The sequence below is a fragment of the Gnatocerus cornutus genome, chromosome 2, assembly GCF_029298725.1.
Source record: "Gnatocerus cornutus isolate USDA-ARS CGAHR chromosome 2, icGnaCorn1.1, whole genome shotgun sequence".
Lineage (NCBI taxonomy): Eukaryota > Metazoa > Arthropoda > Insecta > Coleoptera > Tenebrionidae > Gnatocerus > Gnatocerus cornutus.
In genome coordinates this window covers 17,666,222-17,722,006 of record NC_142234.1, presented here as the reverse complement: position 1 = coordinate 17,722,006, position 55,785 = coordinate 17,666,222, and the positions used below count along the sequence as shown (strand labels likewise).

Below are 55,785 nucleotides of genomic sequence, written 5' to 3'. Positions count from 1 at the left end.
TCAGCTCCGCAATATTACTCCGGCGAATGCATATAAGATCAGATTTGTTTCCACTTATGAAAGTGACGATATTGATTACTTTCAGTGAGCTCCCACGAAGGGTTTCGTGGTGAATTGAAATTTACGATCGTAGCAGAATTAGAGCGACATAAAAGCTAGTAAGTGGCAACAAACTTCATAAACTATTGCAAATAAACGAAAGCTGAAAGTTCACTCTACGAGTGTCAGCGAGTATTAGCTTCGAAAAATAAAAGCTCGTTCGTTTTGAGAAGACAAAATGGATATGTTAAAAGAGTGAATATTTCAGTAAAACGGAGGGAGCGTTAACGAGGCGGATGGGACTTTTGCAACTTTACCTTTTTCAAACAACACTAGTCAACAAATACGCAAATTGTATCATGTGTAATGGTGGAATAGTTGCTGAGAGGCCAGACAGCACACTGGACAGTTGACCCTTTGAACTGCTCCGTTCGTCTGGAAGTTTGACCACTCAAACTCAAATAGTACTGTCAAAGCAATGGTCATATAAATACCTTCCAACTAACAGCTAGTTAGGCAATCACAAGTATCACTTTATTTGACCATTCATGCGTAACGATTTAATTAGGCAAATATAAAACAAACAAGATATGTGTCATTTTTCACTGAATGTTTTTTTCGTTTGTGTTTACTTTAAACCTTTGCCCAGTGACTTTTAAACCGCCAACCCATTTCGTTTGCTGTTGTTTGAACTAATAAGAGTACGAATTAAGTTCTAAAATGGTTTATCCCTGCAGTTTATGATGATAAACAGATAAACACAACGAACGAAATAAAATTCCTCACATTGTCTTTATACTTCAGTAAAATGTAAATGGGCACTTTGAATGCGATGATCGTTTTCGCTAAAAATAAAAACTCGAGATGAAATTGACAATTCGCATCTAAAAAGAACGTCTCGTTCGAAATTAAATTTTCCCCACATACTCCAGAGTGTCACTTGTAGTTTGCTTTCAGCTCTTTTCTGCAGTTAGGTCACTTAATTAATACTTATTTAAAAAACATCGTATCCGCGAAATGAGCAAATGTGGCTAGTAATATTCGAAGCATCTCAGTCGGAACTCTTATTCTTTGCGGGCATATTAAAACAGCGCACTAATTATGGTATCAAAGGCTTTTGATGACTTTAGCTTCCTGTAATAAACCAAAGTCGTAAAGCGGTGCAAACTTTTTTAAATATGTCTGGCCCGACGAATAAATGTTTTGTTTTATTTCTAAAAGCAACTTAGAATTAAGTCGAACAATCTTGGTCCGCAAAGCATTTCTGCACAAAGTTGTAATTGTAAAGCAGTTACATATGAGCAACATTAATCCGAATATCCCGATCCCGAGCAGCCTTTCCGGGTTCCGGTCCCGGAGCGACAGCGGACAGTCCCCGCGATGCAGTCATTTGTTTTAATTACTAAAACAGAAACAAGAATCTGTGGCCTCTCCCAACCGGACCCTAGGCTATTAATCATTTTACACACTGCTGCATCCTTCCAGATCTAACAAAAAAAATTCAATTGCTCGTTCTTCCTCTCGTGCTAATAATCATAGTAAAAACAATGCATTTTCTCGATCGAGGAGGGCCGACTTTGTAGATTAAAAACACCCTCGAACGAAATTATTGAATTTTTTATGAGTGCTATTGATTTTAGCAGCTCATCGAAAGCTTTTGCCTTCCCTTGATCTGCTCTTTTAAATTCGATTTGTACAATCCTTTAAAGTGGTCGGTGTGCCCGCATTTACTCAGACTTACAGACTTAAAGTTCCTCATTCGTATAATTGGCAAAGAGGGAGGATTAGACGATGGTGAACAGACTTAACACGTTCGGAATTCGCTGGATGGCATTTTACTTTATGATAAATTTAAATAAACATCGCTGTTGACTAAGGGGTGAGTTTAATAATAAAGTTGTTTAAATTGTGAATTGTGATAACGGCAGTTCTGGGACTGCAGGTGTAATCTGCTGCCTTAAGGGTTGTGCTAAAGTTTGCTTGCTTAAATCGTTAAATCCCGTTCAAGAACTTTACATGCTGATAGATCTGTTTCGCTTCAACTTTACGTTGAATATCTCATACGCTGCTCCTTTTCTCCATTATTTTTTCATTAAAACTTCCCAAGGCAATCTTACTCGTATTTGAATGCGCTACGTTAGTTGAAATTCAATTTGTTTTCAATTATAGCACAGGGTTGGTTTTGATTTAATTGGCACTGTCGGATAAACTTCACGGACTATTTTATTTTCTCACACTCGAGGCGGTTTTCAGATTTTTACAAAAAATCGATCAACTCATAAATTTTAGTAGCTCGGGCAAATTTGCATCCAATCCCCAAACATTTTTAAACGCTGCGGAGTTGTTTTCATATAATTATACATTCAAATTGTGTCTTCGATATTAAAATAAAAATATTTTTAACACAATACCATAAAGCCCCAGTTGAAACAATTCACTAATCACCATTTCCCGGCGCATCCACCATTTTATTACCAATAAAAATTTAATTACTTATTTCTTTGTTTAGATGTGAAATAATTTATATTATATTTTTAATCAAGCTGACTAAATTCTATTTTCGTATCAATATGAAACAAATTAAATTAAATCCGTTAATTTACAATGTTTACAGTCGTATTAGTAGCCTACTCCACGTCCATTCGAAAATAAACAACGAAATAATCATGTTAATATTAATGAAATAATTTTTAGACACAATTTGTAATGTAAAATTGAAGAAAAACATCATAAAATTGTTTTCATTCAAAAATTAACAATTCCGATGAGAGCAGCCAAAATTGTTTCTTTCGTTAAAGTAATAGAAAAAAAATCTGCTCTAATTAAATTCTCTTCTATAAATCGAATTCAATTATACTGACTTGAAAATCTACATGTAGAAACGCCAGTTTTAATGAGAAACACGTTTAAACAAACCAATTAATTAAATCTATCGAAGCGAAAGTCATTTTTACAGATTTTCAATGAATTATTTGAAGTTGTAAACACTGACGCGACGCGACGCACGAAATTAAATTTCATCATTTTACGTTAAAAATCGGCTTTGATGCGAGTATTTGTGTTGTGCTTAAAGTGACGACATTTTCATTTGAAATATAAATTACTTTCTCTTGTGTAGTCTTAATTAAGTTTTAATTTTTGAGCAATATTAATTACTTGCTAATGAATTAGAACCAGCGTGAAAAATGTGATTTTAAGACGTCTAGAAAAGGGTGGTTAGGAATTTAACGTTTCCAATCAAAAATGTATTACAGACCACTCTCAAATGGCAAAACATTAATATGGGCCCCGAACTGGTTCCTATTACCTGACGTCACAAATAATTAATGATGTGCTTTTATCTCAGCCATTCTCTAAATTGAGATGTCGTCATTTCTGTCATGCTCGTATTACAAAATGAAGCGGCCATTTCCATCACCATTATACTTTGCAGTTCATTATTCATATAAAATTAATCTTTATGACTACCCTTCATAATCATAATTCCTACCTTTAAAGTTTCTGCAGTTGAGGCAGTCTTGAATTACACTCAAGAAAGAAGATGCAATCAGAAAGTTTTTATTGTGTTTGTTCTACCCGACGTTTGCTCGGAAATACGTCCATTCATTTCCTCTCTGAATAATTATTAAAATTCGACACTCTGTCCGTTAAAATTTCTCTTAATGTCCATTACTTTCCTTTACTCGACCCAATCTTCCTTCACTAATGCTTTTGAATATATCACGCGTTCGGGAATCTCCGACCGTCGATTTGAAAGAGAATTGATGAAGCAATCTGGATGGAACGTGACGCACGTTTTCCACACACTGTTAACCATACCGAGTTTTAAGATGCGTCATTCTATATTAATTTATCTTTTAAATTATTAACCTCCGCCCAATCACCGTCTCTTCACTAAAAAATAAATGTGCACCCAGCCAGAGAGAAAACATTAAATTCCAGTAAATTTCGCTTTTTTAGAAATAATTATATAGAAAACCCAAAACCTTTTCAAGTAATAACTTTAAACACTTCGAGATAACGACGTCTAAAATAGATGTAATCTGATCACTTGGATAGATGACTCCATCAAACTAAAGGGCAAAAAATCTTGTCGTTAATTTGGTCTTTTATGTTCGTTAAAAATGGCGTAGGTGAAAGAATGAAACTAACAGCCCTGCTAATATTAGAGCTTTCCATCTAGTCGTCATTATTCACGACGAAACTTGAGTCATTCCACGTCCAGAGCAACAATTCCCTGTGGTTCCGGTAAGTTTTGGTGGGGCCTCTGATACACACACAATACAGGTGTAAATTCAGAATAGCAACTAAAGCTCTACGCTTTAGCACTTAAAGCCGTCATTCGTGACAATACAATAGGCAACAAAGTATCGGCTCTCCGCTGCCAGTGACAGGTGGAGTGGTCCCGGAACATATTGTAATCTAGTGATCCGGCGCCCGGAGTTGCTGACGTGGCATACATACGAGAATAACACCGGTTTCCCAGGGGCGTTACAACTTGCCACTTCGACCATTATACGCTCTACTCTTCTGGACCTTCAAAAGGTGAACGTGAAATCCGATGTGGCTTCCTTTCAAGAATACAACAGCAATCGCTGGAAAGAGGCAGCTGATACGGCCTGTAAACTTTTTATGGGTGCGTTTGGCATGCGAAATATAGCAAAGAAGACCGAAGAATATTCTAAATAGTACAAACTTCACAGGAAAATTGATAGCTTCCCAGAAGGTAATTAAAAGAAGACCTGGTATTACTCCCAGAACTCCAAAACCGAAACAATAAATACTCGCGTGGTTTCATCATTTTAGTATAGTTCTTACAATTCTGTTTTCTCCTTCATGGAAGTTGAAACTTAAATGCAAACTAACAAAATCAAACATATCTGGGCTTTGAAGTTCAAACAAAGCAAATTTACTTTGAAGCAAGTGTAGTTCAAATCCAGGAGATTTTCCATGAATGGTTACAGACATGTGACTAGGTACGTAAACTTCATTTCAAGCCGATTTCTTAACATGCCACTAAAGCCTAAAGGGAGGAAAATAAGAACCTGCTACCCACAATTTCAACTGAAATATCAGGAGATGCTTGAACTACAATGACACGCGCTTGAAAAATTTTATATTGCGAGATGCATAAAAATATGTATTATTAAAATATTTTCAGACAGTATATTGCAGTTTGCATCTAATTTTCGCAGTTTGAAATAATAAAGCCTCTGAAAATATGCAATTTAATAATGGCACTATCCCTTCGCAAAATGGAGTCCCTTTCAATCTAGCGTTTAAACTGAATTAAGAAAAGAATTTAATTTACTTCTTCTCGAAGAATTCAGGTTTAAAATTCTAAGAAACAGGTGCTTGGAGTTAATTTAAAATTGGCATTTGAAATTTATCGTTTCCCTATTTTTAACTATGCACTTAAAGAAACGCTTTTTATCAAACGCAGTGGTGCGTTATCGAATTTCTCCTGCTTTAATATTTTATTGTTTTTCGAACCAACAGGACCATCCAATTAGGTTAGACTTTAAAGAAGTAAATGAGCAAAAGAAACAGAAGGTGAATTATAAATAAAAAACTCTTTTCTCCTTTATGTGCAAAGCTTGATCCGCTCCCATTATACAAAACATCTTTATGCTCATGTTAAGGAAAAGTTGGTACTTTATAAAGAAAAGCTGAACTGCTTTGCATTCGTACAATGCATGGCAATTGTGAGAAACAAGCTGCCCGGAGAACAGAGAACTCGTTTACGGATTGTAAAGTTCATAAACGTATGCTAATAAGGCTGATCAAATTTATGTTCCATACAAAACTTTGCAAGGAAATATTCTTCAAAGAATTTAATAACCGCCAAGTTTTTCCACGTTTGGATTCAAATTCCTCTCGGATGGATTCCGAGATATGGTAGGGAAAGTTAGAAAAAGGTCAAACAAAAATAAAAAGAATATGAAATTAAAGACACTGCATATTGCATTTACCTAGTCGTCGGTGGTCTTCTGTATTTGTAATGATAAATGTAATTAAATCTTTGTGGAATAGACACCTGAGATGATCTCCTCCGGTAAATTGAAGTCAGTATTTATGTTTTAATTAAAAATCAATTAACGCCTTGACGTGAAACGTGACACCAGTTCGTTATCACTTGAAGCTAGGATAGAAGCTGTGGGGTTAAAAACTCATTAAGGTCCCAAGCTGCTGTGTCCCAACAAATTATATATTCAGCCGATTAATGACTTGTTAATTAATTTATTAATACTCAAGACTTGCACATTCTCCGTGCGTTCTCTCCGACGCAAATTAATTGACGAGGCGATAATTTCAAACAACACACAGCTTTAAAGATCAGACATTCGTGTTAAATCATCGTCAAATGTGTTCTGTGCAATTTGTTCCCTCCCCAGCAAGTCTTAATGCTTACGGCGAGAAATGTTTTTGGCAACCGCTGAAACCAATCGCAGACTCTATTGTCGGCTATAAATCTTGGTACACCACGGCTTTTTCACGACTTCGAACAGAATAATGTAAGGCCTTAGATGTAATTACAATGATTTAAGTCATGTTAAGTTGGTGATTTATGTCTTCTTCGATGTATGTGTATAATCGAATCGGGTAAGTCTTGTTCAATATTGGCTTGTTAATCCCGTAATAAATCTGTGGGGAATAACGGGTCATAACGGCACGATCGCGTTAACAAATTAATTGCTTATAACTAAATAATTACTCTTATTTATTGAGCGGAAAACACATGTTTGGGCAAACGAAAAAGCCACAGATTGTTCGGCCGTATCACTGCTTGTTTCTTCTCACTCTTCGTAAACACTCTCGCCCAAAGAAACATCTATAGTAAATTCAATTTACTCAAAGCTGTAATCCATAAAAGTGTCCAGGTTGACAGGTCAAAAGTAAGCTTCCTGTAGAGCTAAATGTTCCTTTAACATTTGCCTCGGTGTAATTCCGAAAATTGCAAACAGATAAAGAAAAAGTTTCACAAGTTTAACTGTTCATTAACCCTTTAACTGCCATTTGTCTCTGAACATACAAATGATAAGAATTTAAAATTTTGGAGACAAAAAGTAAGCGTATAAGACGAATCGAATAAATAGATTCACATCTGTGACACTTCCGATTATGCCGGAAGTGGCAGTCAAGTTGCTTATTTTAAATAGAACACCCTATATTTTATTGCATTTTTGAATTCTATATGCAAATTAAAAATCACTTTCTATATACCGTGCTCTACATAAATTCTGAAATATCTAGATTTTTCAAAAAAATAAATAAAATTTGCATCACAAAAAAAAATATTTCCACAGACATTTTTGATTTTTTTTATATCTATTAGACCGCCAAATTTGTTTGTAAAAGATCCACATAAAATTGAATTGCCACCATTCCAAAGCATCCTTAAAAAAATGGAAACAAAAGAGTAAAAACATTTTTACAGCAATTCCATACGTCACGGGTGTGACAAAATGACAACATTTTATTAATTTATTTTTGACCAAGAGCATTTTCAAGCAAAAGTATACTGTCATCAGATAGGTTACAGTGTTCCAAATTATCTAAATAAAATTTGTTAAGTTATGACTGTAGATCATAGAGAAATAAATTAATTTGTAGCGTCACGGGTGTGACGCGTACAAATTAAACTTGTTGTTTTTAATAACATTTTCTATATTTCTGCGAATCACAAAACTCTGATTCCTCCTCCTTTAGTACACATATATATGAATTATTGGGGGACATTTTAAGCCTCTTTGCAATTAGAATAATCAATTCAATTGTGCACTGTATATTTTACAAAACTGTCACGGGTGTGACATACATTTGTAACGGGCGTGACAGAGCAAAACTTGTTAAATAAGCGTTGCAAAAAAACGAAAATAATGTAGCAGAAAGACTAATTTTAATAATGCTTGTAACATTTTGAACAAAGTAAGTCATATTTTACACAGACGAAGGCGCCCACAGCCCCCAGTTTCGGTTTCACAAATCGGTCGAGTCTACTTATATCCGCTAGACATACTTACATCCACCCTAAACTAACTTCTTTATTTGGACAAAATATGAGATATTGTTGGATATTTGGTATTGATTGCTTGAATATTTTTACTTAGTTGATTCAGATATTTTGACTTTAAATTCACCAGTATACAAAATATTGATATTATTTATTGATTTTTTGCTTTCAAGAAGAAATCCTTTGCAGAATTGTTGATTGCCTTTCTGTGAACGATACGTTTATTTTTTTTTTTATAGGAGTTGTTAAAACCAACTGTGTGTACATGTTTAAGCCTTAAATCATCAAATTTGGAAAGTCCGATCTAACAATTGTCACACCCGTGACATTTATTTTCAGTATTTCTCTAATATATCTTTTAACTTTAATTAGTGCAAAAACTGCATTGTCAATTTGTTACTTTGTATACAAATTATCAATTTTTAACTCCACAGATTTCAACCAGTTTTGCCAACTTTTGTTAAAATATTGTCACGGGTGTGACAAATTTTCTTAACAAAGTTTTAATTCAAAAACAAATTATGAAATTACTTTTTTATGTATTCAGTATCTGATGTGTTAAGTAAATAGTTCAAACTGATTTGTCCACTAATTTTAAATTCTTGGAATTTATATTTTGAGTGAAAAAAAAATAAGTGAAGTTAAGCGAAAAGTTTAATTAAAATAGATGAACGAAAGTGTAGTTAAAAGAAGGTGGTTATTTAAAGTATCAAGAAGCAAACAATTCAACCATTCATGGTTTTGGTTAATTTAAGATTTATATATACGATTTTTAACAAAATTACGTTTCTGCAAGATGTTTTAGTTTTTAATGTGTCAGGTTCAGTTCGTGTGGAACTGCTGTTTAGTAGAAAATAGGTGTTCAATACATAGAGTTAACGCAAAATTTTATTGTACGTTTGTATAGTTTATTTTCCAATTAACGTGGCGATTTTGAAATAAATTATAGGGTACTTATTTCGGAAAGAAAATTCCACTTCTGTTGTGCAATTTATTTTACAAAAATCAAGATATTTCTGAAATGGTTCAATTTAAGTACAGCACATTGTACATACAGTAATTCTTAATTTGAATGTAGAATCTGAAAATGCAATAATACATACAGGGTGTTCAAAAAATGGCGGACTACGTGAATCTTCAGACAATAACTAGTAGCTAAATTAATTTTTTTCAATTATTGAGTGCTTCGTTGGAAATCTACAGCCACTTAAAGGGGCGCTAATTATGCCACAAATTTTTCCTTATAATGAACTCAAGGTGTACAAAATTCTACTAGAGTTCATGTTTTGGGTGACATTTACATACTTACAGTCTTTAAATGCCTTAAATGTTGATGCAAAACGTTATTTTGCACTTTTAAAATTAAACTCAAAATCGCAAAATTAATGTGGCAACATTTCACTTCAAGAATTCAGTAATTAATTGTTGCCTAGTGCCTGACAATGACCATTTTTTTAGAAAAGTCAAACATTTTTTAGGTGTCACAAACTAGAGGAGTTTATTTCTCTAAAGATGTATAATTTTGCTGAATATTCCGACACCTGAAGGAAACAGTCGAGAAGCAGCAAGGGGCAGTAAGGCTTGTGAATTTCCTAACTGGCAAATTCCCTCCAAGAATTCTTTTCAATGAGTTTATCAACAGGTACATGAGATGGGCCGATTGGAACCAAATTTATCAGGATCATGGAGGACCCAAGACTATTCGCACACCAAGAAGAGAACAAATGGTTCCTGATATACTTTGAGACTTTTACTGGTCAGGTGTTATCAAATTTAATTGCAAACCATAGTAACCAATTACATGATTTATTAACAATTGTAACTACCAAAGTGTTGCTCTGGTCTCAAAATTATACTCCTAATAATTACCGAAAGAATTGAACCCTGTTGCCGTTTTTCGCAATATTTAAAGTTATTTTGCTCCCGTACAGAGCTTCAAATAAAAATTTTAAACAGCATTTCCAATTCACAGCGTCTTAGAGTTTGACGTTCTTATCAGTTGCTCCGCTATTTTTTGAACACCCTGTATATCATTTTGTTCCTAAAATTTTAGATTCCCAGCTTTGGTTGTTTATAAGAAAAATGTCAAAACGTAAAACAAAGAAATCGGTGGCAGCGCATCCACCATTTGTACAATGCTTACAATTACAAATACTTAATAAATATTATAAATTTTAGACGATTTAAAGAGGATTATAATAACAAAACCAGAGGATGTTATGAAATATGAAAATATGGCTAATCAAAATGGTATTGTCGCGAAATCTTTCACGCACGAAATTTTTAAAAGTCCAGAGGAATTGTGTAAAGTGGAAGATTTACAACATCATACAAACAATAAACAATAATTTGAAAATTAAAAAAACCATAATTTGTTGCCACCACCAAACTCCCCCCGTGTTGGTACAATAGACTGGTCCGTTTTTGCTTCAATGTTTAAAAATCGTAAAAACTACCTTAAATTCGCTGCTTTGGACTAGTAGAAACCAATGCACGGAACACTTAAAACACTCTCACAAAAGTTTTGAACACTAAAAATCACATGGAAACACTAAAAACTGCGATTTTACGGCAAACCAAAACACCAGCCTTTGAATAACGTCACTTGCTGGTCAACCTGCATTACCGACAGTTCTCAAGCGCGGGATTTTTAAAATTTGAGTAGAGTGTGCTTCCTATTGAAACAAACAATTTTACTTTAAAAATGGTTTTGTATCTGTGCGGTTTCATTTTAATTTCAACTTTTAGTGGAAGTGTTGATTCTGATATCCCAGCAACACTCCCAGCGGGACTACTATTAGTTTCCAGACTATAAATATCGAATTAGTGCGAGGAAAATAAAGTCATTTTGAAAATTGTGCACGGCGACGCAATAAAGTTAGTAATGCCTTTGGCTTTTGATAATGGAAAGCTCTTGCCAAGAGCGAATGTTAAAAATTTCAGCTCGAGCATTTAAAGCTGCTCTTTCTGACAGGGAAATGAATCGCATTTTCGAATCAGTAGATAAGTTACTGAACAAGCTTTCATGAATGTTACCGCTTGCAGACAAACTCCTTTGAATTCGCCCCTAATCTTTACTTATTTGCTTTACGTTTTTACATTTTCTCGAAAATTGAATTTAAATGTGATTCGTTTATTAGCGCGGTTCCGTTTTTGTCCTATGCTAAATCAGTTGCAGAGTTGGTCCAGTAAAAGCCCCGACTCTCTCAACGAGTGAAAAAAGTAATATCTTTGGCGAGCTTTCAGAAAAAAATGTTCCAGGGGGTTATAAAAGTAGGGAACAAACAAAACTTAATGCTCTGTAAACTGAGTGTATTAATATTAATTTGAACAACAATAATGTAAGAAAGAATTTGAGGTCGTTACTCACGTTCTAAGCCATTTTCTCTTCATGCAAAAAATGCAAATTAAATGCTGTAAATGAGTGCCGGCGTTCCATAAAGATTTTTCGGCGCAATATAATAAATACAGGCTCGTTTCAAGCGAACAAAAAATATTGGACTCGTTATACGTTATGTAAGGATGTAAAAAATTATCGCTGTAATTTAAGATGTAATTTATTCATCCTGCTCCAAAAATATTATGTTTCGTTAAAGTTTTATCGTTTCAATCAAAATTTTTCGTGACCCCACAAAACAAACAGAAAGCAATCGCAATTTATAAGTATTTTTTCATGCCACATCTGCATGACATGTCGGAGCTTGAACAAATATAATCTCCTGTGAGCCAAAATAATCGATTACACTACTATATGGACCTATTTAGCACACAACACTTTTTATGTCTTTTACCCTATTATTAAAGAAAAATGTATATGCTTATACAAACTCATGTAAATAACGATTTTAAAAACAAATTGACAGATTTCTCAGACGGGGTTTAACACCCTCTCTATAAAATTGATGTAAAGTCTTAAAAATGTTACTTTAAATTGAAATATACCTCAAACTCAAGGCAAAATATTTGCTTTTTAAATGTGCCTGTAAAATAAGGATTAACAAATTCAAATTTAGTTGTTTTTCAAAAAGCTTAGCAGCGTTCAGGTACTATCATATCTCGCAAATAACTGCATTTTACATTTCCACATGCATGATATGCTTTATATTTACATTGAATGCACAAATATGTCAACTGGACCGACGGCTTTGTTTGTGACAACATAAAAATTCGACATGAAAATTAAAGTCCCAGGGCATTATTATTTCAGTTTTACCCACACTCGGACGTATTATCGGCCGCATTTTACGACCACGTCCATTTAACAGTCTCACAAAAAACGTGGATATTTTATTCTAAACAGCAGTAAAGAATTACCTCCCTATAATTCGTGTTTTACCGCTAAATTCTGCATTCACTGTTTATCTACCGCGGTTATCATAACACGTTAATTTATTTTTATTGTAAATTACAAAGCTATAAAAACATAACGACACAGGTAATCGCCAATGGACATAAATTTTACAACTGTTGACCAGTAAATGCTAGGAATATCCGCACATAAAACAAATATAAATGCCGGAATATTATCCAAATCCCATTAATGTAATAACTAAATTTAAAAATTTTAATTTACTTTAATTTACAACAATAATAATTCCAAAATAAACGATTGGCTCTGATGTTAGTCTAAAGGCTAGGAAATTTTAGCGTAATGCATCCGCTTCGTTGTTGCTTTATCGTTTGTTAGTCAGGTTTTGGTATTTTCATTTTATCGGAACTTGTTTCAAAACACAGCTTTAAGTGAACGGTTCAATCTCTGTATTTTTCAGAAATTTGCATAAATCGAAGGCGCATATATTTATCTTGAAGCTACATAATATGAAACCAAATCACAACCCAAACGTGGAAGATTGAAATTTTAGTAGAACCAATAATGAAAAATAACATACTCACTTGTAGGTTTTTAAAATCCATTCAAATTGAAATACCCACGACAGGTATACAACTCGTTATTCTCATGCCACAGTTCAATTTCCATCGCCATTAAAAGTGTTTATATTAAAAAGTGTAGCGAAAATATTCGTCGCTCGTAGCGGAAATTTTCATCAATCAATGTTTGGGTACAATGGGTGAATTTATTTTACCAGGTATTGATTTCTACTTATACTAAGTAAATTTTGATTTTCGGTTTTCTGGCGGCAATGTTTTCTCTATAAACAGGTGGCGAAAAAAATCGAAATTAAAATATTTCTCTGATTAAAACGGCAACAATGAATTCTCTCTGCGGCAAGCACCACTGTTTAGAAAAGAGGAAAATAACTTTTTGCTTTTCCTTCCCTTTGTCTGCGTCATGGTTCACCAAACGCACTCACGCACAAGAGAATAGAAAGTCCCAAATCTATATTCTTCACTCATATTTTTTCTTTGCACAAAACACAAGAAAAATTCAATAACTTTCTTACTTTTTCAGTGTCCTTTCTTGTATAGAGTTCATTATGCGACGGCAGTGAATTTAGACGTTTTATATTTATCTTTGTTTCGAGAAAAAACTTGGTCCACAGGGATGCGAAATTAGAGAGATAATTTAGAAATATATCATGCATCAATAAAACGCGTTAGTGACAGGAAATCAAATTGTCTGCATGTGGCTCGTAATCAATCTTGCAAACGTCTGAAATGTGAATAAAATCGTACTATTTTGATTTATAGTGTTTACAGGGACGTGCCTAGAACTTGTTATTTATCTTCATGAATTACAAGTAGAAAACCAATATTCACACGACTTGATTAAATATCCCAAAGTTGAAACTTGTTCTGAAATTATTAGAGTAAGTTTAGTGCAGCCGACATGAACTTTGTGAGAATGAAAGATGAGACTGATTTACTGAAAATATTTATTAAGTAATTTGAAAAGTTATATACAAAACACAGAACGTCCACAACGATTTTAGTACAAAAGCCAGCGTTTAGGAAACAATGTACATCGCCTCGACGGCAAGTGAACGAAAAATTAGTAAGGCGTTACTTAAAATTATAGTTTGAATAAAAAATCTGAAAAAAACACAGAAATAAAAAATAACGCAGTGCCATGAAAGATCACAAAGACTAGAAAATGTTGGCACTCACACAATGAGGAGTGCTTTCAATTCCGTTGATAACAAGGCACCTCTTCATGTTATATACATTTTACAATAACAGCATATATTACGATTTATCGATATAAATACAAAAGCCTAATCACAGACACTATAAATTTGACTTAAAATTGTCATTTAAAATATTAAAATTAGAGACTTAAGTACAGATAAAATGATAACAATTGGCAGTTTTTATTACACCTTCTGACTTAAACAATTTTGTATGAAAGCTACTGGTTATAAAAATATGATTTCCACTGTTCGAAAGGCAATTTGAGAGAGTAAAAACCGAACGGACAATTTTGATATGTAAAAAAGTAAACCGTGACAATAACCAAGTCCTCAAATAAAATCGATGGATGTCAGCATATGAAAACATCCACCAAATAAATAGTCTAATTTATCTAACAACAACGTAAGCATAGGTCAAAAAAGTCCCTTTTCCTTCTTCAAAGAGGTCTGCTTCCACAAAGGCAACTTCTGGAACTCTTCCTTAGTCATGTGCAGCAAATCCTGAAAATCCGTAGCCGAAAGATAAATTTCGAGGTGAGTGGGATCTACGCCTTCAGGTAGCGGTCTTTGTAGCAATTCAGACAGCGGATAAGTGGTTCTTAGCAGAAGAGCCAGCTGATTTTCGACAGACAACTTGGCTCCGGCTCTCCTTCCTTCTTTGAGGTTTAATTCAGCGACGTCTTCCCGGTCGAGCCAGAATGGGAAAAGATTTTTAAATTCCAATGGTTCGAGACCTGCCCAAACCAAAAACGCCGGCACCGACTCGTCCCCGCTATGGTTATTTTGCCAATAATTAACAGCAGTTTGCATGGCGGCTTTCCTTTCAGCTTGCCATCGCACTGCTCCTGATCCCGTCTGATCGCTTAATTCCCCTTCTTCTTCCTCTCTTTCCGGCCACCAACCTTGCCACAGCCATAGTTCGTGATGGTTATCGATTAAAAATAATGCTGCAAGAAAAAAACTGTAAACAAACCTTGGAACATGTCAATTCTGTATTTAATTGTTGGCGGGTGTAAAGTTCACACGGCAATCTTTTTTCGCGACATGAAACGACAAGTATGCATTAGACTGTCACCCCTTATCACAACGCTAACACTTGCTGCAGATGACTTCCTGACAAGATGAATAAAGGCAACGTCTATGTTTAAAAGTTATATCGTCAATCAAAAATTTTTCGAGCAGATGTAAATCCTGGTCATGGAGCCAGATGTATGTCTGATAAATTATTCTACCAATCACAACGGAGGATGACATTCAAATCCAAATCAATATGTCATTTAGACGGTGGTTTGTCTACAAGAGAGACGTGTGTGTAACTACATCAATTATGGATATCCTCATCTGTTATTATTAGACTTTGATTTGATGGACGTGTTATTAGAAATTGATGAGCCATTTGAGAGAAAGATGCGACTGCATAATTCTGAGCAATTAATTTCCAATATGATGAAAGTCATTTAAGCTAATATCCAGAGTAAACGTTGCATTTATGGTTTATTGAATCTGTTAATGCTACTCTGAATCCGCTCCAGCAAATAATTTCATATCAACTCCTCTCGATCTTTTTTCACATTTGACGCTCTCATGAACTGACTGTGTAGTGATATAAGTGTCTACATAGTTAGTAAGTTGGTTCGTTAATTAGTCTAATTGGTTACATAAACTAAACGGGGAATACTAGTTGACGTGTTATCAATTTAATACAACTTTGAATAGACTGAAAGTTCGACTTTATGATCGCAACAAATTTTGTGTCTTTACTAACACACTAATTAATCTGTACTGTTAAAATGCAATGACAAAGTGCCGTCACTAAATTTAGACAGAAATTTATTGAACAAAATTTACGGCTGCAGAGCCCTCTCCTCAATTATGCAGTCTTTTTAATTTTGTGACCGTTATCTGTCGATGAGGCGCTCCCCCACTCGCAGAGTATTATTTATGGATGTGAACCAATTGAAATTAAAAGGTTTAAATGGACAACTTCACAATTTTAAGCGTAAAAAACTTGGACAGTTTTTCACGGTAAAATGGCCACAGTAACAATTTCATAACATTTAAATTTAATCATTAAGTTTTTTCGTATTATCTATTAGCAACAACATAAAAGCAGAAAAAAATGTAAATTGATAAGATTAGTTGTAATGTTTGACAGCAATAAAAATGACTGAAAAAAGTGCAGAGCATTGAATAAGCCTGAGTTTATCTATCGTAAATCCGTTAAAATCAATGGCGAGCTTTTTAAAAGAACAACTTGAAAAGGGGTTAAGCAACGAATATTAAAAATCTTGAAACAAGGTATCGTAACTTCGTTAACGAATGAGGTACAATCAATTTTGTCGTTTCTTATCAAGATTCATACAAAAGTTTAATTAATTTGATGTTTTTGTGTGGGCTGATTAATGTGTACGTTCGATTTATGAACTATCGATAACTCACCAGGTTGACTAGCTGAGTAAAGTTCTGCTTGCAGAAACGGATATGGACTAGAATATTCACTCCTATGCGAACACAAAACTTCCGTAGCTTCAAACGTCTTCGAAATACTACTCAGATGAAACAGTCTCATCGTATAATCAAACTCTAAATCACTATCCAATAAAGACAAATAATCGCTACGCTCATCTCCAACAATATCTAAAAACTCTACACTTTCATCGCCTTCTTTAACCTCAACAACATGAATCTCGTCATCGCTCCAATAAAACTCGGCCGCTTTCTTCTCAATAATTCTGTTAACAGCCAATTTAGCCACTTTTCTAGTTTGTTTAGTAGATTTCGAACCATGCCACAACGTAATTCGCGCAGATTTGGAATCAACGAGTAAACAGGATGTTCGACTTCTTAGGTGTTTTATTTCGCAGGGGATTTCGACTAAGCTAACTTCATCTTCTAATTCTCCTCTGACTATAAACAGTCTCGGTTTACCCTCATCTTCCGAAACGTCTCTTTTGCCGTCGTGGACGACCATGTAGCCACGAAAAACTTTCAAGAATACCGCCGGTTCTGTGTTTTGAACTACGCGAACTTGAGGTGCTTTTTCGTGATCTAGTTCGACTGTTAAGAGAGCGGCGGATCCCTTCTCGTTGATGGAAGCGTTGGATCCTTGCCAGCAGAAATAGATACATCGATCTCTTCCTGCTTGGAGGTGTCTGGAAGGTTTGCCGCTCAATCCCCTACCTTTCACTGTTGTTCTGTAATTCCATTTAATAATATAACTATTGCTATTGTAGAAATGGCCAATGGAGTCATCAGTTAGTTGTTCTGGATGGTTTTCTAGTATTTTCCAAACAGATATCTTTAGAGTTTCAAATTCAAACAGTCTTTTCGTTTCTTCATCAAAATACTTATCGCCTCTCCCTAAATGGAGGTTTTCTACTACCAAATCTGGTTCAGTACTGTTGCTTGTAAGCATTTCAGCAACATCACAGGGTTGTATATTGTAGGAAGGATCCACAGTTTTGCCGTTTTGATCACCTTTTACTTTGATTACTCGCGAGAAATCTGGCCAGTCTAAAAACTTCTCTTTGAATAAAATAGTTTCTCTGTGTTGAGTTATCTTGGCGAAAAGAGCCCAACTAGGCCTACTCGTATCCTTCTTTGTGATGTTATTAGACAGTCGGTTTCCAAGGATGGAAGCCACATTCAAAGGACAGATGTTGCAATCCGTGTAATCGAACCCCAACTCCCACATCTCTTTCGCTAATCTGAAAGCTAATTTCTTTTTCTCAATGGGGGCGTTTTTGCCACTCCACACGTACATTTCGGAGCCGAAATCGAAAACGATTACTTTAGTTTGATCCAGCATCTCAATTTTCGGGATTTTCCCCCAATATTCTTCCAAGGGCGCCAGTTCAGTACCTTCCAATTTGTATATCATATTAGTAGAGAGAATGTTTGTTTCAAAGATGGCATCTTCGTCTGGGTTGCCTCCGCTGGTAAAGGTTTGACTCTCTTCGCATTCTAACGTCTTCCAGAATTTCCGAATTTGTTTAGTCATCACCGAGCTATTCTCCGCGTTTATTGTAACAACTTCGACTTCTTTGCAACCCAAATCTCCGGTTTGTTGAATGTGATTAATGATCTCTGATGCTCTCGATTGCTCAATCACGTTCGAATATTTCCCCACATAATTATACAGAGTGGAAGGAGTGACCAGGATATAATTATCCCCTTCATTGATGCTGTCTGCGACAGGCTCCACTAATCGAGTTTGAACGTGTTGCCGTCCTTTGACTTGTAACAACATCACGTCTTTATAAGGGTTCAGTGTACCAGTATAACTCGATTTTTTTAACGCTACGGATTTGAAATCTTCATTGCTGACCAAACCGGCCAAGGCTGCGTGCGCCATACTGGAACTCTTAGCCACTGCAAACAAAAAATCAGTTACATGACACGAGATTATTCAAACTCACGTTTTTCTATATTCAGTCTTTTCTTTTCTCTCTCGGCTACACCTGTAATCACTTCAGTATATTCTTCAGAGATATCATTGCGCGACGCCAACGCTTTAATGGGATTTTTGGAAGCTCCACGTCGTTTTTGAACTTGAACATTTTTCTTTTGCACCAAGAGAGACTGCCGGCTCACTAAATCGAAGTCATCCAAAGACACGTCGATTTGCTCAGAAGTTATTTTCACGTCGATTTTCTTGTAGAAGCTTTTGAAGGTGTCGTCGTCTGGTCTGGTTACAGCCACTTTCCTGCCCAGGGCTTTAAGAGAAGTGTCCGAACCTTGAAGTAAAATTGTTAAAAAGGTTTTTGTAAAGAAAAAAAATTACTACCGGAGGTGTCGCGATCTGGATCGGGAACGGAGTAACTCCGCGTCAATTCCACGTGTCTGTTCTTGTCAGGAGACGCTGGAGTGGAAGAAGAATCGCTGCCTGAAATCATCACATAAATAAATATTTAATATCGTAAGAGATAAGCATAAAAAAGTTCCGATAAAATTAAAACATCAAAAGATTGAAAAAAATGTCAGATAACGAAAACTAACTCACCTTCTTTTCCCTTGAACCTTTTGGCTGTGGGCGTCCGTTTGTTTTCAACCAAAGGAATATTAATCGGCAAATTGGCCTCTTCCCTGTTTTTCTCCATTCGTCCGGCCACGGAGAACTTTTCCGCGTCCGATTTTTCCACCCGGCTTTTCCATTGCTTCGACGCGGCATCAAGTTCGTCCTTTTTAATTTCAAGAATTGACTTTTCCGACAACTCATCCTGCGTAGAAAAAGCGGATTTTAAAACCCATGCGATAATGAGACAGACAACGGCAATTATGATCCCCAACATTTTGTCTCCCGCAAAGTTGTGCGCACTTAAACTTGGCACGGTTCGTGTTTTGACGCACGATATCACTGAGTTATTGATGAATATTTTGTAGGTTGAGCAGATAAACTAGCGATGAGAATTCTGTGGAAAAACCGCGTTTCTAAACTCTTTACTTTATTACTGACATGTCACTAGGCGCTAAATTGGTGACTGAGGTGTTGGCAATCTATTTATGATGACAGAAGAACAGTGTGGTATCGTGAAGAGGAAAGCGATTGCGAGATTTCCGGTTAGCTGATAATGTATGGAAGACACGGCTTTGATTCGACTGACATTCGCGTTTATCCGCTTAACTTATTAGGTGATTTAATTCTGCAAGGAATCTCGTTCTTTGTACTAATATGGACTTATGCGCACTGGAGGTTACGCACAATTGACTCAACTCAAAAAACTCTCTTGAAATTTATGTCATAACAGTGAAATCGGTCACGCTGCAGGCTTTATAAATATTGAAGATTATGAAAGTATAATCAACCCTCTTTGTTTTCGTAACAATACAAGAATACTCGTATCGAACTCTATGAGCATCGCTGTGGGAATATTACAATGAGCAATTCGTTATTTTAGACACAATTATTCGCTTCAGTGGCTGTGATAGGCCACAGAGTTAAATGATTGTTTCTGTGGGCAGTTTTACTATTTACCTACACAAAAATATATCAAGCTGAGATAAAAAGCGCATATCTCATTGTATGATGCGTTTCCGTCGTGTAAAAATAATGAATTAGTCGGCAGATGAAACTGATATCTCTCACTTGTTCAAGACGAAAATAGAACCGGAAACAATGCAAAGCAATGTTAGTACCTCCTTGTGTATAATAACGATAACAAAGAGAATGAGCTATAAAAACAAAATAGTAGTTTACGCTGTGACGCACAATCATCAACAAATATGCACCTTGACCATCAAAGCGAATTTTTTCAATGCAATGGACTAATACGGAATTTTCGCTCTACAAAAAAGTAAATGTTACTTACACACATATTGGCGAAACGGGTCATGGATATCTTACAAGATAGACTGATTAAGAGTCAATCACGCTTCATTTTGCAATAGATTTCACGAGCAAGGTGACAACAATTGCAGTGATATCTACCACACAGTAAACACCTTACCGCTCATGTTAGATGTTATCGCAGTAATTACAAATTTCGTTACAAACTAAACGAACTCCTCGGCTATCATGCGTCAAAGCAAACAATCATAAACACGAGATGACATTACCCAACCATGTTTATTTATCGAGTAGTAGAAACACGATCTAACTAAATACTTACATTGTACCGATTCATGTTAAGAAGCCTCAATTCATCGTTGGAATTGTTGTTTTGTTGTACTCTTTTCCTCCAACCCGACTCGCCGCTCTGCTGCAGCTTCGCCTGGAGTTCTTCAATGGCCCGTGGCATGGCTGATTGAGTTTGAGATCTTCGAATCGAACTTCCTTTTTGATTTGACGATTCACTTTCATCCCCGAAGGTGCTCTGGCTCTTGCTTTTGGACAAAACACTTTCCAGCTTTTGTCTGGAAACAAAATTTAATTTGAACAGGTGTCCAAAAAACAAACACGGAATGTTTGCTTTTCATGGCGAGTTAAAAACGTAGTTTTATTATTGTCTTTGAAGAGAACACGCATTGTAGAAAACACCTTTGGTACGGATAATTGCCCATTACGATTAGACTGTGTCGGATAAATCCATTGAGGATTCTAAAACATGTTGGCAATTAACGCGTAAATGTGACTGCTCATCAGATGTGATGACTTCAGAAAACGCAAGGTCATGGTCACAGATAATACCAAATCCAGAGATCATTAGAAAGTTATTTTTGGTCTCTTCACACCTTTCGGTTTTTATGGCCAGCAGCTTCAACAACAGTGCGAAAAAGAGTCGAATAGGATCCATCGATTAATTTGCATGCAAATTAAACTACCAATCACAAACGCCTAGCAAAAACTGGAATATTATGGATTACGTAGCGAAATTACGGTCTACGAGCACGAAATAGTAAATAAACATCAGCTTATCGGATAAAATCAATTTGCATGAATATTAAAGCAATACCTACAAAAAAGACGTTATTAGGCAATGGAATGTAAACAGGGATTTATTTTGATTTGTTTTTGGGGAAAAAAATAATAAACAAGCGGTAATTAAATTCGGTTGGAAACCAACTATTAAATTCTATAATTATAGTTAAGCATTTAATTGTATCTGTGGCATTTATTGCCTCAAACATTTATGTTCACAATAATTTATACGTATGCACATACATAAGTAATCGATTTTTAAGACCTTTATCTAAATGAATACAGATTTGAATTTCGAAATTTTTGTTTTTTATAATAGAATCAAATTTAAAACTAAAAACCCATAAAAATTTGAAAGAATAACAATAACTTGTTTATATTGGATTTTAGCATACTAAAAAAACAAATTTCGTAAAAATTAAAAAATTCATCTTTTACAAGTCGCAAGTTTCCGCAAACATATTTGATAGGAAATGAAAATTTTATTGGAAACTTTAAAATTTATTACTATTGGGTATGTTTACATGTCCCCTTTAAAAAACACTAAATCGCGTTTGATAAAAATGAGTCAGAACCGTAATAAATTATGGTATAGATAGTAATACTTCAAAGCTAAAGAAACGTGTCATTTTCGCAACAATTTTCCGTTGTTTTCCCGGCCTATCCTTTCGTATAATTAAAGGGTAGGCTCGTGTAATTAAAAACGTGTCGTTTCGCTTCACTAATGGAATTTTCTGGTTAAAGCTAAGTGTTTTATTATTGGATACTTTTAATAAAAACAAATTTTAATGAACATCGTTTAAATTAAATTCGGCTTTGTTTTCCTAAAGAACCCAATTACAATTTACGACAATCGTAACAGTTTTCAAATTCAATCAACTAAAGTTCAATTCGTTAAATTTAGACCCGGTAAACATCACATTGTAGCCGAAAATACCCTCCTAAACCGCTCCACAATTCTTTGCCGCGGCGGCAGTAATTTCAAATCCGGCCTAAAAATAGAACAATCAGTGTTTTCATGTCCCTGAGGAAACGATAAAGGACACCATCGCGACCTTAATAAAATAAATGAACGTGAACTGTCACGAACGACGCCACCCTAAAAATAAAAAAAACGACAGAGAAAAGGAAGTTCAAGAACGTTACCCTTTCAGTTCGTGGGAAGGGCGTAATTAATGAGACGTTAAAAGGAACTGAATGGTGTCAAGGAATCAGGAAAAACGTCACTTCTGACGTAATGATAGACAAGATCCCGTCCTTTTGTTACGTCGCCCATTGGATTTATTGATCGCCTAATAAAACGTTTGTCTGGCGCCCCTTGCACTGTCTGCCACTGATATGGCGCTAGTTCAAAGGGGTAAAATCGGGAAGTTTAGAGTAAGTAGACTTTCGTGTTACGGGATACGGCTTAGAAGGACTTAATGAGCGCTAATGAAACCAATTAACTGTACAACTTACAATTTCCACGTCTGTGTCATGTAAGAACTAAAAACGGAAATTTTAACGCCGTGTTACCGTTTGGGGACACTACATGTGGGCGTTCTGCATGGACCCCAAGAGGTGACTGTGTCAAGTCAAACTTTGTTGACGTGACAGACCTGAATTTTGATAATGTTGCTACAACGTCTTCATCGCTAGAAATTCAATAAACGCATTGATCAATCTAAAAATGGCCACGTTGTAAACCACAACACTGATAAGCGCAACAATTGCATTTCTATGAGCGCTGTTTATGTTTTTGAGTATTACGATATGCGTAATTAAGTATACAATAAGTAAACCAGCTGCTTACAAGCATGTAGGCAATGAATAATTCTTTGGTTGTTTCAAACTTTTTAGGTGTCCTCAATTGCGTTGCCTTTTACGGAAAACCATAATAATTCCTTGATAAGAAAATTATCGCTATAACAACAATGCAACGGTAAAAGAGCTTTGTTTATTCCTCCTGCGATATTAAGTATGACAAAAACCAATTAGAAAGCTTCTGTTTTTTATTTTTGGTCTCTACACGTGTGAAGCTAATAAGTGAAAGCCAAACGAAGATGAAACAAATTTATCAACTCGTCCATTAGACCGATGATTCGTTTTCACTGTCCAACAAAAATGAGCTTTCGATTAAACGAGAGTATATACCACCGGCTTAATTACCTTAAGATGATAAAGAACCAAGTGAAGTCCGACAAGTAACCCGACCCACTTACTACAAATTGGAAAAATTAGTTCGTCACAAATCAATAGAAAAAAATACATTTCGACGAATCAATAGAAAAAACTTAATTAAAAGGTACATACCCCAGTCATTTTCGCAGAAAATGAATAAATTCCCGAATGACCTACGACACGAACTTTTGATTGATGTGCTCGTCAATGGGTCACAAACAGTAATCAAAACATCATGTAGTGTACCAGGTAGTGACAGCTGCAGTGCTGTACGCGCACTGAATAAGTTACCGCTGAATATGGACTAAAATCGTTGCTCGCTGCGCTCCGCTTCGATGCTTGGAAACGTCTGATTATGGGGGGTTCTCCCGACACAATGCGTGCAAGAGGATGATACTGGGGACGCTTTTTAAACCAAGGAAATCATACAATTCGCGTAACGAGAGTTTGGAGTCATATGGTTTATGCAGAGTTTCTAATAACATCGATAAATTTTCAGTGTCCGCGGCCTTAGGCTGTAATGAGTAAGCTAATGGAAGATATGGATATCAAGTGTTTTTACTCGCTATAGGAAATGGGATGATAATTGGTGCATTGACTTGATCGAACAAAATCTATATTTAGATCATTGATTGTATTAAATATTTGTTGTCTATTATACTGAGGAATGTAACAACAATATTCAAAAGCACGCAAATGAAATTAACACTTTCAAGCGCCACAATTCGCACTGGAATGGAAGTCTCGTTCCAAGAAGGGATTATATTAGATGGTAATCTACCTGCTGAAGTTCCTTAACGAGGGTTGGCGGAATATTATCAGATTTAAAAATTTTAAGAAGGGTCAAGTAAGTTCGAAAGTGTCCCAAATATTGAAAGACAATGCTTGTGAAATTGACGTCTTTACACGCTTGCCAACACTCTAAACGGCACATTTACAAACAAAAATGATCATTGTAAGTTTGCCAACCAAAAGAAAGAAGTTGACTTCAGATTTATCAAATGCAATAGAACTATTTTTAAGAATGATATAATTTTTTGATAATGCTATTGTACTCTGAACATTATCACTACCGTAGGTGCATTGTGAAGTATTATTTCAGATGTACTCACATCCTCCATTAATGAAAGTAAATATTTAAAAAACACGTGACGAGAAAAAGTACGTTAACCGTAAAATTAAAAGAAAGTCCTATAAAGATTTATATCACGATTATCTCAGATAGCAGGCCGTAAACCTGCTGACGAAACTGTGTTTATTCAATATTGTTATAAATCAATCAATACTGAAACAAGCGTAGGTTCCTCTTAACGAGCTTCTTTGCTACTTCATTGGTTATTTCATTAAATAGCTCTAATGGAAGTTTCAATTTAAGAACAACTAACTGTACCTATTGATAGAAACAATGACATTAGCTCGTTAGCGTTTCCTCACTCTCTCAAGGTTTCGAATTTCCATCAACGAATCATAAAATTTTCTAGTTGGATATCTTGTGGCATTAAATGAGATTCAAAAGGAACCACATACACGCTCTTTCAATAAAATTTCGCATTTTATCGTCGCCAAAGTACACTCTCGACGTAATTAAAATTCAAGATAACGTTTGAGTCGTAACGGTGAAAAAGAAATAAAACAGTGGGTGAGCTCACAGTACGATAACAATTCAAAAATACCGTGAATTATCGAAAATTTCCGCACCAAAATTGACCTTTAATTAAACTTTGCTTGTAAAACAATGAGCTTCTCCGTCACGACAGGTTCCAAGCACGGACGATCCCTTAAAAGTTTTGTAAATTGCACCGTTCCCATTTGAGATTCACTCCGACATTATAATTATACATTAAAAATGACATTTCGTCACGAGCGTGCCATTTCGACATCGATTCGTGAATAATGGATAAAGATCGAGCGATTGATGCTCGCCTTGAACGAAAGAAAATATTGTGGCATAATCGCTGAAATTTCTCCGTAATCGCCGGAAATTTTACTTTAAAACAACGCGGTATTATAAAGTAAAAATAAGAGAAATGAGCGGGGTTAGGTAACGTGGTGTTAGATAATTGTTAGTTCACTTTCATCGCATATTCAGTGAAGATGTTTCTTTTGATTTTAAGTAGAAATTGCTTAAATACCTGTCTATATGCTTGTAAATCATACAGAGATAGTCATCACGTGAGAATATATTAGCTGAGAGAGCTTTCGCAAGAATTACGATTCAGGATCACGACACGAGGATCAAATGTAAAGTGATAAATAAATAAGGTGAGTATGCAACTTGAATTTTTTGTCTCTCGTTTTAAAGCGTGTTATTAATCGAAGATATTTATTCCTCGAGTTCCCGTTAGAATAAATACGTGATTACCTTCACTTCGCGCATTTTCTGAATGTGATGACATTCAAGAGATAGAAGCAGGTGTACATCATTTATCCGAGTTCAAAAACGCATGGAGACTTGTCGCAACAAAATTATGAAGACCGCGAGCCTTGAACGCACTAAACTCACCTACGTAAAACCACAGAATTCCTAAATTAGTATCGAGAGAGAGAGCGAGTCAATCAAAAATTTATCGTCTTCGGTTCGGACAACCGCACCATAACCGATGTAAAAGATGAACTGTTCATTCGAGCTGGATTTGCTACAAAAGTCGTAGTAACACATTAAAATACACCTACTCGTTGCAAATGCCGTAAAACAAAAACATGTGAACAACCTCTGCGCTGATTAATAATTCAAAAAAAAATTGAATCAAAGCTGGAGAGAAATCGATGGTTGTAATAAGCTCGCCGGCGCTTCTTCACCGCTTGACTTTGGTTTAAAGACCACTTATCCGAGATCAAGCTAACTTTATGAGCTTGATTAATGCATGTAATAAGCTTCCAGGGGTTTAGTCGTTTTAACCCATTATAAAAGTGTTTACTTGCACCTGCATCTATGCGAGAGTAATTACACAGGTATTAGCAGATCCCTCTCTCTTCGTTTCTTTCATTTTTGATTGAACCCCGCGATACGGAACTCACGAGCTGGTTATTTCGTAATTACTACCATAATGGCCTTGGAGACCTATCCATTAGATAAGAAACATGGCAACCTACGGCAGGTATCAATAAACAATTCTCTTTAACGGACCGGAACAATGGTGCCAAAATTAAAAGCTTACTCACAGTCACGTCATTGGAATCACAGACAAAAGCTTGAGAATCCTTTAATTCCGGAAATTATAAACAGAATAATGCGAAAAGTTAGTTCGGCTTTAAATTTTATGGCGGGTGACTACCTGTTTACTTTCATTTTAGGTCAGCGAAGTATTTACAAAACAAAGTGAAATTGTATAAAAACCGTTAGTTGTTTAACATGATAGTAAAATCTGTTGGGCATGAAATGAAATGCGGGACTACACACAAAATATAACTGCGGTTTCGTAATTTTTCGTGATCAATGAACTAATAAATATACAAGGCGCTTCGTATGTAAGGTAGATAATTAGGGTCGTTTGCTTTAATTTACTTAAACGCTGTAATAAGACTAATAAGGAATGTTTACCACTTATTTCAAGAGATAAGCGGCTATTATAGCATAAAAGAATCACAATATGCAGTGTGACCGTGAATAAAGGTTTTCAATATTCCTTTTTAGAATAGTTTGGCATTCTGAAATTTCTAATGTGGAAATAACCCCGAAAATTAAAACTCAATTAACATGAATCCCAGAAAAGCTACGTTCTTCGAATTCTATCTTTTTTCCTATATCTCTCTAAATCTTCCAAAACTGCAAAATTTACATGTTCTTTAGAATTCTTTAGATTCTTTGAATTTTGTTCGATACCTCCATATGAGTTGTACTGATTAACGAATGTTTTCAGATTATTTTATATTTTTTTAAATTCTCGCAATATTTTAAATCAATAAATCTTCACACTTAATCCGTTTCCCAAAATTCTCTAGGTTCTGTGGATCCTTCATATTCACGAATCTCGCCTCAGAGTTTTTAAAGTCCCAAAAGTTTACATATTTTTCCTCACAAAATTTTGCAAAAAATTACCAATGTAGAACCACTGAAATCTTTCGTTTTCTCAAAAAAAGGTAAAACTCACTCTAAAAAATCCTTCGTGCAACTTATCCGGAACTTGCTGGTGAAATACTTTTCCATAACAGTTTTCATACCTGTTATCCTCGAATACTTATTTCTCAGAAAGTCGATAATTGAAAGATAAATTCTATAAATGAAACAAGGACATCGACGGTTAAATACAATTAAAAAAATATTTAATTAATTCATAGTGTAAATAATTTTTTGGTTTAAAGTTGCCACTGCAATCTTAAATCATTAGAAGACCTACGCGCAGTATTCCCCTTGAAAAAATCAGTTCAAATTTATATCATCACGTTTATAGCGAAGCGGAAATCCCATGAACTATTTTTTTCGAAATTTTGATGCAAGTAATCCTTTAATCAGAACAATCCCACGCAATTAACCAATTTTTTATGGTTTATCAGATTATGTTTACACCGTTTTGTTTATGCATATCTTTATTGCTGACAATAAAATTCAATTAGTAACTCAATAACCAAAACTGTAATTTGATAGCAGATAAAAAAAAATCCATAACATTTTGAATTGAAATTGGAAATTTTCAATAACTTAACGACTTCCAGACATCATAGAATTGTTTTTTATGATCTTTTTTAATTAAATGAATACAAATAACTTCTGGCAAAACATTTTCTCAGATCAAAAGACAAGAAAATAAACGAAAGTCTAGACTTTTACACGGCTGCTCGAAATTAAATTGGTACTTTCAAAGTAATTCCCGACCAATTGACTTATCATTTTCCAATTAAATATGAATAAAATGATTCGAAATTGTTTTTTTTTATAAGACACGACCAATGGATGTCCAAACAGCCTAATTCACAACAAAATCTTTCGTAAAACCATGACTAACTTCAACAACTAGAGCGAAACTATAAAAATCTAGTTTACAAAACTCGTGACACCAAGACCCCGGAAGACGCATCTAAAAATACCTCCACCGCGGCCACTGACAAAAATAAACCCCATAAAAATACTCACTTAATTTTCAATTTGTTTTCATTCTTGAAGATGCTCCTGATTTCGCGTCCACCAGAAGACTCTCCATCTGAAGTCTCACTGCTGGATTTCAGGAACCTGTTCGCTTGTCGCATGGAAGAACTGCGTTCCACTTTGATTTCAGGACTTTTGATGGGGTAAGATGGCACACTCGCGCTTTCCGAATCTGACGCGGAATCATTACAGGAAATTCCCTCATCGTAGGTAACATCAGCGATGTCGGTTTTCAAAATCGATCGACGATTCGAACTGTCGTAATCCGACGTTCCATCGAAAGAATCGCGTTTTTTGAGAACTGATCGCGGATGGGGTGAGAGAGAATCACCGCGAATGCTGGAGCTGCCAAAGGAAGACTTCAGGATCCCTCTTCGTTCAGAGGCGGTGGTCGGACCCGATCTCTCGTCATCTGACGGAAATTATAAGGAAATTACATAAAAAAATTGCGAGACTTTGAGGTGGAATTAGTAGCTGATTTTGCATGCGAAAATGTTTCGAATTTATTTTAGATGTTACTGAACCATCAATTATATATTTATAGCCGTTGAAAACACGTAAATTTGTGCAAAATACGATCATCAAAACAGTTTTAAATATCCAATTTTATGGGAATTTAACCACGGCATCTGTAACAAATTCGGCAAAAAGATCTGTAATTACATTCTTGCATGCGAGAAATGTATGCAAATTACGATAATTAAAGCAATCTAAACACAAAATCTATGAAAGACAAAAAACGTCACACAAAAAAATAAAGCACACCTAAAGCACGTGTGGTGGGAGGAATAGAACGCGCAGTCTCAACTTCATCTGAAGTAACAGGTTGTGTTTGAAATCGATTAAGGCGACACCTAGGAACATCTCGTTTTTTCGGAAGTTCTTTGGCACTGTCATTAAACAGCTTGATCCTTTCGAATAAACTTAGTTTAGAAGGCTCGGCCTCGTTTTTGTCTAACCCAAAAAGCAACAAAATAAAATAAATGATGACAAAAAAATAAAACCAAACAAACCTTCAGAATCATCAGAATTCTTATTTATTCTTGATGCTTCCTGAACTTCATCAAAAGTGACCGGCTGGGTCGAAAACCTACTGGACGTTGACCTCTCAGGACACTTACGACTGCGATATTTCTGAACCCCCGTACTCCCTGAAAGAAAAAATTCTAGAGCGGCGAAATTACAGTTTTAATATTCATAGAGTCTCGTGAAGGGTCGTAATCATTTTATATTCCGAGCCTACGCCAGTGCTCGTATTTAGATTAAACATAAAAAGAAGTTTCGTAACATAGAATCAAATATTAAAGTCTGTGGATGAGTACCAAATGGGGCCAAGGACAATAGTTCGCTACCTTTATTCAACTTCATTTTTTGTGCCTCTTCAGCGATGGCTTTCATTTGTAGTTCCAGTCTGTTGGTTTCTAATTTTCCTGATCTTGTCGTAACTTCGAGAGGTTTATCGTCGTCTTGATCTAGTTCAAGTCCGTCACCAAGAGACTGAAAAGCTGAATCGGAAGACATCTTGGCACAGACTCCAGTATCTGGACTGGTATTATGTAGTGAAGACAGAAAACTATTTAGATTACTATCATTCTCTAACGAAGACGTAAAATCCAAGAGTGAATTGACACTGTGGTTGGCAACTGGAGAACGAAGTGGACTCGATTTCGCAAGTTGTGGAATATTCTCCAATTGCGGACTCCTCACTAAATTCAAACTGCGAAACAAACAACATGTTATTAGGGAAAGCAAAAGTTTATTTTTAACAAGCGTAGGCGGCGGTCGAAAGGTTACAAAAATCAATTTAGTACATTTGATAGCGTGGGTACAATTTGAAAACTCACGGGAATGTTTCTTTATCCTGTCAATTTAACAAGAAAGACTAACAACGCGCAAATTACTGGCTTTCGCACTGCTCGCTTTAACAACACTGCGAGACTTTGTGAAACACTAAATCTAATTTTAGCCAATACTTTGGCACCAAATCGATATAAAATCTTACACCAAGAGATCACCCTTTGATGACATCAAATCTAAGACAACCTCTTCACGCGATTATTCGAAAACATCTCAAAATAGCGCGCGGAAATGCTCCGCTAAAATTACATTGCATTAATTTTGTTTCTTTGTGAAATATATTCTCATGTCTGATGCGACGACTAAGAAAAATAATACAAGACGTGAGTTGGAAATAAACGCTGAAACTCGACCACCCTTCTAGTAATTTTGAACTTACCTAGCTTCTAACTCATTGGAAGTTACAGGCTGAGTTCTGTACCTATCACTGTTTCTCTTCATACTGGACCTTTTGGGGATGGCCCCAGTGGAAGTGGTAGTTTCGAAATTCATCACAAGTTCCGAAACCGACAGAGGTCGCGGTTTCTTCAACTCTCTGTCTTCATCCTTGGAGTGTAAGTCAGTTTTGATGTTAAACTCGGCACAAATAGTATGCGACCTTCTTGAACTTCTATGTCTAACCACCGTGTCGTCATTACCATCATCATGATCACCGCAGAATGACAATCGAGGTCTCGCCCCCTCTTCTTTACCATTTTGTTTTAGTATAGGTCTGACATCACACTCGTTATCATTAGGAATGTTGTGTTTAAAGTTAGAAAACGCTCTACTTTCCTCTACGTTTTCCCGTTCAAGCGAGTTTCTCGAAATCTTTAAAATTGGTTTTTTAGGTCTTTCCTCGCATTCGTCGGTATCAGTACTTGACTTTTTCTTCAAGATGGGTTTAGGAGCTTCCGAATGCGAGTTATCGCTACAAGTTTCTTCAGAGAAACTCTTTTTCTTAAGAATAGGTTTGACAGCGTCTGGTTCTAGTACCATTTCGGCACCGCCAGCTGCCGCCAAGATCACAGCTGTGGTAATAGAAACATGAGGAGTGCTACTAGTCGAACCTGCACTACTCGCTCCTGATCTTCTTTTCAGGATACTTTGAGGAGAGCTCAGTGAGACGTCATCCTCTTCAGCACGGGATGTCTTTCGTTTTAGAATACCATGAAGAAGCGTTTCTGGAGATTGCGTCCTTGTTAACTCTTCCAAAGAGGATCTCCGTTGATTCTTGAGAATTGAGCGCGAATCAGAGATCTTGATCGCAACATCTGGACTGCATGATCGATGTCGCATCACTTGGGACTCATCTAGACTACGACGTTTCTTCAGTATTCCTTGCTTGCGATTGGTGGTGGCCGGTTCGACGACGCTTGGTGAGAAGGTAACTGGAGGTGTTGAGGATGACGCACCTTCCAACTTGTGGTCATCCTGAGAAATCTTACGTTTTAAAATCGATACTGGAGCGGTATTTGGCACGGATTCGACAATAATAGGCTCTTCCACGATTTTCTTCTTTAAAATAGAAGACGGTTGGTGAGATTTATCTACGTTTCTAGTTCTAGGAGAGTCTATTTGTTTTATAGGACTACTACTCAATGGTCTCTTGATTTGTTTAGTAGGCAGTTCTTTATTTTTACTGGCAAGTTTTTCGATCCGAGCGAGAGTTTCTTTAGTTAAGGCCGTTAACTCTTCCATTTTTTTACTCATGTTTTTGTTTGACTTAACAGAGTCATTGGTATTGGGTTTATGTTCAGCATTAATCTGCTTCCGTGTCACACTTTCTCTTCTCTTCAAACTGTCTTTATCCGAATCCGAATTGTTCGACGCTTTGAACTTATCTAAAGGACTAGATGGTGTGACTCGACGTTTGTTTTTTCCCAGTTCTGAGTAGGCAAGTGTCACCCCCTTGCGAGCATTCTCCATGTGGATGCTCAGTTCTGACTTTCTAGGCGTCATCCGTGATGGAGTGGAAGGTGAGGCAGTGGTAGGTGATGTAGAAGATAAGAAAGAGGCAGTGAGATTTGTATCACTTTTAGTTTTATCATCGTTAGAACTGGTGTCTTTTACACTCTGGTCTAGTACCTCTTGTGGGAAGAAACGCCTCCGCCTACGGCGATTTTTTACATCATCTGTAAAAAGAAAAAATATTCATAACTTTGCTCTGAGCGCATTCATCTGTAGAAAACACCGGTAAACAATCGAAGTTCGCGTAATTACAGTAGGAACACTTATGTATAGTAGAAAAGTCTAGACGGTTGCCATGGCGCCCGTCTGAAGGGTAACGGACAGGTAAAGCCATGCCGCGAAAAAATGCTTTGCTTTAATTTTGTGTGTTTTAATTGTATCTTACCGGGATCCAAACTAGGAACTTCTTCTGAATTTAAAGAGCGATTTAAATTGGATTTCCTTTTGCTACTTTTATCACGTTCGGCGCGTCGGCTTCCATTGACACTTGCCTCATAACTGGTTGTTGGTGATGCAGGAAGTTTCTAAAAAAAATTACAGTTAAAATTGCGCGATTAAACCTTAAAAAATAAATTAATAAACCGCAGAATCAATCAAGAGTACAATTTTCTACAAAATCAACATAATCAGCGTCGGATGCGGTTATCGTTAAACAGAAGCGCTGATAATGTCGTATTAGGCGTCTGGCAGAGCGATCTCCATACACGCACACCCACAATTACAAGAGCAGTGTCCGCTGATGGCGAGTGACCATCACGGGCCAGTGATTGCAAGTTAGCTATTCAGTAGAACAATGCCATTAGTCGGAAGATATTGATTTATTGCTCGGAATCATCTTGAATCATCTACGAGTCCTTACAACAGGTGCTGATTCATACTCATACGCACGTATTATTGTCCGGCGTCAGACCCTTACATGGAAATCCTTCATTTAAAAATTCTAAACGACCTCGTATTTCACACAGTCCATTTAGGGCTCGGAAATGCATCGTCAAGTCGATAATTACAATAAAGTGATAAACCACTGACATGCTTTCGTAATGAAATCAACGAGGCTAATTTTCACGTTTCGATATGACAGATCTTCCGCTTTCTCTACTCAGTACCGGTTAGGTTGATTTTCCCCGCTCGTCCGTTTTTTTTACTGAGCGTAATTACATCAAAAAAACTGTCACGAAAAATTCCCGAAAAACTTTTAATATCATTCGCGATTAGGTTAGCGCGAGCTGCTTTTACAGCTTCCGAAGAGAAAATAACACGGAGATTTAAGAAAGTCTGACTTAATCACCATCCGGTCATTAATCAACGAGAAAATTGAAAACGACTTAAAATTGCAATAGAAAAGTTTTCCGGCTGACCTAAAAATACTTCAAATATCATAATCAATAAACAATTCGCGCTGACAGCACGGATTCGATTTTCGAAAGTGCTTCGTTCCGTGCAACTTTTTTTATTTTCCTATGTAAATTTTAACAACGCCCTGTAGTTGCGTGTTTTAAAATATTTGTTCGCCTTTTATTTTTAAACGGTAATAACGTCAAAAACAGCTCATTAACAGTTTAAAATACTTACAAATTTACTTCCTGACTGTCCAACGTCAAAGCTCATAGAACAGTATATCACGCTACGAGGACAATCAGGAACAAGTTAGCTACCGTGATAGACGTTTTAATGTCCGAAGCTAAGCTGATTATGCCTGCATTAAAAATTGCATTCTGTCATTTTAACACGACTCGTTCACGCTCGTAACTAATTACGCGCAACTGTATTAATTAATTAAACACAACGTAGCTTCAAAGTATTTTTTTCAGGGTCATTATGTCAGTGACCGAGAAGATAGCTTTAATAACCAATCAAAATGCGTCAATACCGACGTCAAATAAGGCCTAGAGAGAGTTTTCCGCTATAATAGCAGCGCGTACAATTTGAAAAGTGTCTCCACTTTAATTAATCGAATCCTATAGTTTGTGTTCCTTTGAGACACCGCTCCCCTGCTGGTAAAATCTTGATAATAACCTTTGTGAGGCGCTCCATTTTAAATTACAGTGTACGAGTTGAAATAATTTTAACCATGACACTATAGCAACTTGTAATAAATCAGAAATATCCAATAAATTGTGTAAATTCCCCGGTGATTAATTAGCACGTAATCCTGCCAGCACGCTGTTTTTGCATCGAAAAACACTTTTACTCATTACGTTCGCATGCCAATTCACAAAGAAAACAGAAGACTTGCTTTACCTCTGTTAAATTTAATTTTGTAGCTTGGGGACTAGAGCAATTTTCTTGAGCAGTGGCAGCAGCCCTTAGGCGTGAAGCTTTCGTGGTTCGAGGTCCTTCGGAACTGCTGGAGTTTGTCTCTTTACTATTCCGCCTAAAGCGGACCGATGGATCACTATTAAATTGGGCTGCAAGTTCCTTTCTGCGTTGTTCCTTGTATCGGGCAATGCGTTCGGCCCTGCCGTTTTGACCCTCAGACATGGTTGCTGGATCCGATAAATTTCCAAAGGAATGAGGTCGTAGCCATCGAGGTAAGCGAGAACGTGAGCGTCTTGGCGAATGTTTACCTGTAAAATAATGTATGCATTTAGAATGGCACGCGCAGTCTAGGGTTAGAGGAAGCAATTTTTAATTTTCCCAGAAAATGTGGGCTTCGGTTCGGAAGATTAATACATCGCTCGGTACACAATATCGGTCAGATTTGTTTATATAGAGGTATAATATTTACAAAACTTTTGAATGCAGAGCCAAGAATGTTGAGATAAAAATAAAACAACCACAAATTTGCTAACTTGCGTAACCAACGCGAAAACTATGATAGAGTTCTGGCTCTATTTTATTTTTGTTAGGACCGCTTAATGGAGGATCAATAAAAACGGAATACACACATAAATCGGTGGTAATTTACAAAATTTAATATTAACCAAGTGCGGTATTTTTGCTTGACGAGTGAGAGGAAGCAATTATTTGAAAGGCAAGCGTGCAATGTTGAATGCGGCCATTATACAAATCTCTGTATTAAAATGCTAAAAATGACATCATGTTTCTATCTCCACACGAGTTTTACAAATTCAGTGAAGGTAAAGCCAAAGTTCGAAACAATATGCAACAATATCTGCTTAGTTTATCAGATATACAATAATTTAATTGCGCATTCCAAAGAACCTTTCAAAATATTATTTTCTGTAGTAATTTATGGGTGTCGTGTCTATAGCGCAATTACACTCAATTTGTTAGCAAATTAAATTCAATTTAACTTCCGGAATTAAATACATGTAGACAAATTAATCGTTGATGACCAATAAAACGTTTTTTAATAGTTTGACGACAATTGTATCAACACACGTGTACACGTGAATTTTTTTCATTTCACCTCAATTTCTATACGATTTCAAATCCAAATACGACACAGATAAATATTTATTTTACTTTCCACGATACCAATATTATTTGAAGCCCCAGCAACTAATTGAGTTAATATAAACTTGCAAACGTCTCACAAAAACGATCATATAAAACAAGAGTTTAGCATTCAGAATCTTGCTGAAATATTTACTCTTCGTATTTACTCCGTCTCCACAAAATATATCCTATTCTGAAATTTTCTGCTTTCTCTAAAGTTTATTTATGCCTTGAGTAAAGTACAACTGAACTAAATTTCCATTTAATAGATTTTTTGACCAAACAATCCTAACTCTCCCCTGGGCTTGTGTACCTGACGTACACGTTGAGCTTAATAAAAGAGAAAAGCCGCAAGTCAAACCGCACAATAAGTGTGCAAGACGTGGAAACAAAATCGCGCTTTTTACAAAAGGACATTAAAATTCTTGACCGGAGTCTGAAATTAAGACGGGATAAATTATTTATGATAACAGTTCATAAACCATATAAAAATTCATTTCCAGAACGATGAATCGCACGTATTTAAGTGTGGCAATTTTACTAGGTTATAAATATTTAATACACTCTTCAGATTATCCCGAAGTACATTGTATTCTCGACTTGGACACGAAATTGTTTTTAAATCGCTCGTATTTTTTGAAATAACAGATTTGCTTAGCCACACAAAATGACTATCCCAACAATTTCATTTAGTCATGAAACGACACTACACATAATTACTCTAAGCCCTTGTTTCATGTCAAACTTACATCATTTTAGACTTGGAGTACATCATGAATAATCAGAAACGGGTGGTCAGACTATCTAAATTTAGACCGCAAAGATATATAGAGCATACCTTTCCAGTTTGTTAGAAATATGAAAAAACTGTTGTTTTGGAACATTTTTTTGAAAACACGGTGAGAAGACACTTGCGCTGCACTGCATGTAATAAAACACTGTAATATATAAAGGTGTGCTCTGTTGCAAACCGAATTACCATCTCACGCAGAAATTTCTATGCGGTACTTGCAAATTAGGTTAATTAAAGATTTAATGTGTTCTGGTCCTGTAATTCGCTTTTGCTGCCAATCCATAAGTTCGAACAATATGAGGTGCCATTCACTGAAGTTGAAATTTTCAAGCAATGTTATTCCCAGAGGCTTTTTCTTTCAACTAATAACGGAAGCCAGGGGAGTGGAATATCAAACACTGCTGATACGTTGTTAGTTCAGATATTGATCACGAAAAGTCTTTTGCATGTTTCTTAATCTCACATTTATTGAGGAAATTGTGGATTTCAATTTTCTATTGTAGAAAAGCCCTCCAAACCAACTATCGTTGAAATTCATATCTGTCAGCCGAGATTGAAAAATTGAGTTATTATCTTATTTGCAATAGATTAAAGTGATAATGACATTCAACTTATTTTAAATTTAAACGATCAATCACTGCCCCGCTACTTCCTCCATGAGTAAGTACTCTAAGAAAGTGTTAATCAGACAGAATGCGCATTTTTAAAAAAAAACTTCAATGTCAAGAGAGTTACAATGACCTGTGTAAAAAAAGAATATCACGTTGGTAGTCTTTGCAATATTGTCTGTTTTATTAAATTCTTGTCGGTTTGCCAAATCTAGGAACAACAAATTGCCGTCGTTGTTCTGCTTTGATAAAGAATCTTGTAATAAAATGGTAGCTATAATCGATTCTTTCAGAAAAGACACTCATTTATTTATGTAAGTTAAACTTAATTTTAATTTCAGCAGTTACAAATAAACACTTAAAAATGTGTGCGTTTGTCAGACTTTTATCTGGTTATCGTTTTTATTGTTAATGCCAAATCTGTGTCCACGTATAGATACCATTTGTCATTCGAAGAATACCAGTAATTCTAAAAAAAAAATGAAAAATTAAATTACTTCTGAGATATCAGAAAAATATTTATGTATTCGTAACATTACTGCACGCTTTGTTCATTGAATTGAATAGTTGCTTACATATTTATAAGAAAAATGAAAAAAACCACGTACAGAGTCTGAAGAAATAAATGAAAAGAGTTTTTAAACTTGACCCAAATGAAAGAAAAATGTGACTACCATTCTCCAACCTTCTGTAAGATTTTCTAATTCCCCTATCACAGCATTTAAAAGCCATGAACCAGAAAGAATAGTAAAAACATATCATTTGAAGTAACATGACGGCAAAGAATTACATAAACAAATTACACATAGTATAAATTGTTATTAAAAGTTGGTGACCATGATGTTGGCAGTCGGTGCTTGCTTAGAATGTCTGCAAACACTAGAGTTGCATAATAAACTCAAGATTTGATTGTCTTCTGATGGCCTATTCAGGATGTTGGTTCTCTATTACCACAGTGACTCAGAATCTATGCAAATCTCTAGAAAAGTTTCAAGGACGTCAGCTTGTGGTGCTCTCTGCTCATCTTTTATCGACCATTACTTTTACAAGTAGTATCTATCCAGCTAAGCGGTTAGAAAGTTTGTATAAAAGAGTTAGTGCGACAAGGCAACAATAAACTACATTCTTGTCCTATCACACTATTAAAATCGCAAAATAAGATTCTTGTCGATGAAACTAACCCAAATTCTCCGACAACGAGCGGTTTCTACGTGATCTTGCCTACATGGGAATATCGATTCAGGCATAACTCGAAACTAATACTTCCAAACTAGTTCAAACTCGAACAAAAGATATTTAAAAAGTCATTTTTAAAGCACGTCGACACTCCATATCTGATTAATCAGAGTCCTTCGAACCTTGACCTATATTTTACTTGGTTTAAACCGTACACCACCTTGGGATGTAAAATTTGGTCTCCACGGTCAAACCAGCGTCACGAGTGCCATTTAATTTACTTTATTCACAGTGCTCTCCATAATATGGGATGCGACGGGACAAAAACAACAAAAGTCTCTCAGGAAAGGGACAAATGAGATTTTCCCTGACGAGTCGAACAAATGTGCCCAAAGAATATTGCACGCGTTCTCTGCGGTCGCGTTATCTTTATTATTCTGCAGCAACAAACAATAAAACGACGGTTAACATCCTAATTGCGGGTAAAGGAAAATTGCCAATCACTTTCCAGAAAATTGGTGATAACCTGAATTAACTTTATGACAGGGAACTCCCTCATCCGCCATAAATAAATGACTTACAAAAGTAAACCGTACTAACGCTAAATTCCAACGACGGCGTACATAATGAAATCATCGTTTTTCACACGTCAGTATCAATTACTCGCTAATTACTAATTCCGTGGTTGTTAATTAATTTCACACATTCTCGAAACTATTAATCATACAATTGGGGCAAAAAGCTCGACTCCGAATCGATCAGCGTCTTTGAATAACAATAGAAATAAAACTACCCTTGAACGAAGGGTAAAACCTATGATAAACATGAGTCATCTTTATTCATGGATGGCGCAAGAATTTGTACGATCGCCATTAAAAAACGAAAATCGCGATAACAAAGCTTTTAATATTATTCAAACGGTCATTGCACTGCATTTAAAACTACGATCGTCAAATGTAGGACAGAAGATATGTGTTTGTTGCGTTTTCCGGTAAGGTTGCTACTGTGTTTTGATGTCAACTTTCAATTTTAAATTACACCTCACGTTGCTCAAGATTTAGGTGTTCCCCCTAATAAATCATTCACGTTCGCTAAGGTACACAATGAAAGTGGAGTTACCAAATTATTGCAGTAATTGACACGTTATCTTAGTTTACAACAAAACTTTTCGCAACTTGTACTTTCTAGACCACCAAAGAAACCGAGGAAGGTTAATGTCAAAATGTTGTTAATGAATTAGCGAGTCGTAAACATTGCGTAATTATTAAAATTTTACCTCCACTAACTTTAACTTAATTACAAGAACTCGGGAAGTTATACTTTGCCAATACCGCCACTATCAATAAATTCTGAGCTGAGCGTATAATTCTGTCGCTATAAACACATGTCAAAACATAATAATCCACAATTTTAATGATTGCGCCCCTTGACATTTAGATGCATAATCCGAATGAATCAATAATGAACATTAAGTCGCGCATAATAACTGTAATACAAATTACATAAAGTAGCACGACTACTGTGAAGCTAATTTCACTAGTTTGTATTTATATCAAATGATATTTCTTGTATTTGCGCGTAGGTAATCTCCGTTTCGATACTGTTATCTCTTGTAGTGTTCAAATAATAAAACTGAGTCGGTATATCGTTCCGCAAATATTTGTCACACTACCCAAATAAGAAAATCTTTGCAATTTGTGACAAATGAGCGCTGGATTAATATAATTGACCAACACAGACTGGAAAGATCAAATTGTGCTCGGATACTCACTCAACTGAGAATTCCCGCCATTCGCGTCTTTCTCTCCAATTTCACTGGACAAAACTACAGAATCGACTTGGAATTAAAATTTCAGGAACTAGAGAATGAGAATTACATTCTAAACATTTTTTCGTAACAGCTGAAACTTTTTGTTCTTTCAGTAAACCAGAGTTGTTTATGTTACGAGTCCAATAATAAATGATGGTATTTTCAAACAAACATTTTTCACATAGTACTGTCGCCAATAACTTAAGCGAAAAACAGTTTTGTACGAAATGTTCCTCAAGCACGAAAAACCGTGTGCTCCAAAAAAAGTTCACCGATAAGCGAAGAAGAAAGTAATGATGAGTGTCTATTAATTTTTCCCATGGTGTCTGTTTGTTAATGATACGATAAAGCTTTCCGCCTTTGTAATTTTTTTTATCCCATTAATGAAACAAAGAAACTTACATGTCGGACTGTCCGAAATTATGTATCAAAAGCACTGCACTGGAAGCACACAAAGGGAAGTATTCGTAAGAGTTGCATTCACCGTCGCAGGATAACCAAGTAAGCAGCAGGATGAGCGAACCCAAACAGAAGCACGCGCAAAGTGACAGTACAGAAACCAACCTGTAGCTCTTGGCATGCACTTCGTCATGCCCGCGCTGACTCACCAGACACCAATGGGAAAGCTTGGGCTTTGCAAGAAAATGTAAGAAAGGTTAACCCACTCCACACCAAAAGCCTGCTTTCGTTGCGTTTTGTTATCTCAGTTTTGAGGAAACCCAACAAAGACGACGTTTCCTCTTTTAGGAAGCGGCAGCGGCAAATTTTCCAAGAGTGGGTTCCCTATAGTGGGAAGACTAACCATTTTCAAATTAAAAATAGTGCGATTCTGCTAATAAATTAGTATCTTATCTCGGCGGCAAACGCTGAATTGCATCCGATCTTTGCCAGTAGTTCATGATAACAAAAAATAAAATCTGATGTATATAAATAAATCTTAAGTATCACTTAAGTTAATTAAACCGACCTTTTTGATGGTAACACCTGATCGGTTTCTCTTTTAGCCGCTGCATCCAGTCCAACCAGTACGAACATTCCAAAAATAAATAAAAACACTAATAAAAACAGGTGGATTCGTCATCTGTTCGAAAGGGTAGGACGGAAATATTTTAAACAAATATCTGAACAGGTGTCCGTTGAATGTTTACGTGGGTCGAACTTTAGCTAAAAAATAAGATAATTCAATCCAAAATATGAATTATTAATGAATAGAAATTACGACTGTAGAAACATTTGTCTTTGTTAATTAACACAGAATTTCCAAATTTCGTGCTTGAAACACGGATAATTAGCAAAACAAAACGACGACTATCACACGAGCATAAAACGAGAAGAAGTACCGTAATTAGTTTATTACATATTCCTTTGTTGAAAAAAGACCCAGAAGTATATTTTTAAACTTAGCATTACACACGCCTATTTTTGTTGAAAATGGTTTTACTACGCCTCAAAAGCTTTTTTGCTCAATCAGATTTCGAAGAAATGCCAATCAATAGTAAACGTGCTCCTGCTTAAACATGATAATAAATAACATCTTTATGCATAGTTGGATTAAACTTTCTCCGACTGTAATTAATATTTAAAATTAATATTTCTAGTTTGTCACGTTATTTTCACGTTTAGCGAGCTCGTAATTGCGATACCCATAATCAATTCGTTGAATAAATTTGATTCGCCATTAATAGAAATTCTTTGCATTCTGAATTTCTAATAAAGTATCGGAATTTCGCGTTACTGAAATCAAATTACTTACTTGTCAGAGGACTTCCAAAATCGCACTATGACTCCCTTGAAGTGTATTTTATCAGACTCTATCTTGGTTTGTTATATTTAATTCGCTATCAAATGCACGTTTTATTTAATGACGGAATTGTCGCAATATGTAGAGTTTTCGTGATGACTATTCGCCACTTCCGGTGATAAGCATCAAAACAAAACAAACAAAAATTCAGAGAGTAAGGAAATAAATACTTTATTTCATTCAATTAACATTACCAACAATAAATTAAATATTGATAATTAAATAAGTATGCGGAACAATTAGTGGTAAGATCGGCGCTTCTTATAATTAAATCACATTACGGTTATGGTTCACAACAGGTTAGGCAACCAAAAATACACAGTGTAACACATCAATAATTAGGAATCGAAAAGTACATCACATTTGTACAAAAGAACTAATTATAACTACAAATAAACTTGTCATTTACATGTCTATAGATGAGTATGATAAATATAGCACTACAGAATACTCGTTTCAGATTTCATTACACAAAGAGTGTTGGAAAAGGTTGTTAGCTGCTAGACGTTGGCAGTTACCTGAAGTTGGTTGCCGAAAAAGGAAGTGGAGGGCTTCTGTTACAGAACACCTATAATAAAACACACTAATGTGATCATAGTTCTGTGGTCCATAATAATTAGTGTTTTTTTGGTGCATGAAGTATATTATAAGTGCTACAATTATGAGCATTATTGCCAAGCTCGTGAATGAAAGAAAAAAATGGATCAGTCTTTACATAATTTAGGCAAATAAAAACAGTGGGTGAAAATAAACAAAATTAGAACAACAGAGAACATTTCAACAGAAACTTACGTGACACACATGTGTATTGATGGTTGTCTGCTCCGGCTTTTATTATTTTTTGAATTTTATTTGTGCGCCAAATCAGATGTATAAATTCGGCGCAATCATGTTGTGTTTCGTAAAACTTTTTAGTTTTTGCGCCTATATAAAATATAGACCGGGAATATGAAAATGTCATTAAAAACGTACAGTATTAGCAAACTGTTATGAGTTGATGACATAAGTTAAAAGTTCGAAACAGTAGAGTCGATAACAACTGGAATACGTGCCTCATTCTCCTCACGATATAAATGGAAATGTCAAACTGTTTCATTTGAAATCTGATGAAATATTTCGCATTACATTACTTCGAGTAATCTGAGTAAATAATGTGAGGGCATCAGATTTTCAGTAACATTTTATTTACACAACTTACTTTAACAATTCTGTACATTACATCAGAAACTAAATTATTTTTGGCATTGAATCGTTGTAAATTTGATATGTCCATGACAATATAAAAATTAAGTATACCATCCTTTGTAAAAATACGACAACTAACTTTCAGTACGGATAAAATATAGAGAAGATAACAAACAAAACTAATACATATAAATAAAACTAACATCACGGAAAAAATGTACATGCTGGTATTTAAAAAATCAAAAGATCAAAGCAGCAATGAATGATAGGACTGCAAATAAAATTCCTAAAATAGCTACAAAATCAAGAGAAGCCAGCTGATGGGCGCATGCAAATCCATAAGAACATGCAACAGCCACTGTTGCGGGGTCACGGTACCAGGCAGAGGTTGGTTTTTCGTCATCATCAAGAATGTGCCCAGGTTCACGAGAATTATGATCCCTTTCCCTATTAAATCTTCCACAATCGGACGAAGTTCCGGGAATGTTACGAGAATCGCATATTAGAGATTGATTTTCCAGGATTTGTTTGCGTCCGTCGTTTTTTGTTAGTTTCGACGTTTCTAAAACCAATCTTGGAGACTTTAGACTCTCTAATGAATCTAATTGTGTACTACTAACGCAGCGCTCTAAGTTCGCTTCATCAACACCTAAAGAGTGAAACCCTGAACTGTTTTCTACATCTGACGAACACGTGGAATTAGTAGAATGGTTTACAATTATATCACAGTTAGAAACGTATGTTTGGTTAGAAACGACATAGGCACATTCTTTTAGATCTGAAGCGGCATCTAAAACACCAACACACTCCTCACCTGTAACCGTTTCATCGCTCGCTTTCTCTGTTTTGTCGGTATCAAGAAGCTCATCTTTATTTTCTTTGGATTCTGTTGTCGGTATGTCTAAATCGACGTTCTTCTTCAACTCTTGGAAACTCGCTATCAACTCAGCTTTGTGCTCCTCGAACGGCGAAGTACATTTAATGTCATCATCACCAGAGACGTCCAAATTCAACTCTTCATCCGACATGAGGTTTTCATAGTCGTGATCCGATTCACACTGATTTACATCGACTGGTTTCTTATCGACTTTCGTCTCGTCACGGGTCAAAACCACATTTGCTACCGACTCCACCAAAGTTGGATTAGAATCTATGTGCTCCACTTCTTCTTCCACCGTAGATTTATCTGAAGCCATCAACTCCGTGCTGTCCACAACACCTTCTAAGAGTTTCTCGCATAACTTCGCTTGTTCTGAGACCGCATCAATATCAGACAATTTTTTTGTGAGCTCGTACTTATTCAGATTTTCGTCTGGAGTCTTCTCGGAGAAGCTCTTCAACTCGTTAGAAATTCGTTCGTTCGTTTCTCTAGCTTCAGTAGCTAAAGCCGATAGTAAATCATCAAGAGACGAATCCCTCGAGTCGTTTCTTCGAGCCAACTTTTCATCGAATGGAGAAACAGGAATTGGTGTTGACTCCTTCGGAGATCTGGAGGACTTGCGATCTGGTGTTAATCCTCTCGGTGGTTTCGCTTGAAGATACTTATCAGACGCTCCGACTTTAGTTTCAGCGGGCGCTTTTAGACTATTCAAGAAATTCATTCGACTCTCCGCTATGGTGTCGTTACCGTTATTCGTATCAGTATCGCTAAGGAAAGCTCTTCTTGTAGCGTTGATTCTATTTTCTTTTTCCTTGAGAACTTGTCTTGCAATTTCCATGGCATCGGCGATATCAGTCAGAGTATTCGACTCATCATTGTCACTATTGTTATTATATCTCCCTAAACCTTTAGATAGGATGTCTTTATTGATTAAACTACCAATATTTGCTGATAGCGATCTAACAGCTCGTTTTTTCTTCAACGAGTTGACATCCAGTTTTATTTCGTTTGCGTTATTGTTCTTTAGATCGTCAGGCGAAAGCTGTGGTTCCTTTCCCAAGTCTTTCCGCAAATTTCGGAACGCCAAGTCGTCCTTTACCAGATCAGGAATCTTCCGCGGTTTGAACATGGGCCGATAAATCTTATCCGGAACAGCATGAAGGTAATCGCTGTTGGCAGCAGGAGTGATCGGCCCTACTGGGATACCAAACGGTGGCTGCGGTTCTACGACTTTGGGACTGCTATTGGCAAATTTAACATTTCTATAAACGACGTCATCTAGAGTAACATCTGGTTCTTTTGTGTTTTTATTTGGCACTTCATGTTCATTTGGCATGTCTCTCCCGTATACTGGTGACGCATTTAAATAACTGAGTTTCGCGAGAACAGACTGAGGATCGTTAATTGTCGCAGATTTTTCTTTGTGCAACTTTCTGAAAGCCATGTCGTCTCCCCGTCTGTCGATAGTTTGACTCTTTTTGATCAAGCGTTTGCGACGTGGAGAGTCGACGGTGTCAAAGGGTTCGTAACTAAAACTAGAGTCGCTCAAAGCCCCTCTAGACATACTCCAATTCGGATAGATTTCACTTCTTTGCTCCTTTAATTTTTTAGCAGCTGCATCCTTTTCTCTTTGCTCAGCGCGCTCGAGGAGATCTTCGTCTCCCAAGCGCAAACTGTTGTAGATTGCTTCCAATTCATCAAGGGCCTCCTCTAAATTAGATGACTTTCGTTTCATCTCTTCATCCTCGTGTTCATTGTTTGTAATGTGTAATGGAGACTTGTCTTTCGATGAGATTGGTACAAACACCCCTGGAGTTTCCGCCGCCAAACTATCCGTCGAATTAACTAAATTGTCTGTGTTGATATCATTTTGTAGGACACTAGGCAGGAAGACTTTTGTTTGGACGTGAGTTTGACAGGTAAACATTTGTGGGCTCTTAGGAGTCTTGGTCGGTTTGAGTTTGTCTTGCAAGCTGCTAGTGCTACCCTCTCTGTCTTTTTGTTTCCAAAAATCTAACGCCTTCTGAGTTCCACTTTTCTCATTAACTGGATCATCTAGCTTGGGGCTGGACTGGATAAAAATTGGTTTCCTACTCCTTGGTTTCTTGTCAGTCAAATAGTTATAGTTCTCTGGATTTGATTTTAATTCTGGATATCGTTGCGTGTATCTTGGAGCATCAGGAGTCGCAGACGATGGTCTAGGAATTAAGTGAACATTATTTTTAGGAAGATGATCTTCTGAAGTCGATCTACAACTCGGATTTAGATTAAATGAGCTCAGCTTCTTTATGTGTGAGGTGCTGATGTGAGAGTTAGCGTTAAACGATTTGGATTTCATAGGACTTGGCCCGTCTAAATAATAGGTATTGGGCCTGACGTTTTCGTAGTATTGGGCAGTGACCAATCTCCGCGGATCACGCGGTGGCGGCGGTGGTGGTTGCCTTGCATGAGAAGCATTTACGTGACGTGGTTCTATTAAACTTAAATTTCGATATCTGCTATTTGGTTTTCCTAACGGAAACTGCACGTGAATGATTTCCGGGTCAATTTCCGTGGATAAAGTTTTATGAATATTGGCATCACAGGACAAACTCCGTTGATTATCCAGATAATCGTTGGATTTTCTAGTGCTGTAGTTGTAGTCGTTCATCGACAGCGGTGGTTTGTATGATGGATTACTTGTTGAATTGCTAACTCTAATTCTATTATGACTGCCATGACTAGGAGGGATGGTGGATAAGCCTGAGATACTAGGAGACTGTGATATGCTTGAGTATGATGCTTTGGGAGTGGGTTTCGATACAAGAGGACTCCTACTCAAAGACCTGTTACTATCATCAGAAGTTCTCCAATGCAGCGCGGAATTTTCGACGTCCGATTTCGACAGTCTTAAGTAATTATAAGGATTCTCGCCATCTTTAGAGTGACGTTTTAAGTATCTTTCAGTGCGTGCAGCCCTGGACCTGCGACTCATCGAACTCTCTCTGTGCACTTGTCCCAAACTTTCGTCACTTCTAAACCTAGACGATGAGGCAGACCTCTGAGAATCGTCATCCGAGCTACTATCACGCCTTATATTAACCCTTCGTGCTTCAGCCCTCACTTTCGTCAATCCTTTTCTGTGTTTCTTCTTCTCTGCAGATTCCGGAGTCCCAACACCCAAACTACTCCGAGAATTGGTAACATCGTCTAAAGATACATTGTGCACTGGTTTATTCGCCTCTTGTACGTGACTCGTCGATTTATTCGCGTAACCGTTGAAAGTCCCACTAGGATCGGAAAAAATCGCCGGTTCTTCGTACGTATTGAACCCATTTGAGTACAAATGCGAGTTTCTGGACAGCACGACATGGTCGAACGTTCCGATGGATTTCGCAGGCTTCTTTTTTTTGTCGGATTTCTTCTTCTTCCGACCAAGAAAACCCTTCTTTTGAGGATCTTCCTCGCTGCTACTCTCGGTTTCTTCTTTTTTCTTCCGTCGAAACAAACTCCCTATCGACCATTTCTTATCTTTCTTCGGGGATTTCTCCGGGAAATCGTACCCATAACCTAGTAAACGTTTGGACAAGGTTGGGGAGTAATAGCTGTCAATGTTTTCTTTATATTTGGAAATTTCCTCAGCGCTGTTCATCGTGGCGAGTCCTTGAACATCTTTGGCACGAATATTTGAATAAGACGACCAAATTCGAGGCCGACTGCTCACGGTCTGAAAAAGAAACAAAAGATTAGGAGGTATTTTTAGATGGGACACAATAATTTTGGATAGATAATAATGCTCCATAATTCACGAAACTGCTGGAACAGTATTCATCTTTTGCTACTTGAGATCTATTTTCGACGTGTATTTAGTCGACGGGCGCCATGTTTTATAACAACTGTTAGAATAAATATAGATCATACCATATGCTCAACCATGGTTAAAAATAATAAAAAAGAATGCAATTACTGAAATGAAGCCTCGGGAATTCTTTATTATTTCTGTTCGCATCGTGAAAAACGAAAACAATGAATGAAATTCGTCTTTTCTGCCGGAATTCGAATTAATTATGTAAGTTTACTGTACGAGCTCTCATGATTTAGCGGTTGGCTGAAATGTTGTAAAATATCGCTCCCATTATGTTCCCTAACTCTTATAGGAACTCCCACGCAACAAGAATTATATAAATTACACGTAATGACTCTGTTAACGTGGTCTTCATTTAACTTTTTTTGTCGCTGGCACACGATAACGTTTGGAACTTCAAAGATTACATTGTCATTTGTTAATACGTATTAACATCGACTAAAAGCTTAGAAGCTCTAAAATATCCCTGCGTAATTAAGACTACAGATCACGTAATTTCCACTGACACAGAAACAAAAATGTAACAATCTTTTATTCATTCCAGCGGGAAAAAAAAACCTGTCGTGAGGCAAGAAACCTTAACTAGGTTTGCCTCCATATATGTATAATCATTTATAATAACAATTAATGACCTTGAGTAAAAATAATTGCTGAACCTTGACAATGTTGAGCAGTTCCCACAAATGTTTTGAGTAGAAACTGACGAAAACAACGAAGTTTATGTAAAATTTATAAATGTCATTCCCAGAGAAATTTGCGAACAATACCAGAGCCGCATTCATTTCCACGACAAGAGCTGAAAGTAATATTGCGAGACGACCAACCGTTTAATTTTGAAATCTATGGAAAATTCATGCATGCCTATTCAGAACGAATAAAGTGAAATTACGAGTACGACCGTAATTTCATACGTTTTATCTTTAAAATAGGCAATAAACACACATTTCGAATGAGAGAGCCGTCATGTCAGTCACACTGGAGAAAAATGATTTATTTTAAATCTGGCTAATATGAGTTTATTTTCGCCCTTTACACACATTCCTCTGCATAAATCCTTACGTAACGTTGGCACGCACCTAAATATTTTTAAAAGAAAATTAACTAGCTCACGTTTATGTTACGAAACGCAGTGTTAAATTGACCAGAAATCATTATGAAGAAACAAACTAGGGAAATGGAGACAGGTGAGAATAGGAACCTTGAAATCTGCTCTTTCAAAATACCCTAAATACCAAGCACATTTAAATGAGTTTTTTCTTCCTTCTTCGTTTTGCAGACGGTTGTGGCACGGTTCTGAATCTCATTGACCAAAATAACAGACGACTGCGAAGGGGACTTGGTGGTACAATAAACAGAATAATTTTAATGCTAATAATATTGCTTTAATTGTGGAGCAAAGTTTCAAGGGCGGCAGTGTAAATACAAACCGGAATTGCAACCTTCAATATTCAAAGTTTAGAGCATCTCAAGTGAGACTCCGGCATTGATGGCTTTTTATGGATCAATAAGTCTCCATTTTCAAAGTTAATAGGGACGATCTGACTGCTGAAACCTTCATCGATTAAAATAACAATCAAGTTCGCAAAATGACTGTTTTATTGGCTCGAAGTGTGAAAAACCTGTCGTGTTCGAAGTTTGAACCAAGTTTTGTTGGCCATAATTAAAACAGAATTGTTTAGCACCGTTAAAATATTTAGGGACAAAAAATGAACTAGATACACAAGAAACCATGGAAAAAAATAAAATTAAGGTTGAATTTCCATATCACCACACAATCTTGAATGACCTAGTGCACAGAAAACTGAAAAATCTCAAACTATGTATTTAGAAAAAAGTTCATTGTACCGATCGTTAAAAACACTTGTTTACAAAGAAATCCCAAAATAAATATGTGCAGAATTAAAAATTGAAGCGTTCAAGTGGAAGTCACGAACCTACGACAAATGCGATGGAGGCTTTAATCCATAAATTAAATGGATATTATTATTAAATTTATGGGCGGTGGTCGCTGCTACAAGTTCATAAACCGAGAAGACTTTCATTTAAGCATTAAATAGACTTGAGTTATATTAGAATTTCAATTAAGCCGCTCTAATGATCAATAAAACTATATTTACCTCTTTCACTTTTGTAAAAATGAGATATTATATAATTTTGGTAAAGTTTGCGGAACTCGTTCGTTATCAGATGAACTCTTGTTGTAAATTACGTTCGGAAAAAGATTGACCAATTTAAACAACGTCCGGTATCAGGCGATAGGAATCAAACGCATTATTACGTAAATAATTAGCTGAGATCCAAGTTATTTGCAAACACCGCCACTTTCACTACAAAAGCAACAATGTAGTAGAACAAAATGATAATTCTCCAGGAGGTATTTCACAAAAACAATTATAATGTCGTTGTAAAACAAAGAAAGATTATTGTAATAACACAAACAATTCAGAGTGATGTGGAGAAAATATAATACTATTCCGATTCGACTCGACGACGCGACAATCGGTCAACCCACTGAACTTCTCGACAACTTCATCCACAATCGATTTAAGAACAGTGACCTATTTTATTTTTTGGCATTAGAATTGCAGAAGCGACAAACACCAACTTCAGACGATTATTTTCGTCCAAACTGACAGACTCCCGTCTAATCCGATTTGAAGAATGGATTTTCGACGGTGCAAATTTTTGCTTCAACAACTTCCGGACGTATCCTACTGAAAACAGCATAAAAGTATTTTTAGAAAAGCTATTTTTATTTACAAAGGCTGTATGTATATCCTTCCAATGATTTTTAGTCGGCTCCTGCACGATAGAAATTCGTATCAGGAAGTTGACATGAGATAAAACCGCGGACTTTTACTAACATGCCAGTCTTAATTACTTAATTAGATAATCGGAGAGAAATTCATTCTTTCGCGGCGGAATCGGAAGCCGTGAATCGAATGGATCAGCTTCGCGAAAATTTATGGAGAGTTCTTCCACGTAGATTTTAAAAATTCGAACAATATTTAAAATTCTTTCAAACAAAACCGTAACAAATCGTAAATACGAAGAATCAACATCGGAATTTATCTACTGTAAGTTTTACAAAAATCAACTTGTGTGATTCAGGAACGGATATTGCAAATAAAACTGTTATTTCTAGATATTAATGAAAACAGTCTAGGATCAGCAGCGCTGAGCTAAAAATATCACGGTTAAATTTACACCGTGATCAAAAGTGTTAGAAAATTTTCCCCATTCACTACAATAAATGTGATAAAGTACTTATCAATTACCTCTCTGAAAAGTTCAATCACTGATCCGTGTAATTGTGTTAATTAGGCTCACGGAATTATGTTAATTACTCCTCCGTGGGCGTTTGTATACAACGTTAAAATCAAATTTGTTCCAGTGTTGCTACCTTTCCATTTAGTACTTTTTCATGTTCATGTTCATTTAGCCATGTTTCCCTCATTTAAACCTTAACCTTGGCAACGGATAACTCGCTTCCTAAATTAATTAAAACAGAGTATGACAAATTTAACACAACGTTATGTAAGAGAAAAACTCATTCCCCACATCCTATTGTTGTCTGTTGGTGGGAATGTCATATTTGGGTTTGATGACTTCATGAGATGACGGAAGAAAAAATCTTGCAGGTAAAGGATCAACCCACAACTTATCAAAGAATTTAGGAAGCTTTTGACGGAGAGATAAAACCCTCAGCCACGTTTAACGTTACTAAAAGGGTGCTGCTACTCGTACAATATGTTGGTCATCAAACTGCAAGAGCGTACTTTCAAAGAAAACATTTTCGTTCAATTGATCTTTTTCTGGCAGGAAGAGAATTAGACTCGACTCCACATTTCTTATTCTCATTCGTATCCAAGATATAATCGTCAAAATAAATCAACTTCTACATAAATATCACTGAATGTCGTCTCTGAATGGGACGCGTCAACCACCAAAATAAATTTGTTTACATTTACGCGAAGCTCCCGACCAAGGCTCCCATTGTAATAAGAAAACATTATTTACCATTATCGCCGACGTAACTGTACTGGAGATTTAAATAATTATTCGTCATTATCGGTATCCCACCATTAGAAAAATCTACAAGAGAGCGGATTATTGATGATCGTGTGTCATGTTATATCTTCAATATTTCAAAATATATTCGTGGGTGTCAATGACAATAAATTCCATGACATCAGACTTTATCCGAAAACTCCAAATTGGTTGAGACAACACAATGAGAGATTCCATCAAACCAAATAGAGACCCCTTTCCTCACAATTCTCAAAGTATTTGAAATTCAAAATGCATTTCTTGGTTACAAACCCGTACAAGTATCGTTTGTAATCAAAATAACCGCTGAACATCCCGCCAATCCTTTGGAATTCCGTGCAAGGAATAACAGTGTCGGAATTCAAGGCACATTTGGAATTTATGTCATGTTTGTCATAGAGGTGCAACGTCATACCTTGAACTATATTTCAAATACAATATAAAATGTCCATCAAGATTAAAGACGCTTTGACTTGTGAGAATTTTTATTCCGTTTTTATGCATATCGTGAAAAATAGAATTATCATATTTTAATTGCGGCTTTAAAACGCTAATTAAGCCGGTATTGTTATTACGGCCAGAAACATTGACACAGTTAACAAGCTGGTCGAGTCATCACGCTTATTTGCCATCGATAAAATATGCCATTAAATCAAATCGCGTGAAAGGTCCAATAATTAACCAAAAAGCCAAATTAATTAATGCAGGCAATCCTTTCCAAATTTCTATGAGTCTTTTGCAAGTTATGTTACATATGTTATACAAACAATTGAACATGTTATACAACATGATGGACGAGATAATATTACGCTACAACTTTCAAAAAATTCCTGAGAACTATTTCTAGATCTGTGCTAAATCAAAATTGATTGAAATTGACACTCCAGTTGCCGCAAATTAAAAAACTACGTTTCTCACAAGATAATTGCATTCACAGTAACATCCCGTGTTTGATGAATGTATCAGACAATTTCTTTTCTCAATTAAACTGTAAATAATCTTGGGAAGATGTTAATAATTCGTGGACAATGCATTTTTCGATCCTGTTAGCTTTCTTTTTCTATTGTACAAAGTATTTTATAACTAATAACTCTTTTCATGTGGGATGATTTTGTAGACGAAATAAGGTTGTGTGAGGTTAGAGAACACATACTTCACTTAATTTCTCCGCCGCAGGGAATCTTACGAAACGGTCTGGACGATGTCTGTGAATTAATCAGGACGAATTAATTCTGTAAAAACAGTCCGGAGTTGTTAGGGTGATTCGTTTAATTCGGGGCGTGCAGACACGCACTTCCCTAATTAATGAAAGGTGAAGTTGGATGTTACCATTCTGAAGAATAAATATCCACATCGGCATGTTCACACATGACTAATCTGTTTACAAAACGTCTGTCTTAACGATCTTGTGAATTAAACATGGCTTATTTATGCAAAAGCGTTCGTTCATCTCCGTGTATTAAAAAAATCAAGCTCTAAGAAATGTGTAATTATCTTCTGTATAAGGTTTTGAACCAAGATTCAGCCTTGAAGAGGCGAACTTCAATGTCAAAAGACCCCAAATCAAGGCGAAAACGCGGCTCAAGTCAAGACCGATTCTTTGTTTATATTAGTTATTTACGAGGTGTTAATAAATATTTCATTAGAAGTCACAAAGACGAATTGAACCGTTTAAACGTGTTAAACAACAAAAACAAAGAATTGCCAGAGAAACGCGCTACTGCTAAAGCCAAAATAAGAAGAATGCGGAAACTTCAGTAAACAAAAGTGTGTCAATATTTATTGGGTTAATAATATCGATACAAACGAGTTACTAAAAATTACCCAAAAGCTAGTGGCCTGGGCAAAATGATAGTGTTCGACCCACAGCCTGCAGGCTTTTGTAAAAATATGTTATCAACTTACGCTTACACAAACTGTACTGAGCGGCATTTCGTCCAATTAATTAACTCCAGCCAGGATAATAGTTGTTATTGATTTCGGAAGCACGATAACTTTTCAAAGCACACCCACAAAATCCATGTCGGGTTAAAGAACTAGTGTTGTCTCAAAGTTAATTTCGATTATATGCTTCACTTCACTTCACGTGAACTTTTTGAACACAAACAGTCATATACACCTGTTGCGACTGACCCACAGCGGCTATCTGACTTTGACGGAGGAATGGTAGACTGAGTCTTGGTTGGTCCGCACCTCTACTATGACGACTAACTAGCTTTCTATAGCCCCACCCCTCGAATTCCGTTAAAACGCTTTAGGGGTTGCTTTAAAAATGATCTCAGCGTGTGGACAAAACTTCCCTATTTATGTGCTACCGGTATTTATATTGAGACCACTTAACTTCGAGTGTGGCAATTACACCAGCCATATATCTGTCATCCACAAGAAGGAAGGAAAACAAAAACTTACACCGTTCACGTGCAGACAAATTAAAACGCGGATAAGAGCGAAGCAACGATAATTCAGAGATAATGGATGTAAAATTGGATACTTGTTTTCACTATCAATATCGAAGAAATTCTTTGAACTCATCGTTGAATACCTTAATGGTTATTTTTACAACGTGTAATCTATTTCGGCTTTCTTCGCAAGTAAACAGGCCTGGAATTTTCAAAAGCGACCATTACTGGAGCCAACTATATCCGGCCCATTTGAACTAACGTTCTGTGCCACAGATATATTTTTATCACGGTAGTTTTGTCAAAATTTATTGCTCCAGCAATACGTTATCAGAAAAAATGACAGAGCTACAGAAATATTTGACTTGAAAAGGGAACGCAAAATATGATTCATGAACAATTCTATGGTAATACTAAATTTTATGGTATGTTAACAACCTCTTGCACAACAAACGTGTTTGATAAAATAGTGTACCATTTAGATGTCAAACAACAAACAATATCGAGAAATATAACAATAAACGGTCATAATTTTGAGCAACGCCCTTCACCTCAAACTTTCACTAAGTATGTCTTGTTTTCGGGCTAAAATAAGAGTAAAAAAGTAAGTAAAAGTATTGCATTCTTGCTTTTCAATGCGCTGCATCAATTAGATAGGACGCTCGTTTAAAAAAATAGACAATTTACTGAAAGCTTATTTCAAGTCTGCAGACTCCAAAATTATAACTACGATAACTTATGTATAACCAACCAATTTTATGGGTCCCTTGATCTAATTCTTTATCAATCCAAAAAAATGATAATGTTATGAATCATATTGATGATGTGCAATAAAATTGTTAAATCTTTAGTAATAAGTCATGAAATTTCATGAAATTTTTCCTTGCACACCCTCGAGTTTTTTCGAATTCTTATTTTTCATTTATTTTCAATCAATATTTTTTCCAGATCTTGAGTTCTTTATTTCTGCAGATTTTTCTTACAGACTTTACATTTTACTAAATTATTTTGCAGCTTATTTATAAAATATGAAGGCATCAAAATTTTGCATACCTATAATCTACTTCACATATAAGGAATGTTTCCACCAAAAATTCCAAATTAGCAACTAGCTGAAAATTAATACGAAAAAATGTACAATAGCATTAACACTTCGTACGTGAACACCAAATTCTTTGCTGACTAATAGTTTAATGAATATCGCTTGTTTAAATACAATGTACGATACACAAAAATGTACTTTCCCCACTTGCTCATGACACGTGTTATCTTACAAATGTAAACAAAT

The 55,785-nt window shown here is 36.0% G+C and overlaps 1 protein-coding gene across 1 annotated transcript; it reads right to left on the bottom strand.

Annotated features, from left to right (window-relative positions):
• Positions 1-13,870: 13,870 nt before the first annotated feature.
• Positions 13,871-54,268, bottom strand: LOC148179629 (uncharacterized). Its single transcript, XM_088030862.1, has 15 exons — positions 54,004-54,268; positions 44,139-47,910; positions 34,791-35,116; positions 32,935-33,073; positions 30,979-32,713; positions 30,095-30,459; positions 29,756-29,893; positions 29,508-29,696; positions 28,731-29,154; positions 20,751-20,994; positions 19,145-19,361; positions 18,929-19,027; positions 18,561-18,878; positions 16,582-18,513; positions 13,871-15,089 (listed from the first exon to the last, which is right to left on the bottom strand). Exons 1-15 carry the CDS (start codon positions 54,028-54,030, stop codon positions 14,557-14,559), a joined length of 10,458 nt encoding a protein of 3,485 aa, XP_087886988.1. The 5' UTR covers positions 54,031-54,268; the 3' UTR covers positions 13,871-14,556.
• Between the last annotated feature and the right edge of the window lie 1,517 nt (positions 54,269-55,785).

Excerpts from the sequence above, each read along its gene's own strand:
- LOC148179629 (XM_088030862.1), bottom strand. The coding sequence starts at position 54,030 with ATGCCGCTCAGTACAGTTTGTGTAAGC. Across the intron at positions 19,028-19,144 it reads AAGGTTCAAGGGAAAAGAAG|GCAGCGATTCTTCTTCCACT; the intron begins GTGAGTTAGTTT and ends TGATGATTTCAG. Across the intron at positions 18,879-18,928 it reads TCCAGATCGCGACACCTCCG|GTTCGGACACTTCTCTTAAA; the intron begins GTAGTAATTTTT and ends TTTTACTTCAAG.